This window comes from Otolemur garnettii, unplaced genomic scaffold, assembly GCF_000181295.1.
Source record: "Otolemur garnettii isolate 467f Iridium unplaced genomic scaffold, OtoGar3 scaffold00001, whole genome shotgun sequence".
In the NCBI taxonomy this organism is placed as follows: Eukaryota; Metazoa; Chordata; class Mammalia; order Primates; family Galagidae; genus Otolemur; species Otolemur garnettii.
Window position 1 is genome coordinate 32,748,476 of NW_003852396.1, and position 72,089 is coordinate 32,820,564.

General features: G+C 34.2%; 4 protein-coding genes and 2 pseudogenes across 4 annotated transcripts; 3 read left to right on the top strand and 3 right to left on the bottom strand.

Annotated features, from left to right (window-relative positions):
• The first annotated feature begins 11,661 nt into the window (after window positions 1–11,661).
• On the top strand, window positions 11,662–12,634 carry LOC100950242 (annotated as a pseudogene).
• A 5,465-nt stretch (window positions 12,635–18,099) lies between these two features.
• Window positions 18,100–19,038, bottom strand: LOC100961988 (olfactory receptor 51V1-like). Its single transcript, XM_003780976.1, has one exon. The coding sequence runs from the start codon at window positions 19,036–19,038 to the stop codon at window positions 18,100–18,102; it is 939 nt and encodes a 312-aa protein (XP_003781024.1).
• A 10,851-nt stretch (window positions 19,039–29,889) lies between these two features.
• Window positions 29,890–30,840, top strand: LOC100950554 (olfactory receptor 52A5-like). The gene has a single exon (XM_003781431.1). The coding sequence runs from the start codon at window positions 29,890–29,892 to the stop codon at window positions 30,838–30,840; it is 951 nt and encodes a 316-aa protein (XP_003781479.1).
• Window positions 30,841–44,387: 13,547 nt separating this feature from the next.
• Window positions 44,388–45,326, bottom strand: LOC100962300 (olfactory receptor 51V1-like). Its single transcript, XM_003780977.1, has one exon. The coding sequence runs from the start codon at window positions 45,324–45,326 to the stop codon at window positions 44,388–44,390; it is 939 nt and encodes a 312-aa protein (XP_003781025.1).
• A 10,821-nt stretch (window positions 45,327–56,147) lies between these two features.
• On the top strand, window positions 56,148–57,103 carry LOC100950857 (annotated as a pseudogene).
• A 10,745-nt stretch (window positions 57,104–67,848) lies between these two features.
• LOC100962608 (olfactory receptor 51V1-like) lies at window positions 67,849–68,787 on the bottom strand. The gene has a single exon (XM_003780978.1). It carries the CDS (start codon window positions 68,785–68,787, stop codon window positions 67,849–67,851), a length of 939 nt encoding a protein of 312 aa, XP_003781026.1.
• Window positions 68,788–72,089: the final 3,302 nt, after the last annotated feature.

Sequence of the window (72,089 nt, forward strand, 5' to 3'; positions counted from 1 at the left end):
CAATTTCAGTTTATTGTGGTGAATATCTTCATTCTTCATCCATATTATAGTGTTTGTAAGACATGGTGCCTTACAAGTCCTGAAGAACCCAGAAATGACAGACTGTCAAAGATGATCCCTTCTGAAGGACAAGACAGAAAGGCTCTGTGCCTCATGCTGTCCCTGCAGCTCTTTACTCAGCAGCCTTGTTGACACATTGTACCATTCTTGACATAGAATTCTTGCAAACTGTTCTACACCAGTGAAAATGAGATATCAAATATAGACATAAATAAAAGCTATAGTAGTACTATGGACTGATAGTGTCTCACAACACTGTGTTCATATGCATATCATGCTGTACATCCCTCACAGGGAAAGGAGAGTAATTGAGGATGTGATCTGGAGGCAAGAACAGATGCAGGATTGTGGAGAGAAGAGATAATGGAAGGCAATAGGAAGTAGCTCCCAAGTTAAGTCTCTGCCACAAAGAATAGCACTAAAGGGGGGGCAAGCTCTGGAAAGTGGATGGGATCATGGAGATAAACTAAGGCTCTGAATATAAAACATTCATTTTTGGAAGTCCTGGTGTGTGTGCGTGTGAGAGAGAAAGAGAGATATTAACATACTGGGGGTCAATTCAAGGATCAAAGGAGTGCTCCTGTCTCTTTTTCCTCTGTTCTTTTTATGTGTTTTATTGGAAATATATCTGTTTGGTTTCTGAGAATCCCATCCAAGAAAGAACTTCTGTGAATATACTAATTCCACACATGTTTAGAAAGCAGATTCCGGCCTTGCCAAATGGGCATTTTTGTGGAGTTGACCTTTAAATTGGCATAATATTTGTAAATATATTTTGGGTAGAGTTATATAATGTCTTTGGGATCAGATCTGAGTAATTAGCATATCTATCTTCTCAAACATGTACTATATCTTTTTGTTGGGAACATTCACTATCTAGCTTTTAGCTATTTGAACATGTGTAACATATTATTCTCAATCATAGCCATGCTATAGGACAGGGCAAGGGCTGTTGCTAGTCTGTGCTGATTTTGCGGCATGGGAATAAGGAAAAGATGGTTAGATGAGAGGAAATCATACAGGAGTGGCAGTGCCCTGAGGTACAGAGCAGCAGCTGCAACAGGATGAACAATAGGGCTCATAGTCCTGGAGATATTCTGGACAGACACTCCCTGTCTCCCTGGGCAACCAGAGGAAGCTGGGCATCTTATCCAGTGGCAGTCAGGGCAGAACAGATCTGGGACATAAATCCAGGCCCCATGAGTTAAGGGTATGTCAGAGGCAGTACCATCCTGGGCACAGCACAGGGACTACAGCTGAACTCATGTGAGCTCTAACTGCTCCCGCCCCAACACAAACTGCATCCCAGACTGGGCAGTGGCACAGACCAGGGCTAAGTCACAGTTTCTTTGAACTCAAATAACATCTGATAAACAGGGGAATATATCCAGGACAGAACAATTTCTGCTAACTTGTACTATTCTGCCAGCAATATCAATCAGGGGCAGGGCTGGAACTGAGTGAACCACCCCAGCCTCCATTAAGCCCCAAGGTTGTCAGGCCTCACCTCCTCCTGCCAGGTAGTGGCAGAGAACTGAAGCCTGGCTGAGGAGTTATAGATCTCCCTGTGACTCAGGAGGTGTAAAACCCTGGAGCATTGGCTCATTGGAGGGAACCAGATCACAGCCTTGTGGGGTTACCAGTAACAGGGTGTGACAGAGTTATAAGGTGGGGAAGAGGCATCAACCTTCCCAGACTAATTTATTTGCTGGGTGAGTCATTCTGACCTCACACAGCACTGGAGTGAATTATACTTGAGCTTCCAGCAGACCCCTGCTATATCGTTGCCAGAGACCTTTTTAACTCTCCCACCTGAGACCAGTGCTGACTGGGTCAATTGATTTGGACATCTTGAACAGAGCTAATCACCTGAGCACTATTCAAAGAGGTACCCTGGGTTTGTGGTTGTGGGAAGGTTTGATTTTCCTTTTCCAATTGTTGCCTGTAGGGGGTGGGGTGACTTAATTGCTGGTATTTCTCCACAGCTGAGACTTCAACCCAGAGTACCTGATTCACTAGGATAGAACAGAGACCAGCTGAAAACAAGAGAGAGCAACTTAGCCCCACCACACCAAGCAGGCCCCCAGTTTCTCAGGCCATAGCAATGTATTGATCCTTGGCAAAGCTCTAGCACAAAAGGTTCAGAAACCGGTCCCAGCTTTTGGGCAAAAGGCTGGTTAATCACTACTCTAGGAGCCCCCAAGCCAACTTCTTATCTGTTCATCTAGCCAAACATTATAAAATAATCATGGGGAGGAATCAGCAGAAAAACTTCAGTAACATGAATAACTAGAGTAGATCATCCCTCCAAAGAAGGATATGGCAGATACAACTGAACATCCCATTCATAAACAGATGGCTGAGATGTCAGAAATCAAATGCAGAATTTGGATTGCAAATAAAAATAATAGAATAGAGGCAAAATTGGAATTAGAATTTCAAGGAGCATTTCAAAAGTTTTCTCAAAAATTCAACAATTCAAAGACAAAATCACCAAAGATTTTGACACATTGAGACAAGAAGTTACAGCCCGCAAAAATCTGAGAAATGCAGTAGAATCTCTCAGTTATAGAATGCAGTAGGCAGAAGAAAGGATTTTTGACATTGAAGACAAAGCTTCTGAATGTTCCTAAACTCTAAAAAAGGAAGAGAAATGGAGAGCAAAATTGTATCATTGTCTCAGAGAGCTCTCAGATAATTCGAAGAAAACAAATATTCAACTTATAAGAATCCCTGACAGTGACAAAGTCACTTTGCAAAGCACAGAGGCTCTTCTTCATGCGATTATGAAAGAGAACTTTCCAGGCATGCCAAAAGATTCTGAAATTCATATATCAGACAGGTTCAAGACCCCAGTATGACTCGACCCAAATAAGATATCACCCAGACATGTCATAATTGATTTCACTAAAGTTAACATGATGGAGAAAATTCGGAAAGCAGCCAGACATTAGAAAACCATAACCTACAAGGAGAAGAATATTAGAAGGACTGCAGATCTATCTGATGAAACCTTTCAAGCTAGAAGAGAGTGGTCATTGACTTTTAATCTCCTTAAACAAAATAACTTTCAACCAAGGATCCTGTATCCACCTAAACTGAGTTTCATTTATGAAGGAGAAACTAAATACTTTAATGACATTCACATATTAAAGAAATTTGCCATAACTAAACCAGCTTTCCAGGATATTCACAGACCTACCCTCTATAATGACCAGAAAAATCCTCCACCACAAAAGTAAACTCACTCAGAAAGTTTTGATAAAATTCCAGCTTCCACAGTGGCAAAAAAATGTCCGCTGGACTTTTGAAAAACTAAAGACCCCAAATTCCACCAGGCTTATCAATATTCTCAATTAATGTGAATGGCTTAAATTGTCCTCTAAAGAGGCAAAGTTTGACTGAATGGATATTAAAACTCAGGCCAGATATTTGCTACATATGAATCACTCATCTTACCTTAAAAGATAAATATAGATTCAAGGTGAAGAGATGGTCATCTATATTCCAGGCAAATGGAAAGCAGTAAAAAAGCAGGTGTTACAATTTTATTTGCAGATACAATCGGCTTTATACCAACAAAAGTAAGGAAGGATAAAAGTGGTCACTTCACATTTGTTAAGGGTAATATTCACCATGATGAAATTTCAATTATTATTGTTTATGCACCCAACCAGAATGTGCCTCAATTTACAAGAGAGATTCAAACAGGCATGAGCAACTTGATTTCCTCCATCTCCATAATAGTCAGAGATTTTAATTCTTCTTTGGCACTGTTGGATAGATCCTCCAATGAGACCACAAGCAAAGAAATTTTAGATATAAACTTAACCATTCAACATTTGGATTTAACAGACATCTACAGAACAATTTATTCAAATAAAACTTAATACACATTCTTCTCAACAACCCATGGAACATACTCCAAAATCAAGTACATCTTAGGTCATAAGTCTAACCTAAACAAATTTAAAACAATAGAAATTATTCCTTGCATCTTCTCAGACCATCACAGAATACAAGTAGAACTCAGTAACAATAGGAATCTGCATTCTCATACAAAAACTTGAAAGCTAAATAACCTTATGCTGAATTATAGCTGGGTCAGAGACAAGATCAAGAAGGAAATTACCAAGTTTTTGGAACAAAATGATAAGAAAGATGCAAATTATCAGACCCTATGGGATACTGCAAAGGCAGTCCTAAGAGGAAAATTTATAGCACTGCAATCCTTCCTCAAGAGAACAGAAAGAGAGGAATTTAACAACTCAATGGGACATCTCAGCAACTGGAAAAGGAAGAAGGTTCCAATCCCAAACCCAACAGAAGAAAAGAAATAACCAAAATTAGAGACGAATTAAATGAAATTGAAAACAAAAGGATTATACAACAGATCAATAAATCAAAAAGTTAGGTTTTTGAAAAGGCCAATGAATAAACAAACCTTTGGCTAACCTAACCAGGGAAAAAAGAGTAAATACCTCTCAGAAATGATAAAGACAAAATAACAACAGACTCCTCAGATTCATAAATACTTAATCAATATTACAAGACACTTTATTCTCAGAAAAATGAAAATCTGAAGGAAATTGACCAATACTTGGAAGCACGTCACCTTCCAAGACTTAGCCAGAAGGAAATGGAAATGTTGAACAGGCCTATATCAAGTTCTGAAATAGCATCAACGATACAAAATCTCCCTAAAAAGAAAAGCCCAGGACCAGATGGCTTCACATCAGAATTCTACCAAACCTTTAAAGAGGAACTAGTACCTATATTACATAACATTTTCCAAAATATAAAAAAAAGAAGGAATACTACGCAACACATTTTATGAAGCAAACATCGCCTTGATCCTCAAACCAGGAAAAAACCCAACAAGAAAAGAAAATTAGAGACCAATATCACTAATGCATATTGATGCAAAAATATTCAACAATATATTAACAAACAGAATCCAGCTACAGGTGAAACAAATTATACACCACGACTAAGTGGGTTTTATCCCAGAGTCTCAAGGCTGGTCCAACATATGTAAATCTATAAATATAATTAAGCACATAAATTAATTAAAAAACAAAGGCCATATGATTCTCTGTATTGATTCAGAAGATTTTGATAATATCCACCGTCCCTTCATGATCAGAACACTTAAGAACATTGGTATAGAAGGGACATTTCTTAAACTGATAGAGGCCATCTACAGCAAACCCAAAACCAATATTGGAATGAATGGAGTTAAACTGAAATCATTTCCACTCAGATCAGGAACCAGGCAAGTTTGTCCATTGTCTCCATTGCTCTTCAACATTGTAATGAAAGTTTTAGCCATCACAGTTAGGGAAGAAAAGGTGATGAAAGGTGTCCATATAGGGTTAGAAGAGATCAAATTTTCACTCTTCATATGAGTGATTATATATCTAAAAAAACACCAGGGATTCTACTACAAAACTCTTAGAAGTGATCAAGGAATACAGCAGTGTCTCAGATTACAAAATCAACACTCATGAATCCGTAGACTTTATATATACTAATAATTCTCAAGCTGAAAAAAATAGTCAAGGACTCTGTTCTCTTCATAGTAGTGCCAAAGAAGATGAAATATTTGGGAGTTTACCTAACAAAGGATGTGAAAGATCTCTATAAAGAGAACTATGAAACTCTAAGAAAAGAAATAGCTGAAGATGTTAACAAATGGAAAAACATACCATGCTCATGGCTGGGAAGAATCAACATTGTTAAAACGTTCATACTACCCAAAGCAATGTACAATTTTAATCTAATCCCTATTAAAACTCCACCATCATATTTTAAAGATCTTGAAAAAATAATACTTCGTTTTATATGGAATCAGAAAAAAAACATGAGTAGCCAAGACATTACACAGAAATAAAAACAAATCAGGAAGAATCATGTTAACAGATCTCAGACTATACTATAAATCGATAGTGATCAAAACAGCATGGTACTGGCACAAAAACAGGGAAGTAGATGTATAGAACATAATAGAGAACAAAGAAAGAGATGAACCCAGCTACTTACCATTATTTGATCTTTGACAAGCCAATTAAAAACATTGTATGGGGAAAAGATTCCCTATTTAACAAATGGTGCAGGGCGAACTGGCTGATGACCTGTAGAAGACTGAAATTGGACCCACACCTCTCACCATTAACTAAGATAGACTCTCATTGGATCAAAGATGTAAATTTAAGACATGAAACTATAAAAATACTAGAAGAAAGTCCAAGGAAAACGCTTGAAGAAATCGGCCTGGGAGAATATTTTATGAGGAGGACCCTGTGGGCAATTGAAGCAGCATCAAAAACCCACTACTGGGACCTGATCAAAATAAAACGGTTCTGCACAGCCAAGAATACAGTAAGTCAAACAAGCAGGCAGCCCTCAGAATGGGAGAAGATATTTGCAGGTTATGTCTCTGGCAAAGGTTTAATAACCAGATTCCACGGAGAACTCAAGCATATTATAAGAAAAGAACAAGTGATCCCTTCTCGGGGTGGTCAAGGGACTTAAAGAGAAACTCCACTAAAGAAGACAGGTGCATAGCCTACAGACAGACATAATCAAAACTACTTTGAGGTATCAACTAACTCCAGTAAGATTAGCCCATGTCACAAAATCCCAAAACCAGAGATGCTGGCGTGGATGTGGAGAAAAGGAAACACTTCTGCACTGCTGGTAGGAATATGCAAACTAATACATTCCGTTGGAAAGATGTTTGGAGAACACTTAGAGAACTAAAAATAGACCTGCTATTCGATCTTACAATTCCTCTACTGAGCTTATATCCAGAAGACCAAAAATCACACTATAACAAAGATATTTGTACCAGAATGTTTATTGTAGCCCAATTTATGATTGTTAAGTCATGAAAGAAGCCCAAGTGCCCATCGACCCACGAATGGATCAATAAATTGTGGTATATGTACACCATGGAATATTATGCAGCCTCAAAGAAAGGTGCAGACTTTACCTCTTTCATGTTTACATAGATGGAGCTAGAACTTATTCTTCTTAGCAAAGTATCTCAAGAATGGAAGAAAAAGTATTCAATGTACTCAACCCTACTATGAAACTAATTTATAGCATTTATATGAAAGCTATAACTCTATGAATATGGGAAAGGGAAGGGAGGGGAGGAGGTGGATGGGTGGAGGGATGGTACTTTGTAGGACCACTCCTAGGATGCATCTTACAAGGGTACATGTGAAACTTATTAAATGTAGAATATAAATGTCTTAACACAATAACTAAGAAAATGCCATGAAGGCTATGTTAATCAGTTTGATGATAATATTTCCAATTGTATATAAAACCAGCACATTGTGCTCCATGACTGCAATAATATCCACAGCTATCATTTAAGAAGAAAAGAAAAGGAAAAAATAGGAGTCTAATCTGTAGGGATGTTATCTATCTAACTTTGGATATTGAAAATGGGTATATTTTACCTTATTGATAACCAATCTTGCATAATGTGTATAAACATTGTTGATATCCTCAAAACAAACATTTTCAATGATTAACTGCTTTCTATTTTTTGTGGTCTGTGTATGCTTGCTCCAAGATTTTTTATTACCATTATTCTGCATATTATGTCTTCAATTTGCTCATTTTATCATTTTTATGTCTGTATTTAATTCAGTTCATTTTTATTTTCACATCTCCAACTTCACTGATCTTCAATGTCTAATCTATTTTTAATCTTATTTACATAATACATATTTTATCTAAGACATTTTGGTTTTCCAATGCTAGTAGTATGAACTAGGTCTTTTTGTATCTTCCAGGCCTTTACTCAAATACTTCAGCATATAAAATACTATTATAATTACAATTACTGTTTTAATCTTTTTTTTTTTTTTGCTATTTCTAAAAGTAGTGCTAATTCTGTTGAGTTCAACTGATAGATTTTTTTCCTCATTGTCATGTTTACTGCTTCTTTGTATACTAATTTTGATTGTATACTAGAAACTGTGGAATTTCCACTTATTACTATTAAATAAATTTCCATCCCTATACACATTTTTGCAATATGTTTTAAAAGAAATTTATGTTAAATGGGAGCAGATTGAGCATTTCTTATCTTCGATTCAAATCTTATTAGAATGGGCTGCATACTATTTATTCTAGTGTTAATTTCCCCCAGGAAATACTCCTTTGATTATTGTACCAAACACTATTTAAGTTCTAAGAGTTTTTCATTCTGACCTGCAGGAATAAACTCTGTTCATGTTTCTGTGTAAACTATTAGTCATAGTTATTTGTACAACTCTAGGGTGATATATTTTCTCCACTCTCAAGCAAACTTAGCACATGAAAATGCCCACAGTACTATGGTAAATAATTAAGGAAGGACAGTCTGCATTTCCCCAAAGTCCTTATAATATAGAGCTTTCTCCTTTGGATATTCTTTTTTCATAATAAATATATTTTAGACATTTGGGCTCCTTTTATGACTTGGCAATTATGAATTGTGCAGCAATAAGCATTCTGTTGCAAATGTCTTTGTTGTAAAATGAGGTTTTTTTTTTTTCAGGATGAGTTTTTTTTATTTTTAATTTTTTACATATGCATGTGCTTATTGGTTTCCACATTTTGCCTTCTCAAAATCAAAAAGGCTGAAAATTTAATAGCAATAACAATGTTTAAGATTGTTACATGTACGGACTGAAACACATTTTTTTTTAGTAGAGTATCTCAAGAATGGGAAAAAAGTAGCCAATGTACTCAATACTATTATGAAACCAATATATGATCACCTACACATTCATACAAATGATAAAACACAATTATAGTCAAGAAAGTAAAGAAAAGAGAAGGGAGACGGGAGAGGGAAAGGTTAGAGAATGTAGAGTATTTGGTGGGACCTCACCTACTATGCACAATGCAATGGTACATTTCACATGTATTAAGAGCAGAGCGTAAATATCTTATAATAACAAATAAGTGAAGTGATGGTTATGTTAATCAGCTTGATGTAAGGATTTCACAGTGTATATCAAATCACCACACTGTACTCCATAATTCTAAACAGATATGGTTTAATAAAAAAAATTGCATATTCCTTATGCTCAAGTCTTTCTCATCATTTAGAGAGTTCATCAAGGTTCTTTTCAGTAGTAAAAATATTGGGATATTTTATTCTCATATCAGGGCTGAATTATTAAAAATGAGATAGACATTTGGACAGTGGACAGTAATAACCATACCATTTGAGTTGCTATCTAAGCTAGTTTGTGAGATCAGTTCCTTTGTGTGTCCCTCTGAGATGTATGGGAATACACAATTATATTTAACATGTAATATCCTTGGTAGTTTTGAGAGAAAAATTAATAGATAGAGGGCATGAGAGAAAATTATATGATGGGGAAGCTCACAGTTTGTTGGTGGCAGAAATGAGGTTATAGACGAGACTCCTATTCTAATATCTAGTCCAATTCTCTCTCCAGTGCACCCTCCAAATTTAAGGTCCCCTGCTATATACATTGTCTTAGTTCTTCCATAGACATAGGTCAATGTGATATATTAATCATGTCAAAAGGATTGCATTTTTTCTCTAAATCCATTCCTAATATTTTTCTTATGATAATAGTGACATCACCCTTTTTTCCAAATAGTATTTTTAAAATAATTACCTTCTTTCATTCTCAATTCACTTATGCAAGATTCACTATTTTTTATTTATGTATTTGTCCATGAATGATATATTTATTTATATATACTTCTCTATTCCATTTCCACTGTTAAGGTTATTAGTTCTGATTCTGTTCTGGTCTGATGTAAAAATTTCCTAGAGCAACTCCAGCTAGTTGTCTTCCTTCTTTTCAATCAATATTGCTGCTTTTTAAACCATATTAAATAAAATGTGTCTATATATATGTGTGTGTATATATATATGTAATCTGTATATATATATAGTGTACTAGATATTGAATATATAGTTATAGTCATCATGAAATTTAAGATATGTTGAAAAATAATAATACAAAATATGCAATTAGAAATTGTGGTTGTGTATAATTGAGAAAAAAGAGAATGGAAACTAAGTGTATAGTCCAATAGTGAAGAGTTCTCTGCAAAGACAAAGCTTACATTTTGATCATATTGAATTCTTCTTAAAATTTTGATAAATATTAAAATACAGTAACTATTTTTGATAATTATTAACCTTATATTACAGAAAATTAAACATAAAGTCCTTGATTTACTTTCAAATCTCTGAGTCTTCAAGTTACAGCTTACTTGTTTTGTTGTCGTTCTCATGCCCCTAAGCCCTCAATATACCAGAAGAGTTTCTATGTATGGTGATTTACATTCCTAGTATGAGCCTTTTACTTGTCTTGCTTGTTCTTTTCAATGTTTCTCATTTTAAGACTACTGTTTTGTTTTGTTTTTTTCCTGATAAGGGTATTTGATGACAAGATTTCTGTGAACCTTTGCTCCATCGTCCTTGTAAAAAGTGGTGTCTTCTTGGTGTTGCTAAACCCATGTGGTCGAATACCTTCCACTCTAGTTTGCTTTGAGGGATGGTATTTGTGTCCTCACATCAGAGTCCTCACAAGTATATGAGAACTTTGAAATAGAGGTTATTTATGGTTTCTATGTGATTCCTTCTGTTGAATAGTACTGTACAGAGAGTGAACTTAAAGAAACGTTTATTAATTAATTTTGTGTGGATTTGCAACTCATTTGTTTTGTTGCTCTGCTATCAATAGGTTGCCTTTTTCCTTTGTCAAGTAACAGTATTCAATTTAAGTAGCAAAAGAAATGAAGAATGAAAAGAAAGAACCAATACACAAACACAAACTAGAAGAAACAAATGAAAGAAAGAAGCAGGGTAGGCTGGAGGGAATGGAGGAAGAAACATAATGTGTGTGAAAGTTGAGTGGACACTTTCTCCTGAGTTAGAATAATGCTATAGAAATTCTTGCTTTGCACAGCACTGTTTAACTAAAACATATAATACTATAACCATATAAAATGGGAGCATGGTTTAAACATAATAAGTTAATACACCCTGTACAAAGCTATTTATTTTTCTATGTACATTTCCAGAGGGAAAAAAAGGTAGCTTTGTCATAAAAATCTTCATTTAAATTAATTACAGGAATAATAATAGTTCCTGAATAAATGGTCCTGAGTTCCTTGAAGACCACAGCAGCATTCCAAACACTGTGTTTCTGAAGCACCAGAGGGAGAATGTGATTATTTATCAGAAATGATCAGACAAAGATGAATGCAACGATGCATAAGAGGCTACAAAAATTTGATAAGTCAAGAATTATAAAGTATTGACCATAGTGTTTAGACCACATTATAAAATAAGTAAAGTTTATTATTATATCTGCAATATCAATTACTTTCTTACATTGACAATATCTTTCTCTCTCGCTCATCTTCCTTTCTCACTCTTTCTTCTTTCCTTGTCTCCCCTCCTTTCTGTCCCCCTCCCTCCATTTTCCTCCCCTTTCTCTTCTTTTTTTTTCTTTTCCTTTCCTGCCTGCCTGCCTTCTCTCCTTCCTTCCTTCCTTCCATCCTTTTTCTATTCTAGTATCCACTGTGAGAATAGACTAAAAGATGACAACCTCTTCAAATCATACCAACCTCAGACACATCTGGTATACCATGATTGGGATCCCAGGGATGGAAGATGCTCATGTATGGATCTCCATCCCTATCTTCTCCATGTACATAACAGCTGTTGTAGGCAATGTCCTCTTATTATTTCTGCTCTTCACTGAACAAAGTCTTCATGAACCCATGTACCTTTTTCTCTCCATGTTGGCCATAGCAGACCTCTTCCTCTCTATAGTCACCATACCAAAGATGCTAGAAATCTTCTGGTTTCAAGTTGGGGGCATTTCTTTTGGTAGCTGTGTATCTCAGATGTTTTCCCGCACTTCATCTTTGTTGCAGAGTCTGCCATACTGCCGGCTATGGCATTTGACCATCATGTGGCAATCTGTTATCCAATAAGATACACTGCCATTCTGACACCCTCAGTCATTAGAAAGATGGGTGTTGCATATATGACCAGGAGTTTTTTTTTTTTTTTTTTTTTTTTATCTGCTTCCCCTTAGTTTTTCTGGTTCATTGGTTTACTTATTATGGGAAGAACATTATTCATCTTTCATATTGTGAACATATGGGCATTGCCAAGCTAGCCTATGACAGCATTAAAGTCAACATCTACTATGAAGTGATTGTGGCCCTTTTTTCCACAGGCCTAGATGTGATGCTTATCATCATCTCCTATGTCCTTATACTTTGTGCTGTGTCTAGAATTCCTTCTCCATATGCCCATATCAAGACTCTGGGTACCTGTGGCCCCCATGTGTGTATCATCCTCCTATTCTATACACCAGCTTTCTTTTCTTTCTTTGCTCACGGATTCGGAGGTCACAGAATACCACTCCATATACATATTCTCCTTACTAATCTTTAAGTGGTGGCACCACCCACTCTCAACCTCATCATTTACATAGTTAAGACCAAGGAAATTCAGGAGAGAGTTAAACAGGTCTTTCCCTTGAACGAGACATTTTGTTGATATTAATGTGGACTAAACTAAAAGTGGACACCACTTTTTACAAGGACGATGGAGCAAAGATTCACAGAAAACTTGTCATTAAATACCCTTATCAGGAAAACAAACAAACAAACAACAAAAAAAAATCAGTAGTCTGTCATTAAATACCCTTATCAGGAAAAAAAAAAAAAAAAAAAAAAAAAAACAGTTAAAGTTCCAGGAATGACAATAGTGGAAAGTTTTGAGTAATGAGACAATGTTAAAATTTTACACTTTATGTTGCTTTCATTCAAAACAATATTAGAACGAAGACAATTTATTTTGTTTTGAATAACTTCACAAGAATAACTATCATAATTCAATAGTTTTCAATTTTATATTCATACGGAATAATAGGAGAACAGAAGATAAAACCCACCATCATTCACTAAGGAAATGAAAAACAAAATCCCAGGACAACCAAACATTGTTTATTCTATTTACTTACCATCTGCACTTCAGATGAAATAGTACCCACACATTTAGCATTCAAAATCAGCCATTGAGAATTTGGCCCAAGTTCAAGTTTGGAATTCCAAACATCTGGCTAATCAAAACTATTTACTTTTCCTAGGTTTATGTATGCTTATGTTTATACTGGGCATAAAGTACAATATGCTTAATGGTTGTTTAAAGAATGAAATGAGATAATTAGTATGTACCTTCTAAAAATGTACCTAGGATAAAAATAAAATAAAAGAATGTTGCTTATCATTGTTATTTTAGCAGTTTGTATAATCAGCCTGCATTCTCCCAGAGCTGCACTTGTAGGAGAGAGAAAGGACGCATCTTTCTTTCTTTTTTCCTACATGTATGTCAGACATTATGCTACAGAAAGACTTTAGATAATCTTGGGAATATGAAATAATTTTAATTTCTCCATGTGGAAAATCTTTTTACCAGACATATATGTCAAAATTATTAGCATACACATTAGTCAAAACTGTTGAAATTCATATTTTTTCCCTAAATAAGTATAAATAAATGTACTAACTACTCTTTTGGTTGTTGTCTGATTGTAATGTGGACTACAGTTTTGTCTACACAGGGGCAACAATATTGGTGTTTCTGGCAACAATAAAAGATACTTATCAGGAAATAAAAATAGCAATTTTTGTCAGAAATGTAATAAAATAATAATTTATAATTACCTAATAAATGGACACTATGTGCTCACTAGTACAAGCATGCACACAAACTCACAAAAGTGAGTAGATATGCTCACAGCATTGTTCACAGTGAAAAAGTAAAATAATATATATGTTCAGGATGAATGTATCGTATACATCCTAAGAATAAAATACAGTGCAATTATTACACCACTTTATGGAAATAAATGAAGAATATTTTGAAGACCACTTGTAGGTTACAGAATCATGCATATCATTTGATGTCAGTTATATGGATGCACACACCCACATTTATATATGGAAACATACACACATAATATTTTCTTGTAAATTAAGAAAGAATATTTATAATTCTACTAACATTATGTGAATATAACATTTTAAATAATAAATTTAAAATTTAAAATAAATATCATCTGTTCTCTTCCGTTCATGGTATGATACACAGCATTAACATTAATTTATGTTATTTGACCTTTTCTATAAATATTTATGCTGTTTTCTTTCTATGATATATTATATCCAAATTAATATTATATTATATAAATGCTCATCTAATAACTAGATGAGCATGTGATACCTAGTTACATAAGAAATTATTCAGGCTTTATTTTTGGTTGCTTTTATTGCCCCCTGATTATATTTTTAATATTTTATTCTGTTTTTTCTATCACTCAAATGGAGGATATTTTAGCGCATTTAGTAGGAGGATTGAAAGACAATGGCATTATGACTTAGAATAATTATTATCAATTCATTGTTAAGAGTGAACAATTACACAATAATAGAAAACAGCTGTGAATGTCTCAAATAATGCCATATTTCTTATTACCAGTGAATTGAATTCTGGGAAAATATCTTATTTTTGGTATAAACCTCTTATACATTTGAAACATTTCAGTTGTCAGGTACAGTTATAGTATTAACTGTATGACACTAAGGCTTAATATTGGCTGGGTGCCTGTGGCTCAAGTGGCTAAGGCACCAACCACATACACCTAAGGTGGCAGGTTCGAATCCAGCCCAGGCCCACCAAACAACAATGCTAGCTGCAACCAAAATAAATAAACGGGCGCTGTGGTGGGCGCCTGTGGACCCACTTGGGAGGTGGAGGCAGGAGACTCACTTGAGCCTGGGAGCTGGAGGTTGCTGTGAGCTGTGATGCCAGAGCACTCTACCCAGGGGGACAGCTTGAGGCTCTGTCTCAAAAAAAAAAAAAAAAGACTTAATAGTTTCCATGGTAACCCTAAGTATATTACAGAAAAATTTAGTAACATGTACATTAAATCTTTAACAAAGAATATGGAAACAATATAGATTTCATTGTAGAAGGGGGTAAGGACAAAGAGAAATCTAAATTTTTCATGATTTTCAAATTTTTGTATTATCACAGATTAGTTTGGATCTACATGTTACCCTGGGTTTGTTTCTGTGTTTCAATGTTCTGTTTTAGGGATATGTTCGTACGTGTTCATATAGATAATATCATTCTTTAACTGTTGCATGTTAAGCCTATCTACTTGGAATTTAGAATAATAAAATTATTCTTTAAAAAGATCAAATAATTAACAAACTTAAACAAAGTTTTCAGGAAAAAATAAACATACAACTGAACAAATACATAAATAGAAAATATTAAAAATTTAAACCAATATTTCTTAAAACTTTGATAAAATAGGAAAATAGCTTTAACATAAAAACTGCCAAAGATTCTTACATAAGAGATTACAAATCTAGGCATATCTACTACAGAAACTACAATTATAAACTTTCCTACAAGGAATTTGCAACTACCAGATGGATTTAATAGGGGAATACAAAAGTTATGATTTAATAAAAAACAATTAGAAATATTTAGAAAGAAAATAATAACAAGTCTATGCAAACTTTTCTTAGAAAATGGTAAAGGAGAAAATCTTTCACAAATCAAGTTATAATGATAGTATTTTGTTGATAAATATTGAAACTATGTTATGACAAGATAAGAAAACTACCTGCAATATTTTTCACAAATAAACATTCTCTGCATATGTAGTAATAATTGTTCATAACTGCCTCTTTTTGACTGCAAAATAATACTAAGAGCTTTCCCTCTGATCACTGCTTTGGAAAGTTTCCATCTTTCAAATTGTGGGTGAGGTCTTCCTGTGGAAATATAAATTTATGAGGTCCAATTACACCCTCACACAATAGGTCAGAAATTTAACTTCTACCCAGGATATCTGAGACATACTTCAACAGCAAAAATCACTTCACAAGCACAAGCCTCTGGACGTCGAGTATCAGCTTAAGTTATGTCTTTCCCTGGATTTTGCAATATTAACCTACATATTGATAGAAAAGTTATAAAATCATTCCTTTTCTCCAGGAACCTGTGTCAGCAGATTCAGAATCTCCAATACCATTGCATCATAATTCCAAGACCAGAATCTTATTGATACCTGGTATCACTATCCTTAAATATCCAATTAGACAGATAAAGTCTGAGTCAGTGCAGAACACCACATCTATCAGCACTCTCTGGGTGTTAATTTTACATTTATGAAATCCAAAGATGATTCTTCAGTGATCCATTAGATAGGGAAGGAAACCTGAAAATCAGCTAATTCACAGACAAGATAGTAAATTGTAAAAGGTAATTAAGAGTACTGTATTTAAAAGTGAGAGATTCAAATGTAATAAAAAGTACTAGTAGCTAGAAAATCAATACTTTTTAAAAATCTAGTTCAAGATCTAACTGTATATCTTTAAATTAATTGAATTAGCATGTTAGAGGGCAAAATGGCACATAGATATGGGAGTGAGGGTTATGATAGCCACTGACCAAAGAGAAGAATCAGTCAAGTCTCAACCAGTGTGAATCGACATATGTGTCACGTTTTTCATTCCAAAAGAAAATGCCAGTCTCAGGAATGTCAGTAGACTCAGAAAAAAATGACGTGCTGTACTGTAACAAGAACAGTTAATGAGTCCTGGGACTACATCAGGGTTATTTTAGGACAAATGACTCTAACATAATCTCACTTCCTTGCTTAGGAATCTCAATAAAACATTCACTGAAACATTTCCAGATATCTACGTATCCTGATACTTAAACTTTAATCACTTACCAAAGAAATTGGGGAAATTTATTTTAGATAATAGACTACTATAATTGTTAGAAAATATTAAAAGTTTTAATAGCACAGGGAGCAAGTACATGAGAACATAGTAAGAAACTTAAGAAAATCATAGGACTTAAAATAATGTTATTGAGTGCCATCATTTTTATATAAGCAAGCAGGAAATATATGTTTCAGGCATTAGGACACAATTGTATCTTATAACTAAGAAGGCGATCTCTGGAATGACACTGCCATCAAATCTCTTCTTCACTTGCTTCTAATTACAAAACTGTACGGAGTTTATTTTATCTTTGCTTATTTTCTTTAAATTGAAGAAACATAAAGTGGTACTTATATTGTCTGGAACATAATAAAAGTAGAGAGTGAAATGAGAAACACGTTTATATTACTTTGTCACCATAAAAATCTAAGTTCTGTTTTTAACTGAGACAAATTATTTAATTATATAAGGCAAAAATATGGACTTAATCACATTAATATTACTCAGATAGCTTTCAAATGCTAGTTGCTATTGGTATTATTATTTAGATAAACAAAATAATCACAAACAGGTATTTCTTTATACTCTGGAAATTACTATCTATATCTCCAGCTCAATTACCATTGATAGGATAAAAGCAAGGAAAGAGCCATTTCATTGGTGAACAAATTAGCATCAAGATTACAATTTTTTGATTTCACTAATTTATAACTCAAAGAGTCCAATTTCCTATGATACTTGCTAAAATATATGGCTCTCTGACTAAATCAGATAGCAGGAGCCATGGATAAACTGTAAACATTTGTATTTGTTAGAGTAATAAAAGGGCTAAGACAATGGATGATGTTTTAGTAAACACTTGGAGTTTAGTCAGTAAAATTTACCTTTACCGTAAGGGGTGAATCTAAAACTATCCTATCTCAACTGGCCAGAAATATGTATGAATTCTGCTACCTAAACTGACTCATACACTAGGATGATTCCTGGCCCACTGCATATGCATTTTATTATTCATAAAGTTGATCAAAATGTTACATGAGTCAATTTCATTAACTAGTAATGATTATAGGAAAATGAACAGGAAGTATATATAACATGTAAAATATGAAAATAGAAGTTAGTAAAACAATTTTTAATACACTTTGAATCTTGCCATTTTTACTCCACATGTTGACTGTTAAATACAGTCACATTTGCTCTCAAGACTTAGCATCATTTTAAGTAGAACAATTTTTGGACTCTTCTTCTTATCTGTTTAGTCTTGATACTATAAATAATAGGATTCATAAAGGGTGGGAAAATGATGCAGATGTTGCCCATGAGGACATGAACCAGTGGTGAGAGGTGTTTTCCAAAACGATGGACCATGCTCAGACCAATAATTGGGATGTAGAAAACCAAAACAGCACAGATGTGAGATACGCAGGTCTGCAAGGACTTGAGTCTCTCCTCCCGCGACGCGATGACTAACACAGCATACAGGATCATGACATAAGAGGTGATTATGAGCACAGCATCCAAAAACAGATTGCTGATTACCAGGAACAGACCATAGATGCTGTTGAAGCGGATGTCTGAGCAGGCAATTCGAATCATGTCTTGCTGCAGGCAGAAAGAATGAGAAAGGACGTGAGGACGACAGTAATTTAAGAACTTCAGATAGATGATGCCTGGAGGTATAAATAAAAAACTTCTACACAAGATTGCCACCCCAATTTTCACAATCTTGTCATTTGTTAGAATGGAAGAGTAGCGCAGTGGATTGCAAATGGCGATGTAGCGGTCAAAAGCCATAGCGAGGAGGACAGAGGACTCCATGAAAGACAGACCATGAATGAAATAGGACTGGGCAATGCAGGAATCCAGGCTGATCTCTCGAATGAACCCCCACAGGATCCCCAGCACCGTGTGCACAGTGGACATCCCCATGCACAGGTCAGTGAGGGCCAACATGGCCAGAAAATAGAACATAGGCTGGTGCAGGCTTGACTCAGTCCGGATCACATGGAACACCATGCAGTTCCCCAGGAACACCATAGCATAGACGGAGGAGAAAGGAATGGAGAGCCAGAGATAGTAAGCTTCTAGGCCAGGGAAACCGGTAAGAAGAAAACTGGAACTACTGAGGTTTGAGATAGAGATAGCAGACATTAACAGGGGATCAGAATTATTTTTGAAAGGTATAAATTACATACAGTTGTGATCCTCTAATTTTTAGTAATGGTTATCTGCTTTCAGGAAAAAATGCAATACAATTTCTCTAAGTAAACTCATAAACTCGGCACAATAGTGACCTGATTATTTTTTTAGGTAAAAAATCCTTTCTCTAGACACGGAATCTCCAGTTCTGGTGAGTAAAGATGATGGAAGACTAGAGTTTTATTCAGAAACAGTAATGTTAGTGGCCATAAGGGATTTAGATTTCAGGTTGGACTTCTGGGAGTCCTTGCTCATCCCTAAAGGAAGATGATGTGTGATCTCAGAGGTGCACTGCTTCATGGATGGCATCACTCTCGGGAAAATGTGACATTAAGTCATTTTTTTTTTCTGAGATCCTACAGCCATTTCTTTCACTTTCAGAAAGTCACAATATCCCCAAAGGAATGAATTACTGAAAGTCCCTACTTTGCAGAGCATAAAAATTAGCCAAGAGAAAATATGCTCTGTAAGTGGATTCAGAATTTGTTTACACAGTTCACATTGTTTAGCTCTTCTAAAAATTATTTACCAATTTAAATCGGACTTTCTTTCCTTCTTTTTCCCCCATGGACCTCCTCGTTATTTAAAGATTTATTCTTTTTCTGAATCTTAATTAAATAGATAAGGACACATGAAGTGGGTTTCTTTGGTGAAGAGAGTCTATGAATTATTGGAGCCTATAGGAATAATGGTAAGGTTTCAGAATACAAATGAAGCTCTATAAAGTTCCACCAAAATAATGTGTAAAGTTTGGTTGCTACAAAATATTTCTAAGAAATAGTTTGATGTTTTAGGAAGAACACTATATTTAAAAATACAAATAAAACATTTAAATTATATGAGCATCTAGTCATTATGCTCAGCATACAACTGAGTGTCCAAACACAAGTCTAGGAAAAAGGGAATTAATAAATCTAATCCAGATGAAAGACAATTACATTGAGATGAATTACATTCAAAATGTGCTATTTTTTCTTGAGAAGGATTTAGTCAAAATGAATGTCAGTGCCTAATGTAATGAGTGTTAGCAACCAGGCTAAGAGAAGTAAGTGGGCACATGTGGCCTAAAATTAGACAGTCCCTAGTGCAAGAGGAAATAAATGAGGCCTTTCCTTGTTTTCCTTTTTCAAAGATTAAACGCTTTTCTTCGAGATAATTGTAGATTCACATCCAACTTTAAGAGACACTACTGAAAGACCCTGTGTACTGTTTACCTGGTCATATTTGTTCTTTAAACTCCAGCTCAGTTTACTGTGGCAAATCTCTTCACTCTTCCTCCATATAACAGTGTTTGTAAGACATTGCGCAGTACAAGTCCTGAAGAACCAGGAAATGACAGACTGTAAAAGATGACCCATTCTGAAGGACAAGATGGAAAGCCTCTGCCTCTCATGCTGTCCCTGCAGCTCTTTATTCAGTAGCCTTGTTGACACATTGTACAGTTCTTGACATAGAATTCTTGCAAACTGTTCTATATCAGAGAAAATGAGAATTTAAATATCAAGATAAATAAAATCTATTGTAGAGTACTATGGCCTGATAACATATCACAGCAGCATGTTATAGGCGTGTCATGCTGTGCATCCCTCACAGGGGAAGGAGGGTACTTGAGGATGTGGTCTGGAGGAAAGAACAGATGCGGGATTGTGAAGAGGAGAGATAAGGGAAGGGAAGTAGCTCCCAAGTTAAGGCTCTGCCACAAAGAATAGCACTAAAGGGGGGCATGCTCTGGAAAAAGGAGGGGATCATGGAGATAACCTAAGATTCTGAATACAAAACATTTATTTTTGGAAGCCCTGGGGGGTGTGTGTGTGTTAGAGAGAGAGAGAGATATTAGCATACTAGGTGTCAATTCAAGGACCAAATGAGTGCTCCTGTCTCTTTTTTTCTTCTATTCCTTTTACATGTTTCCTTAGACATATATCCATTTGGTATCTAAGAACCCATCCAAGAGATAAATGCTGTGAATATACTAAGTCCACATGTGTTTTAAAAGCAGATGCCGGCCTTGCCAAATGGGCATTTTTTTTAGAGTTGACCTTTTAAATTGACATAATATTTGTAAATATACATGGGATTTTATATTTATATAAATTTTATAATATATAGAGAGATTATATAATGTCTTGTGATCAGAGTAATTAGAATATCTATCTTCTTAAACATTTACTATCTCTTTTTGTTGGGAACATTCACTATCTTGCTTCTAGCTATTTCAGCATGTATAACATATTATTGTCAACCATAGCCATCCTATGGGGATGTATCAATAGAAATAGAATTTGTCTCTCTCATATAGATGTAATTTTACATCTGTTAACAAATCTCTCCCAAGATTTTCTTTCCTCCTACCTTGCGTAATCTAACAGCCTCTAGTATACTTTTTATAGTTATAAGACCATTTCTTTTGGCTTCCACATATGAATTAGAGCATGTGGTGTTTGTGAAAATTTTTCTAGCCTCCAAGGACAGGTTGAATACTTTCTCATAAGACTTGACTCACATTCCTAATAGGGAATTAATCAGTGACTGGTACAGCTATTTTTCAATGTGTGTTACTTCGCTGTATTATGAAGATTTTGCAGTTAATGGAGTTGTAGTTGTTGTGTAGTTAAGATTTTGTAGTTTACGTTTATATGTATCTAAATATGGTAACTGACATAGCAGATCTTCAATACATTTTACTGAACACATGAATAAATTCCTAGCAAATTTTATAGCCTTTCCAATAACTGTTGGCCATATGACATATTTGGGGTTAGAAATCTTTATAAATGTATAAACCATTGCACATCACATACATTTAAAAATAATTGAGTCTCTGTAAATGTCTCTGGAAACGAGTATGGAGGTGGCTCAAAAAAAAAAATAGTACTACCCCAACAATCACCTCTATGGTTTATCTTACAAGGGTACAGGTGAATCTTTCTAAAAGCAGAGTATGAATGTCTTAATAACTAAGAAAATGCCATGAAGGCTATGTTAACCAGTTTGATGAAAATATTTCAAATCGTATATGAAAACACCACACTGTACCCCATGATTGCATGAATGTACACAGCTATCGTTTAAGAAAAAAAAAAGAAAGAAAAAATAGTACTACCTTATGATGCAGCAATCCTGTTTGAGGAGTTATATATAAATAGAAATGAAATATGGGTCTCAAAGCTTAGGTGTTGAAGTTAGTCATGTTTGTTTCTTTGTTTTTTTATTTTTTCTGTAACTATAAGGTAATAGTTCTTTACTTGCTCTGTGGTGTATTATATTGGCTGATATGTGAATGTTCAAATAACTGGATTTTATTTGCTGGAGCTTTTTATTGTAAATGTTAACAAATATATTCTTGAGGAACTTTAGTTGTAGTTTAATTTCATTTTAATGTATTTTCCTAACTTTGAAGATGCCCTCATAGTACGTAGATGGAAAATTTTCTATCCACGTCAATTTTCTGGAGAACTTTAAACAGAATTGGTGTTACTTTCTCTTACATGTTTTGGTCTGTATCACAAGTGAAGCCATCTATACGTGAAATGTTCTTTGAAGATTTGTAACTCAAAATGTAATGGCTTTAATTTGTTCTTTTCAGGTTATATATTTCTTCTATCATTTAAAAGCAGTACGTCTTTAATGGATTTATCTATTCTTTCCAAGTTTTCAAATGTATTGGAAAAAGACTGCTAACAATACTCCATCATTATCCTTTTAATAGGAGTATAATCTGTAGTGATGTTATCTATCTAAATTTGGATATTGAAAATGTGTATATTTTACCTTATTTATAACCAATCTTGCAGAATGCACATAAACTTTATTGATATTCTGATAGAAGCACTTTCACTGATTGACTGCTTTCTATTTTCTGTGTTCTGTCTATGCTTTCTTGAGATTTTTTATTACCATTATTCTGCATATTATGTCTTTAATTTGTTCATTTTATCATTTTTATGTCTGTATTTAATTTGGTTCATTTTTATTTTCACATATCCAACTTCACTCATCTTCAATGTCTAATCTCTTTTTAATCTTATTTAGATAATACATATTTCATCTAAGACATTTTAGTTTTCAAATGTTATAAGTATGAACTAGGTCTTTTTATATCTTCCAGGCCTTTATACTTAAGATATGAAATAGTATCACTATTTTTATGCTTTTTTTACTATTTCTAAAAGTAATGCTAATTCTGTTGGGTTCAACTGATAGATATTTCCTCATTGTCATATTTACTGCTTCTTTGCATACTAATTTTGATTGTATACTAGAAACTGTGGAACTTGCTATTGTTTTTATGGCTATTTAATAAATTTACATCCTTATACACATTTTTCAATATGTTTTAGATGAAATTTATGTTAAATGGGAGCAGATTGATCATTTCTTGTCTTGGATTCAAAGCTTATTAGATTGGACTGCATACTATTTTTTCTAGTGCTAATTTTCCCCAAGAAATACTCCTTTGATTATTGTACCAAACACTATTTGAGTTGTAAGAATTTTTCCTTCTGACTTGCAGGAATAAACTCTGTTTATGATTCCGTGTAAAGTATTAGTCACAGTTATTTGTACAACAATAGGGTGATATACTTTTCCACTCTTAAGCAATCTTAGCACATGAAAATGTCCTCAGTACTATGGTGAATAGTTAAGGAAGGACACTCTGCATGTCCCCAAAGTCCTTATAATATAGAGCTCTCTCCTTTGGATATTCTTTTTTTCATAATGTACAGGCATATTTCAGGCATTTGGGCTGCTTCTATGACTTGGCAATTATGAATTGCATGGCAATAAGCATTCTGGTGCAAATGTCTTTGTTGTAAAATGAGGTTTTGGGTTTTTTTTTTTTTTTGGCAGGATGAGGCTTTTTTTAATTTTTTTTTAAATAGACATGTGTTTATTTGGTTTCCACATTTTGCCTTCTCAAAATCAAAAAGGCTTAAAATTTAATAGCAATAATAATTGCTATTAAAGATTAAGATTCTTACACAAAACAAAAACCTCGTAAAGAATGGACAAAGATAAATACATTCAGAAAAGAAATCAGACTATTGCTGCAAGGAAATATTGAATAATAATAATGATAATAATGCAAAAAATAACATTCTTATGTAAAATGAGGTTTGATCATCTGGGTGGATACTCAGTAAAAGAATTATAGGATCAAATGTCAGCCCAAATGCCCATCAACCAATGAATGGATTAACAAATTGTGATATATTTATATCATGGAATCCTATGCAACCAGAAAAGAGGATGAAGACTTTAATTTCCTTTATGTTTACCTGTATGGAACTGAAAAATATTGTTTTTAGTAAAATATTCCAAGAACGGGAAAAAAGTAGCCAATATACTCAATATTATTATGAAACTAATATATAATCTCCTACACATTCATACAAATGATAAAACACAATTATAGTCCAGAAAGCAAAAGAAAAGAGAAGGTGAGGGGCCGTTGGAGGAGGGAGGGTATTTGGTGGGCCTCACATACTGTGCACAATGCAATAGCACATTTCAAATCTATAAAGAATAGAGTATAAATGTCTTATCACAACAAATAAGTGAAGTGATGATTATGTTAATCAGTTTGATGTAAGCTTTCCACAGTGTATATCAAATTAGCACACTGTACCCCATAATTGTACATAGTTATGTTTTAATAAAAAAATTTGCATATTCCTGAAACTCAAGTCTTTCTCATCATTTAGAGAGTTCAACCAGATTCTTTTCAGTTGTCTTTCGCTATAGCCTTCATTAATGCAACACTGAAAATGGAATCTAAAACCTGGAACTGACCTCTTCCCAGTGCTGCTAAATCCAATTATAAGTCCTTCTAAGCCAGAGTAAGTATTTTATGGTTTCTGATGTTATCTTTTGACTTCCTCCTCTCCTTTATCAAATCAATGTTAAAGGTATCCCAGGACTGACATTTATTCTCATTAGACTTAATGGGGGAGAATTGGAGTTGGTGAGATTCAGGTTAGGAATACCATGAAGACTTGTAATATTTCAAGGATGCTTCCTCATACGAACAACAAAAAATAATCAGAATAATAGTGAGAGGGTAAAAGTTTTGGCCTGAGTAAACATAATTTCATTCCTTGTTCTTAAGTAAAGAGAATTATGGCATAGCACTTGCCCAACTATTTATACTACGTTCTTTATTTGCCTCTGCAAAGGAATTTGCTTATCTGTGTGGAATTTTACTACATTAGCATGAGTAAATGCATGGGACACTTACATAAGAAAGTGGGAAAATTAAGCTTGTATGTTTTTCCTTAGGTGCCTATGAGAATTAGAGAGATATATTTAGATGAGACCCAAAGGGAGTAGGGGGAATTGAACATGTAATGATATATAGGAGTTAGATCTAATTAAGTGTCAGCTCTTAGTAGGCATTCTGAAAAGGAGATTAACATTTTGTATGTGATTTGATCTGGGACATGAGATCAATAATATTGATCTCCTCAAGATCTAAGGGGATTTTCCTCATTCTTTTCTTCCCTCATCAAAAGTAAAATTCTTCAAATCTTCAAATGAGGAAGGTATGTATTCTTCCTGTGGTCAGAAAAGCAGAAATACAAACTGATGAAGCTTAAATGATGAGATATTAACAATCTTAGCATTACTCTGAAATTTGTTCTCTATCTTTTCTAACCTTAGTCTTTCATTCCTGCTGCAAATGTATACCTGAAAACAGTGAGAATGGATTTGCATTTGTATTAAAATTTGTACAGTTTTGATGCTTAAACACAGAAACAATTAAACTCTAAATGAGCCGTTAATTACCAATGAGTTGTATTTATTAAATAGTCAATCTCTCATTTGGATTGAACCAAAAAGAGAAATATCAACTTCTGCTTAAAGATACTAGTAGTGATTTCCTGGGGATGAGGCTTGGGCTGAGAATTGAATGGTAAACATGCGTGCAGGAAAAATATAAAATAAGCAGGTGGTGAGCATAGGAAAGTGTTCAAGACATTTTGTACCATTTAAAAATATTTTGTAGAATTCCAAAGTATCGTTTCTAATGCCTGGTAAGAAGTTTGTAAAGATGGTTGAAACAAAGTGAATAACAAACAGAACGGATACCTAATTCTCTGGAACTAGTTCCTAATAACTGGAACATCTTGACGTGTCTGAAAAAAACTTTACACAAACTGTCAAAAGAACAAATTCTGTGAGCATTTACCACCTGGGAAAATAGCAATCATGAAATGTGGGTGAAAAGTAAACACCTCTGTGAAAGTATGGACAGTTAAAAATGAAAACAGATGATGGAGATATAAACTGCCAGCCAGATGTGCAGGTAACTTAGTCACAAAGTGTGCAGTGATTTTAAAAGACACATTTGATTACATAATTTTTCACATAATAATTTCATGTGTGGGTGTGATGTGTGTGGTGCTGGTTTTTAATGGGACGGTAGTGGAGTTGTTGAGACTAAGGAGCCAAGAATATGTGGGAAATAAGTAAGAACTGAGGATCAATTATTGTATCAGTCTCAAGAGTCCTCATGGTGATCCTAACTAGAAAATTTCAAAGAGGATCTGAGAACTAGACGGATTGCACAGATGCTTCTCAGTGATTACAGACTTATTACAGTTCTGGATTAGCCCATAAACAAACTATGAAAATGGTTAGATTATTAGAGAAGGAAGGTTTTCAGTTAATTTTTTTTTTTTTTTTGAGTCGTCACCCTCGATTGAGTGTTGTAGTGCCATAGCTCACCACAACCTCAAACTTTTGGGCTCAAGTGATTATTTTCTGTCAGCCTCCCAAGTAGCACAAACTGGGACTACAGGCACTGGCCACAATGCCTGGCTATTTTTAGATTTGGGTTATCACTGTTGCTTAGGCTGGTCTCAAACTCATGAGCTCAGGTTATTCAGCCACTGCGGTCTCCCAGAATGCTGAGGTTATAGGTGTGAGCCACCACGGGTGCTGTTAATTCTTTAATGAAGATACACTAGAAGAATCCATCCAGTGTATGTGCAACTCTCATCATGTCCAAGGAAATTGCTTTCCGTTTACATGGAAATTCAACAAATGAGTGAATAATATATGTTGAAAGCATCATATTCTTAGATCTGGCCCTGAGCTTGTTGGAATAAAATTAAATTGAGTGAGAAAAATTACATTAAGTAGTTATTGTGAATGTGAAAAAGAGAAAACTAGTATTACATATACACATACATGTATATTTATGAGAAGCAACAGTAGTATTAATTTGAAGACAATAGGATCTGGATTCATGATAGACTCAAGTTTTAGGGACAATTATTCAGAAATGAAATGTAAATGTAAAGTAAAGGAGGACTCAAAAGAATGTAGACTTATTTCATGCTAAAGTAAGTTCTGCAACTTTAATTTTCCATATCCAGATCTGCACAGTGCCTCCATCTATAAAGATACTGAATAAATGGTCTGATATGAACTAAATTTTGTACTAGTGGTGAATCTCTTTCAATGTGTAAGAAAAAGAAAAAACTTCTATGGGATTACAATGGTATCTTTTAAATGAGTATTCCAAGACAAAAAAAATGTATAAATTGGCATATATAACCTTCCATAGAAGAATGAATGAAATAGAGGAACGGGAGCCTGAGCTGTGTAGTAATATTCAAGGGTGATGTATAAAAAAATAATTTAAAGAGACAAAAATAATAAAAATAGATGCATTAGGATTATGAAAAATGACCACATTTTTATTAAAGAGAAAAATTTTTATAATTTAAATTCACTTCATTATTTTAATCCATTTCTGTATTATCTTGCCCAGGAAAACTTTATTTTTATTCTCTCCAAAGTCAGGTTAGATGAGAATTTAAAGATACTTTATCATACTCTATTGAAGTAAAGAATAAGACTTTTTTTTTTTTTTTTAGAGCTCTCATTTCATTTTGTTACCCTCAGTGCTGTAGTGTCACAGCTCACAGCAACCTCTAGCTCTTGGGGTTAGGTGATTCTCTTGCCTCAGCCTCCCGAGTAGCTGGGACTACAGGCACCTGCCACAACTCCAGCTATTTTTTTGTTGCAATTTGGCCAGGATTGGGTTCAAACCCGCCACCCTCCGTATATGGGGCAAGAGCACTACTCACTGAGCCATAGGTGGCCTCCAAGAATAAGACTTTTTGTAATGAAAAATATTTAAAAAATGCTTTTGGCTGGGGCTGGGTTTGGACCTTCCACCTCTGGCATATGGGGCTGGTGCCCTAATCCTTTGAGCCACAGACACCACCCTCCCCAAATAAAGTGCTTATTTTTAATTAAAAAATACATCCTAAAGGAAATCTCACTGAAAAAACATCATTACCAATCCAATATTATTTAATGTACTCAAGTATTTTGTTCCTTGTGTTGATAATCTATGATGGATTTTATAAACTAATATTGATTAAGAACAGTTTTCTATATGTATACATTTTAAATTAAAGATTTTATTGATCAGGTTTTTTTAATAGAAATTTTTCTAGAAAAAATAAACTGCATAACAACTTTCCATTTGTGGCCATTATTTTAACAAGTCAAATTTTTCCCAGTACAAAATTTTCCATTTCAAATTTTCATAGAAATATTTCAATATGTCATCATTTATTATTTACCTCTAAGATCTATAAATTCTTCTAAGTTTCCACAGAAAATTTCCTTCACATACCACCGTTGAGAGAAAGCAGGGTTAAAACCATACCATATTGCATCTGTATGCCTCATATGTATATTTTTTAAATGACACTTATAATACGACATTGCCCTTGATAGTAAGGATGCTACTTTACTATTTTTTTATTGTTCTTTTATTTAATTTCAGATTAATATGAGCGCATACATGATTAGGTTATGTTGTTTGCATTTCTTACTCAGTGATAAGTATTGCTCCTGAAATAGTGAAAATTCCTCTTATTTTCTTTTCCTTGACCTGTTGATTGACTGAATAAATGCTTCTAATAAGGACACAAATGTGACGATATTAGAACATAGCTGTTAAGTACCCCTAAACTATTACCATATAAAACCAAGCTGGTGTTCTATAGAATAATTTTTAATTGATTATACACAAACCACAGGCTCTTACATTACTAGAAATGTGTCTTCTCTCTAGCATGAGTGTATGTGCACCTTGAGAATGTGTGTGTGTGTTACAGAGAGAAAGGTAGAGAGACATAGACCCAAGTACAGAGAGAGACAGGGAGAGACTGAGACACAGAAGGAGGGAGAGAGAGAGAGAGAAGAATAGATAGAACAGAGAACTAAAAACTGAGATAAAACATTAGAAGCCAGGAGTCAGGCCAGGCTCAGTGGCTCATACCTGTAATCCTAGCAGGCTGAGAGGCCAAGGCATGTGGATTTCTTGAACTCAGGAGTTTGAGACCAACCTGAGCATGAGTAAGACCCCTTGTCTCTACTAAAAATAGAAACACTATCTGGGCATTGCGAAGGGGGCCTTTTGTCACACCTACTTGGGAAGCTGAGGGAAGAGAATGTCTTGAGCCCAAGCATTTGAGGTTACTGTGACCTATGATGCCACACACTCTACCCAGGACAAGGGAGTGAGATTGTCTCAAAAAAAAAAAAAAAAATATATATATATATATATATGTATGTATGTATATATAGTCTATCTAGGCATTCCCATACCTACTTAGTTCCCTCAGCAGTAACTGGGTATGTCTGAATAATTCCCAGTAAAACCACATTCAGTCTCCGGTTGTATAAATCTAGGTGAGAACATAAAACAGAAGAGAGGTACCAACAAATACGGCCAGCCTGATACAGAAGGTACCAGCCAAAGATCCTTAAGCCAACATGCTCAAGCAAAATGGTACAGTCTTCAGGCCTCCTGTGCTGACGCTTGTTGGTATCCCTGGCTTGGAATCTGTGCAATTCTGGATTGGAATCCCTTTCTGTACCATGTATATCCTTGCTTTGTTTGGTAATTCCCTGCTCCTGGTTGTCATCAAAGCTGAGCGCAGCCTCCATGAACCCATGTACATCTTCCTGGCAATGCTTGGAGCAACAGACATTGTTCTCAGTACCTCCATCCTACCTAAAATGCTAGGAATATTCTGGTTTCATTTGGAAAAGATATACTTTGATGCTTGTCTCTTGCAGATGTGGCTCATCCACACATTCCAGTGTATCGAGTCAGGTATTTTGCTGGCCATGGCTCTAGACCGCTATGTGGCAATCTGTGATCCTCTGAGACATGCAACCATTTTTACCCACCAACTTCTTAATAAGATTGGGATTGGGGTGATACTTAGAGCTGGCCTTCTTGTCGCTCCCTGTCTCATCCTCATCAAATGCCGGCTGAAATTCTACCAGACTACTGTGGTCTCACATTCGTACTGCGAGCATATGGCCATTGTAAAGTTGGCGGCAGAAGATGTTCATATCAATAAGATCTATGGTTTGTTTGTAGCTTTCAGTATACTTGGACTAGACATAATATGCATCACTTTGTCCTACATTCGAATTTTTATAACTGTCTTTAATCTTCCTCAAAAGGAAGCTAGGCTAAAGGCCTTCAACACCTGCATTGCCCACATTGTTGTCTTCCTAGAGTTTTATGCCCTGGGTTTCTTCTCTTTCTTTACACATAGATTTAAGTTCCACATTCCATCCTACATTCATATTCTTCTGTCAAATCTTTATCTACTTGTCCCACCTTTGCTCAATCCTATCATATATGGAGTAAAGACCAGACAAATTCGAGATGGAATGTCTAAGATATTCTTCCCTAAGGGAGATTCTTGATTTTTCATTATCTACTTAAATAACACAATGTCACTCTGAAAAAATCTTATTCTTGATGAGAATCTATGCTTTCTCAAGTTCATTGAGTGCTAAAATATCAAGTTTTAGTTTTGCATTCAAGGCAATAAGACTTTGACTCCTAAATAATATCTTTTCTTTTGGCTATAGAATTGAAGCACACAGAGCTAGTCCTATTTAACCAATTGATGACACCAAGGCAAAAATTAAAACATTTGTTTATAGTTTTATCAGCGTTCAGTAATAGACATGATTTATAAGGAAGAGTAATTATTAATGTTTTAGCCTCGGTTTTATCACAGGGGGTACAAATGTTTTATGTTACATGGATCACTTTTGTCATGCTTGCATTCCAGTTATAAATGTGTCCATCACCCAAATAGTGTTCATTTTACCCTTGGGTTAGGGTTTTTCCCCTTCTTCCCTCCTCCCATTGATTTCCACTGGCTTTTACTCCTCTCTGTGTACTGTGTGCTCATTGTTTGGTTCCAAAAAATATCAAGTAGTATTAGTGCCATTGCATAAGTAATGTAATCTAATGTATTATAATTCTGATGTATATGAATGTAAATTACTTGTACGATTTTAATGGACACACTGAAGTATCCTACTTACCGTACTAATGGGCTGACAAAATTTATTGGTCAATAGGTACCATAAAAATCACTAAGCTTGTCTTTCAAATATTGAAGACCTTTCTTCAATCATTCAGTTAAATTCTTTCTTAAAAATACAGCAAAATTTAAGTGTTATCCTCCAAAATATTTAGTGCAGCAAATACTTTAACACTAAATACATCTAGTCTTAAAGCTTACAACTGCAATGATAATGAACCATCTCTACTTTTCTTCTCAAATTTTGAACACTGTCATAACTATTATTACCATCACCATTCATATCTTAAATTGGCCTTTGTCCTGTGATGATCTGAGCACTGGGAAGTCTCTTATGTTTAATTATGATTGAATGCATTTTATACACTTAACTTTTAGAACAGATTTGGATTTACAATAACTTGAATGTATACATCATGTGAAGACTTGTCATTTTACCATTCTATATCAGGGTGGCATATTTGTTACAATTAATAAAGTGAGATCTGTATACTATAATTAATAGTCTATAGATTTTAAGAAAATTTTCTTAGTCTTCTCTGAATTTCCTTTCTGTCCCCAATGCAACAATATGTTTATTTGAATCTCCTGAGCTTCCCCATAGCTATGAAAATATCTCATGTTTTCCTTTATTATAGTGACCTTAATACTATTAAAGAATACTACTCAAGTATTTTGTATGATTTTCTTGTACTAGAATGTATCCTACATCATTGGTAAAATCACAGTTTGATTATGTGTGAATGGAAGAAAGATGAGAGTTAAAGTGGTATTTTTTCCCATTGTTATCAAGGGTATCTACTATCAACATAATTTATCACTGTGTATGTTTACCTTGATTACTTGGCTCAGGCAGTACATTTTCATATTTATTTACTGTGGAGGTCTTTTTTTAAAAAAAATCCCATACTCTCTGAAGTCACTATATGCAGTTCACATTGAAGGAGTACAAGTTTATGTTCCTCTTCTTTATATATGAAATAGCTACAAATATATAATTTAATAAATCATGTCCACTTCTTCACCTGGGGCATTTTTATTACTCCCATTTGATTAATTTATCCAATCACTTTTATTTTTTTAATTTTTTAAAAATTTTTAATGGATCATAGCTATGTACATTAATACTCTCATGGGGTACAATGTGTTGTTTTTATATACAATTTGAAATATTTTCATCCAATTGGTTAGCTTAGCCTTCATGTCATTTTCTTAGTTGTTGTATTAAGACATTTATATTCTACATTTAGAAAGATTCACATATACCCTTGTAGGATAAATCATAGGCGTGATCACACCAGTTACCCTCCCTCCACCCATCTTTCCTCCTCCCCTCCCGCTCCCCTTTTAGGTATTCCTGGGCTAAAATTGGGTTATAATTTTCCTATGGTAGCTATAACTTAGTTTCATACTAAGGTTGAGTACATTGGATACTTTTTCTTCCATTCTTGAGATACTTTGCTAAGAAGAATATTTTCTAGCTCCATCCATGTATTTGACATGGTTGTGGAGAAAAGGGAACACTTCTACACTGCTGGTAGGATTGCAAATTAGTATGTCCCTTTTGGACAGTCATCTGAAGAACACTTAGAGAACTAAAAATAGACTTGCCATTTGATCCTATAATTCCTCTGCTAGGTATACATCCGGAAGAACAAAAATCATGCTACAATAAAGATATTTATACCAGAATGTTCACTGAAGCCTATTTTATTATTGCTGGGTCATGGGAGAATCCCAAGTGCCCATCGACCCATGAATGGATCAATAAATTGTGGTATATGTACATCATGGAATACTACGCAGCCAAAAAGAAAGATGGAGCCTTTACCTCCTTCATGTCTATATCCCATCACTTTTATATCAATATGGCTTTCTAGATTATTAACATTATTCTTCAGATTATATGTGACAACTGAGTGTCTCTTCATTTCTTTTCGTGCCTAACTTGTTTCAGTTCGATCACTGGTAGCTCTTGTCTTGCCTTCTATTCCTGTGTGAGTGGTGTGTGTGTGTGTGTTTGTGTGTGTGTATATGTGTTTGTGTGTATTAGCACTGCATACCTCATGGCTCTAAAAGATGCTCCAGTTTCATTTTGAATATTGTCTGTATCAGTCCTAGAATCAGCCAGTTCAGCTTGATTAGTTTCTAAAAGATGGACATTCTACCTCGATTTCCAATAGTGGATTTATTTATATCCCACTGAACTTTTGTCAGTTTTTCCCACATATTATCATATGATTCTCTGTTGTTAACTTTATACACATGATTGATTTTTATGTATTTTGTAGAGCTGAACTTTTATTATTATGTCATGACCATTTTATTTCTCATCATTTTCTTTTAAGTCTGCTTTGTTTAACATTAACATAGACTATCACACTTTCTTTTGGTTAGGTAGCATTGCCTACATTTTTTATACATTTAACATTTATTTGTTTTTACATTTAAAGTTGATTTATGTAACAATTTATACACAATACATGTAGGTGCAAACTGGATTATATTATCCATTATGAATTTCTTTTTTAAGATAGAGTCTCAATCTTTTGCCCCAGTCTAGACTGCTGTGGCATCAAACTAGCTCACTGCAAATGCAAACTCCTGGGCTCAAGGAATCCTTCTTCATTCTTCCAAGCAACTGGGACTAAAGGCTCCTGCCATGAAGCTTGACTAATTTTTCTATTTTTAGGACAGAGGAGTTTCAGTCTTGCTCAGCCTGGTCTCTAACTCTCGAGATCAAGGGATATTCCCATTTCCGTTTCCCAGAGTGCTAGGATTACAATGATGAGCCACTGAGTCTGGCCAAAACACCTTAGTTTTTAATTGTGTATTTGGATAACTCAAAAATTAAAGGTTTATTGATATAATTCAATTACTGTATACCACCTTTGTAATTGTTTCCTATTAATTGCATTCATTTGTTGTTCCACCCGCAACCTTTCCCCCCCCAGTTTTCTCTAGATTTAATTGAAAATATTATATGATTTCAGTTTCTTCTCTCTTATATTATCAATTACACTATTTTAAAGTGTTTAGTGGTTGCCCTGAGCTTTCAGAATACATTTAGAATTAATCCAAGCTAATTTTCTTTTTTTTAAATTTTTTCTAAGTTTCTTATTATAGAGTACTTACATTACCTATTTTTACAAATACTTTACTGAAGTGTAGCATACATATAAAACAAGTTTAAACTAGTGCGTCATTATTTTCTTTTTTATGACAGATTAATGTGACAATATGCATGATTAGGTTCCAGTGTTTGCATTTATTAGGTAAAGTTCAGTTGTAGAAAAGCCCTTCACCTGGGCAGGTGTGCTGTACACCCTTGCATTGTGCCCCTAAAGTGAGAGCTAAGCTCTATTTCAATTAATACACACACTGGACTATTCATAGATTGTGCAGGTACCTTAAAATGAAGTTTTCCTAATACTTTGCTCCCATACTTGATACTATTACTGCTCTCTACAGATTTATTAATTTATTTATTTAAATAAAATCTCAAATTGTCAGCCTTGGTAGAATGCCATGGCATCATAGTTCACAGCAACTCAAATGCTTGGGTTCAACTGACCCTCTTGTTTCACCCTCCCAAATAGCTAGGACTACAAGCACCTGCCACAATGCCCAGTTAACCTTGCAGTAGGGGTCCCACTCTTGCTCGGGCTGGTCTCCAATTCCTGAGCTCAATCCATTTGCCTTGGCTTCCCAGAGTGCTAAGGTTACAGGTTTGAGGCACCACACCTGGCTCTAGACTGTGTTTTATTTATCCACACCCTTTAATCACCTAGCACCATTTTACTATTATTGCTTTGAGTCATCTATTGAATCAACTAATAAAAATATCAAAATATTTTTATGTTTGCCCAAATTTATTAATTTCCAGTGAATTTTCTGTCTTTGCTTAGATTTCAGTCTGTGACCTATATATTTTTTCTGCTCTCATTTGGATTTCTTCTAACATTACTGCAGAGCAGCATAATTTAAAATTAGAGTGATGCCACGTTCATGCAAACTGATATTGACTTAGTTGCTCAGACTCAGCAGATTTAGGGGTAGGAATTGTTCTTATAATCTCATTTTACTGATGAGTTAAACAAAAGTCATTAGCTTTTAAGTTTTTCTTTTATAATATTTACTTATATATTTGAACTATAATCATGAAACTTCTGAGGACCGTGCATAAAATAATGAATACCTTTGTATTAGTAACCTACATATTTACTTAATTGGAACTAAGATCTGATTAAATGAATGAATTTTAAGGTACTCTGTCATAACCACAGCTATAAGTTCAGAGGAAAAAATATTAATTCCTTAAGGGAAATCATTTATTTCTGAATTATGTATATGTATGCTCACTTACTCATTGTAATGGTTATAAATACCTGAAACTAAACTACACAATAAATTTTGCATACAATGTGTATATTTAGAAAATGCTGGATGAATTTGAGTTCTCTATAGATCCTAGTTATCAAGCTTTCATCTGATTCAAAATATGCAAATATCCTTTCCCATTGTGTAGGGGGTATATTTGCTGGGTTTGTTGTCTCCTTACCTGTAGAGAAGATTTTCAGTTTAATTAAGTCCCATTTGTTTATTTTTGTTGTTGTAATTGCCACAGAAGTCTTCTTCATAAAGTCTTTTCCCAGGCTAATATCTTCCAGTGTTTTTCCTATCCAACACTCCCATATATCAATGTGCAAAAGAGATGAATAGAACCTTCTCTAATGAAGACAGATGAATGGCTAGCAAACATACGAAAAAACGCTCATTGTCTTTAATTATTAGAGAAATGCAAATTAAAACCACTCTGAGATATTATCTAATCCCAGTGAGAATGGCCCACATCACAAAATCTCAAAACTGCAGATGCTGTTGTGGATGTGGAGAGAAAGGAACACTTTTACACTGCTGGTGGACTACAAACTAATACAACCTTTATGGAAGGAAGTATGGAGACCCCTCAAAGAACTCAAGCTAGATGTCCCATTTGATCCTGCAATCCCATTACTGGGAATCTATTCAGAAGGAAAAAAAATTCTTTTACTATATGGACACTTGCACCAGACTATTTATTCCAGCTCAATTTACAATCACCAGAATGTTGAAACAGCCTAACTGCCCATCAACCCAGGAATGGATTGCCAAGCTATAGTATGTATATACCATAGAATACTATTCAGACATTAAAAAGATAGAGATTTTACATCATTTGTATTAACCTGGATGGAAATGGAACACATTATTCTTAGTAAAGCATCACAAGAATGGAGAAGCATGAATCCTGTGTACTCAATTTTGATATGAGGACAATTAATGACCTAGTACATGGAGGGGGGTGGGGGAAAGGGAGTACAGAGAGAGACAGAAGGAGGTTGGGTGTGGGGGAAAGAAAGAACAGAGAGAGGGAAAGAGGGAGGGGGTGGGGTCTCAGTGTGTGACACACCTTTTTGGGGCAAGACACAATTATAGGAGGGACTTTCCCTAACAAATGCAATCAGTGTTACCTGGTTCTTATAATGAATCCCCAACAATAAAACATAAAAAAAAAGAAAAAGAAAATGCTGGCTGACAAAGTAGAGAATTAAGTTACCAAAAGTGTTGCTGTAAGTGTTTTTATCAATTGTGTAATGTAATGATTATAAAAACTTTGATAGAACTCTTATAGCAAAAGACAGTTAATAAAAACAATTATACAGTAATATAAGTAGCTTAGATCTTAAAATGTATCCAGCTGTTGCTCTAAATTTTAGATCAGTCAACTTTTCTATATAAAGGGATAATTGGTAAATAATATTTCAAGCTTTGTTGTCCATGGAGTTTCTTCATAATTATCTAAGTTTACCATTGTAGGGGAAAAACATTCATAGATAGCACATAAATTAGTGGCTACAGCACTTCTCCAGGTCGGCAGCCACCTGTTTTTGGTGTATGAGCTATTAGTTGTCATATGGGCATGAAATTCATAGTCTCTGTAGTTGATCAAATGGAATATTAAGCACTATAGATATAAAATACAGTGTTGCCATTTAATTTACAAGTTCATGTTAGAGGCTAGATTTGTTATTTGGATCCAGACCATCCATCTTATACCATACTGTATGGGACTTTCACCCTAATTATTCCTATGTCCTATCTTTGCTTTGATCTTCACAGTGACACAGCCAGACTTTTTTTTTTTTTTATTAGATGTCCTCTACAGCTTTTCTAATTGCGTGATTTTCTTTGAGATTTTCTTCTCTTTTTGCTTTTATTAAGTCACTGTCTTCTGGATGTGTTTTCACTTTTCTTACTATGTCTATGTATGTACATTTTGATGTTATCTCTACTCAGACACAGTTGCTTTGTTTTCTTATCTGGTAAAAACATCATCTTTCTTCAAGACTCACACCAGCCTTTCCTTGGAACCTCCTCGAAAAGGCTATGATTGATTTTTTTCCCTCTCTGGCTCAGTGTTATTTTTGATGTTCCGTAATCAACTGCACAAATTTGAAACTGCATTAGATTGAGTTTATTTCTCTCAGCAATACCTGATATTGATGTTGGGTTTTTTTTGTTATTGTAGGTGTTTCAAATTAACTAATTTATTTTTTTACTACTTGGCTTATTGTGTCATTTTAGCATGTATTTTACTCTCTAATACTTTAGGACATGACAGATTACTAATTTTAGCAACTTGGGTACCTTGACATAAGAAGTTTAGTAGGGGGAGGTTGTTGGGAGAATAAGTGCAAATTGTCCAATTTCAGACATGTTGTGTTAAGGAATAAAATTTTCTTGTAAAGATATTTAGTTCCTAGCTACATTTATGCATCTGGAAAAATACCTTTGATTATTGATCTTTATATTTTAATTTCTATTATTTCACTAACTCCAATATGTAAGGAGGCTGAGATGGGTGCACTGCTTGAGCTCAATAGTTCAAGACAGCTTGAGGAAGAGCAAGACCCCATCTCTACTAAAAATAGAAAAACTTGTTGGGCATTGTTGTAGTTGCCTGTAATTCCAGCTACTTGGGAGGCTGAAGCAAGCAGATCACTTGTGCCCAAGAGTTTGAGGTTACTATGAGCTATGATGCCACAGCAGTTTATTGAGAGTGACAAAATGTGACAAAGAAAGGAAGGAAGGAAGGAAGGAAAGAAGGAAGGAAGGAAGGAAGGAAGGGAGGGAAGAAGGGAAAGAAAGTTAGTGTTGACTATTGTGATAGTTCTGTCCCATTTACTGCATCATTTAATCCTTACCTTGACCTTATAAAGCACATAGATAATATTTTTTCATTTGAAAAATGATAAAACCAATAATATATAAAGTTAAAAACAATTTTATTCAAATATTAGTGATGCAAGCAGTATTTAAACTTGACTTTTCTCTCTTCAGAATCCTAGTTCTTAAGTACTGGATATAAGCATTCAATATACACTCATTGAATAAATGGATAGAAATACATGATTTTGTACAAAAAGAAAGATCACAACTATTTCCTGTGTAATTACATATAAACGTTAACGAAACATATTCAATGATTCTACTAAGAATAAGGCTATGGGAAACAAATACAAAAATCTAAATTTTAATGAGTTAATTCATTTCAGAACACAAAATATTAATCAAATATTTTAAAAATATATAAAAACATTGAAGAAAAATCAACAATTTTCAGCTCAAGACCCCTCATCCCATGAAAATGATCTACAAGGAAAAACATGTTTTAAAATACTATGTAGAGAAATGTTTAAAGACACTTTCTGTATACCATCTAAATTAAAATTAAAGTTCTCACATAATGGATTGTTTTATGTATTAGTCCTTCATAAAAATGCTCCAAGTTTTTATTTCCTGAAGCTAAAGGAAAGGAAACTATGTGTGGAAAGTTAGAAATATCAAATTCCTCAAGTTTTGCTTTGGTTTTGAAAGCACAGTTTAAATGTTATAAGACTGCTCTGATTGGACTACAGTTTTGTCAACATAGGGGCAACAATATTGGTGTTTCTGGCAACAATAAAAGATACTTATCAGGAAATAAAAATAGCAATTTTTGTCAGAAAATGTAATAAAATGATAATTTATAATTGCCTAATAAATGGACTCTATGTGTTCACTAGTAAGGTATGCACGCAAACTCACAAAAGTGAGTATATATACTCACAGCATTGTTCATAGTGAAAAAAAAATAATATATATTTTTTCAGGATAAATGTATTGCATACATCCTAAGAATAAAATACAGTGCAATTATTATGCCACTTTATATAAATAACTGAAGAATATTTTGAAAAGCACTTGTAGGTTGCAGGATCATGCATATCATGTGATCTCAGGTATATGGATGCACACACCCACATCTATATATGGAAACATACACACATCATATTTTCTTGTAAACTAAGAAAGAATATTTATAATTCTACTAATATTATGTGACTATAACATTTTCAATAATAACAAATTTAAAATTTAAAATAACTTCTGTTCTCTTCTGTTCATGATGTGATATACAGCATTATCATTAATTTATGTTATTTGACCTTTTCTATAGATATTTATGTCGTTTTCTTTATATGACATATAATATTATATCTAAATGAATATTATAATAGATAAATGTTCATCTCTTAACTAGACGAGCATGTGATAACTAGCTATTTACTAAATTATTCAGGCTTTATTTTTCGTTGCTTTTATTGCCCCCTGATTACATTTTAATCTTTATTCTGTTTTTTCTATCATTCAAATGGAGGATATTTTAGCGCATTTTGTAGGAGGATTGCAAGAGAATGGCATTATGACTGTTTGATGATAATTATTATCAATTCATTGCTAAGAGTGAACAATTACACAATAAGAGGAATGTTGCCATTAGGGTCTCACTGAAAAGTCACGTTGCAGAGAATAAGCATGCTTATTGAAATTGTATTTTAAATAAAGGTGACCATTTGATGGCTCAGGCAAAATGGCAAGCTTCTTTATTTACTGTTCAGTTTATATAGCCTATTTTGTACATGTGCACTATACATCAGTGAACTCATTAATATTCATTACATTCCCTGTGCACATGCACACTGGACATCAATGACTTCCCTCTGTACATGCGCACTGCACATCAATGACTTTATTAATCCATCTTATGAATAAAACATCTAGTGACTACCTCATGAGTAGCTCCTCCCTAGTAATGGGATAATCTACCCAACATGCACCTTTTAACATAACCCGGTTTAAAATAACTTAATGGAGAACATGTTGTCAGTCATTACTTTTTTGTTCTTATCTGAAGAAGCCTGAGGCTATGGAGGAGATCTGTCCTGCTGGCCTCAGCCTTTGGAGGCAGTTACTTTAAACTTTAAAAAAGGCATAGTTAAGAAATTTCTAGGGTATACAGAAATTTGTTTGCAAACCTCCGCTCCCATGTGGGCCTTAAGTCAGGGAGTTTTTACACCTGCAACCAACAAGACCAACCTTAGGTCAGGGGCGTTTTAGGCCTGCTGACAATCCGGCCATATGGGATTCTGCCTCAGTTTGTTGCAGAATTGTTGCAATTTGCCTGCACAGTCTTTTCACTTCTCTCTCTCAAACAGCTTTTTTGGCCAGAGGCATATAGGCCTTTTTGCCTATAGAGGAACCAGCTGTGAATGACTAAATTGTTTAAATATTACCATATTTCTTACTAATAATAAATTGAATTCTTGGAAAATATCCTATTTTTTGTATGAAGGTTTTATACACTTGAAACATTTCAGTTGTGAGGTACAATTATAGCATTAATTACATGACATCAAGACTTAATGTTCTCCATGGCAACCCTAAGTATATTACAGAAAGATACAGTAACATGTACATAAAATCTTTAACAAATATGATAGAAACAATGCAGATTTCATTCTAGAAGAGGGTAATGAGAAAGTGAAATCCACATTTTTTACAATTTTCAAATTTTTGTATTATCGCAGATTAGTTTGATCTACATGTTGCCCTGGGTTTGTTTCTGTGTTTCAATGTTCTGTTTTAGTGACATGTAGGTACATGTTCATATAGATAATATCATTCTTTAACTGTTGCATGTTAGGTGTATCTACTTGGAATTTAGAATAATAAAATAATTCTTTAAAAAGATCAAATAATTAGCAAACTTAAAGTTTTCAGGAAAAAATACATATACAACTGAACAAATACATAAATAGAAAATGTTATGATAAAATGTAAATCAATATTTCTTAAAACTTTGATAAAATAGGAAAATAGCTTCAACACAAAAACTGCCAAAGATCCTTACATAAGAAATTTCAAATCTAAGCAAATCTAAGCAAATCTAAGCAAATCTAGAAAATCTACAATTATAAACCATCCAACAAGGAATTTGCATGGAACACATGGATTTAATAAGGGAATACAACCAAATATTTAGGAAGAAAATATTAACATTTCTATGTAACCTAGTCTCAGAAAATGGTAAAGGAGAAAATCTTTCACAAATCAAATAATAAAGGTAGCATCTTGTTGATAAAATAGTGAAACTATGTGATGACAAGGTAAGAAAACTACTGGCAATATTTTTTATAAAGATACCTCCTTCCCATATGTAATAATAATTATTCATAACTACCGCTTTTTGACTGCAAAATAACTCTAAGACCTTTCTCTCTGATCACTACTTTGGAAAGTTTCCATCTTTCAAGTTCTGAGCGATGTCTTACTGTGGAAATAGAAATTTATGAGGTCCAATTACTGCCTTACACAATAGGTGAGAAATTTAATTTCTACCCAGGAGATCTGAGACACACATCAACAACAAAATCACTTCACAAACACAGGCCTCTGGGCATCGTATGTCAACTTAAGTTATAGTTTTCCATGGATGTTGCAATATTTACCTACATATTGATAGAAAAGTTTTATCAATCAAGTTTATTTATCAAGATTCTCTAGTTTTTCCTGGAGAAAATCATTCCTTTTCTCCAGGAACCTGTGTCAGCAGATTCAGAATATCCAGTACCATTGGATCATAATTCCAAGACCAGAATCTTATTGATACATGGTATCACTATCCTTAAATATCTGATTAGACAGACAAAGCCTGAGTCACTGCCAAACACCACATCTATCAGCAGAGAGTTAACTCTACATTTGTGAAATGTGTTAACTCTACATTTGTGAAATCCAAAAGTGATTCTTCAGTGATCCATTAGATTGGGAAGGAAACCTGAAAATCAGCTGATTCACAGATAAGATAGTAAATTGAAAAAGGGAACTAAGAGTACTTTAGTTAAAAGTGAGAGATTCAAATGAAAGAAAAAAGACTAGTAGCTAGAAAAGCAATACTTCTTAAAGGCCTTGTTCAAAATCTAACTGTATATCTTTAAAGTAATTGAATTAGCACGGTAGAGGGCAAAATGACCCATAGATATGGGAGTGAGGGTTGTGATAGCCATTGACCGAAGAGAAGAATCAGTCATGTCTCATCCAATGTGAATCTACATGTGTATCACGTTTTTCATTCCAAAGGAAAATGCCAGTCCGAGGAATGTCAGCAGACTCAGTGACACAGCAGTTAATGAATCCTGAGACTACATCAGGGTTCTTTTAGGACAAATGACTCTAAAATAATCTCACTTCCTTGCTTAGGGATCTCAATAAAACATGCACTGAAACTTTTCCAGATATCTATGGATCCTGTTACTTAAACTTTAATCACTTCCTGAAGAAATTAGGGAAATTTATTTTAGAAAATGGACTACTATAATTGTTAGCAGATATTAAAAGTTATAATAGCACAGGAAACAAGTGCACAAGACCATAGGAAAAACATTAGGAAAGTCTTAGGACTTAGAATAATTTTATTGGGTGCCATCATTTTTATATAATAGAGCATGAAGTACATGTAATAGGCATTAGGACACAATAGTAGCTTATAACTAAGAAGGCTATCTCTGGAATCACACTGACTCAAATCCCTTCTCCACTTGCTTCTAATTACAAAACTTTACAGAGTTTATTTTATCTTTGCTCATTCTCTTTAAATTGAAGAAACATAAAGTAGTACTTGTAATATTGTCTGGAACACAATAAAAGTAGAGGGTGAAATTAGAAACACAATTTATATTACTTTGTCGTCATAACAATCTAGGCTCTGTTTTAAACTGAGACAAGTTATTTAATTATATAAGACAAAAAAGTGGACTTAATCATTTTAATATGATTCAGATAGTTTTCAAAAAGTAGTTGCCATTGGCATTATTATTTAGATAAACAAAATAATCACAAATAGGTATTTCTTTATACTCTAGAAATTACTATCTATATCTCCAGCTCAATTTCCATTTATAGGATAAAAGCAAGGAAAGAGCCATTTCATAGGTGAACAACTTAGCATCAGGGTTACATTTTTTGTTGTTTATTTCATTATTTTGTAAGCCAAATATTCCAATCTTCCTATGATACTTACTAAAATATATGGCCGTCTGACTAAATCAGATAGCAGGAGACATGGATAAACAGTAAATATTTCTATTTACTAGAGTAATAAAAGGGCTAAGACAACCGATGATCTTTTTGTAAGCACTTGGAGTTTCATCAGTAAAATTTACCTTTACCATAAAGGGTGAATCTAAAACTACCCTATCTCAACTGGCTATAAAAAAGTATGAATTCTGCCAGTGAAACTGACTCATACGCTAGTATGATTCCTGGCCCACTGCATATCCTTTTTGTTATTCATAAATTTTACCAAAATGTTACGTGAGTCAATTTCACTAACGATTAATGACTATAGGAAAATGAAGAGGAAGTATTTATAACATGTAAAATATGAAAATAGAAGTTATTAAAACAATTTTTAATACCTTTTAAATCTTGCCATTTTTACTCCACATGTTGAGTTTTAAATAAGGTCACAATTGCTCTCATGATTTAGAATTATTCCAAGTAGAACAATTTCTGGACTCTTTTTCTTATCTGTTGAGTCTTGATACTATAAATAATAGGATTCATCAAGGGTGGAAAAATGATGTAGATGTTCCCCATGAGGACATGAACCAGGGGTGAGAGGTGTTTTCCAAAACGATGCACCATGGTCAGACCAATGATTGGGATGTAGAAAACCAAAACAGCACAGATGTGAGATACACAGGTCTGCAAGGACTTGAGTCTCTCCTCTTGCGATGCAATGGCTAACACAGCACGTAGGATCATGACATAGGAGATGATTATGAGCACAGCATCCAACAACAGAGTGCTGACTACCAGGAACAGACCATAGAAGCTGTTGAAGCGAATGTCTGAGCAGGCAATTCGAATCACGTCTTGCTGCAGGCAGAAAGAGTGAGAAAGGACATGAGGACGACAGTAACTTAAGAACTTCAGACGGATGATGACTGGAGGTATAAGTAAAAAACTTCTACACAAGATCACCATCCCAATTTTCATGATCTTGTCATTTGTTAGAATGGAAGAGTAGCGCAGTGGATTGCAAATAGCAATGTAACGGTCAAAAGCCATAGCCAGGAGGACAGAAGACTCCATAAAAGACAGACCATGAATGAAATAGGACTGAGCAATGCAGGAATCCAGGCTAATCTCTTGAATGAACCCCCACAGGATCCCCAGTACTGTGTGCACAGTGGACATCCCCACGCACAGGTCAGTGAGGGCCAACATGGCCAGAAAATAGAACATGGGCTGGTGCAGGCTTGACTCAGTCCGGATCACATGGAGCACCATGCAGTTCCCCAGGAACACCATAGCATAGACGGAGGAGAAAGGAATGGAGAGCCAGAGATAGTAAGCTTCTAGGCCAGGGAAACCGGTAAGAAGAAAACTGGAACTATTGAGGTTTGAGATAGAGATAGCAGACATTAATAGGGGATTATAATTATTTTTAGAAAGGTATAAATGACATACAATTGTGATCCTCTAATTTTTTGTAATATTCATCTGCTTTAAGAAAAAATGCAATACAATTTTTCTAAGTAAACTCATAGATTTGGCACAATAGAGACCTGATTCTTTATTTTTTAGGTAAAAATTTCTTTCTCTAGACATGGGAATTTCCAGTCTTTTGAGTAAGGATGAAAGAAGGGAGTTTTGTGCAGAAATAATAATGTTGGTGGCCATAAGGGATTTTGATTTCAAGTTGGACTTCTGGGAGTCTTTGTTCATCCCTAAAGGAATATGATGTGTGATCTCAGAGGTGCACTCTTGCATGGGTGACGTCACTCTTGGGACAATGTGACATTAAGTTATTTTTTTTTTCTGGGATCCTACAGCTATTTCTTTCACTTTCAGAAGATCACAATATCCCTGAAGAAATGGACTACTTATAGTCCCTACTTTGCAGAGCATAAAAATTAGCCAAGAGAGAATATGCTCTGTAAGTGGATTCAGAACTTGTTTACACAGTTCACAATGTTTAGTTCATCCACAAATTATTTACCAATTTAAATCAAACTTTCTTTTTCCCTTTTTCTCCCATGGACCTTCTCATTGTTTAGAAGATTTATTCCTTTTCTGAATCTTCATAATATTATCTTGCATGTCTTTCATATGTAAGATGGCATAATTGCCATAAACTGAGGGGCACTCAACAAATAGTTTCAATGCATTCATTTTATCTATGACTTCGTTAGCTACTTATAGCTAAAATAAAATCATTTACTTAAAAATATCACATTTTTGTATGAACCAAAGAGTCATAAACATAGCCAATGTGGATTTCACCTCTTGTAGATCCATGAGTCCACGTTAAATACATAGGGACACATGAAATGGGTTTCTTTGGTGAAGATAGTCTATGAATTATTAGAGTCTATAGGAATAATGGTAAGATTTCAGAATACAAATGAAGTTCTATAAAACACTACCAAAATATTTGTACATTTGATTGCTACAAACTATTTCTAAGAAGGAGTTGTTTGATGTTTTAGGAAGAACACTATATTTAAAAATGCAAATAAAACATTTAAATTATGTCAGAATCTAGGCATTATGCTCAGCATACAACTGAGTGTCCAAATACAAGTCTAGGAAAAGGAGAATTAATAAATGCAATCAATATGAAAGATAAATGACTTTGAGATGAATTACATTTAAAGTGTGCTACTTTTTCTTGATAAGGATTTAGTCAAAATGAATGTCAGTGCATAATGGAATGAGTGTAGCAACCAGGCTAAGAGAAAAAAGTGGGCACATAGGACCTAGAAGTTAGATAGTCTATAGTGCAAGAGGAAATTAATGTGGCCTTTATCTTTTTTTCCTTTTTAAAAGATTAAACTCTTTACTTCAAGATAATTGTAAATTCACATCCAATTTTAAGAGACACTACTGAAAGACCCTGTGTACTGTTTACCTAGACTTTTTTTTTGCACTCCATTTTCAGTTTACCCTGGTGAATCTCTTCAGTCTTCCTCCATATAATAGTGTTTGTAAGACATGGTGCTGTACAACTCCTGAAGAACCAGGAAATGACAGACTTTCAAAGATGACCCATTCTGAAGGACAAGACAGAAAGCCTCTGCCTCTCATGCTATCCCTGCAGCTCTTTATTCAGCAGCCTTGTTAACATATTGTACCATTCCTGACATAGAATTCTTGCAAAGTGTTCTACACCAGAGGAAATGAGATATCAAATATAGAGATAAATAAAATCTATAGTAGTACTATGGACTGATAACTGATAACTGCTGATCACAGCAGCGTGTCATAGGCATGTCATGCTGTACATCCCTCAGAGGGGAAGGAGGGTACTTGAGGATGTGACATGGAGGAAAGAACAGACGCAGGGTTGTGAAGAGGAGAGATAAGGGAAGGCAGTAGGAAGCAGTCCCATGTTAAGGCTCTGCCATAAAGAATAGCAGTAAAGGGGGGCGTGCTCTGGAAAGAGGATGGGATCATGGAGATAAACTAAGACCTGAATATAAAACACTCATTTTTGGAAGCCTTGGTGTGTGTGTGAGCGAGAGAGAGAGAGATTAACACCCTAGGAGTCAATTCAAGGACCAAATGAGTGCTCCTGTCTCTTTTTCCTCTGTTCTTTTTACATGTTTTCTTAGAAATATATCCATTTGGTATCTGAGAACCCATCCAAGAGATAACTGCTATGAATATACTAAGTCCACATGTGTTTTGAAAGCAGATACCAGCCTTGCCAAATGGGCATTTTTTTTAGAGTTGACCTTTTAAATTGACATAATATTTGTAAATATATATGGGGTAGAAATATATAATGTCTTGTGATCAGAACAGAGTAATTAGCATATCTATCTGTTCAAACATTTACTATATCTTTTTGTTGGGAACATTATCTTGCTTCTGGCTATTTCAACATGTATAACATATTATTGTCAACCATAGCCATCCTATGGGGATATATCAATAGAAATAGAAATTGTCTCTCATCTAGATGTAAATTTTACATCTGACAACAAATCTCTGTTGCCATTGGGGTCTCACAGAAAAGCGAGGTCACAGAGAATAAGCATGCTTATTGAAATGATATTTTAAATAAAGGTGGCCATTTGCTTGCTCAGGCAAAATGGCAAGTTTCTTTGTTTACTGTTGGTTTATATAGTCAATTTTGTGCATGTGTGCTATACAGTAATGACTCCACTAATATTCATTACAATCCCTCTGCACATGCCCACTGGACATCAATGACTTCGCTCTGCAAATGTGCATGGGACATCAATGACTTCATTAATCCATTTAAACATCTATGACTACCTCGTGAGTAACTCCTCCCCAGTAATCTGATAATCCACTTAACATACACCTTTTAACACAACCCTTTCAACATAACCCAGTTTAATATAACTTAATGGAGAACATGTTGTCAGTCATTACTTCTTTGTTCTTATATGATGAAGCCTTCAAGAAACAGAGTATAGACTACTAATTTCCAGGGGCTGAGGAGTAAGGGAAATAGGAAGATACTAGTCAAAGAGTAAAAGTATAAGATGAATATATTCTAGATATCTAATGCATAGCATGGTAGGTAGAGTTAATGGTAATGAATTGTACCTTGAAAATTTGCTAACTGAGTTGAACTATAATTTCTCACCCCCATAACTATTTACGGTAAAGTTTCTATTAGATAGCTTAATTATGAGGATTTTTATAGAGGGTATACTTACGTCAAAACAGCATTTTGTTGTTTTATTTGTCAAAAAATGTAGAAAATACGCTACTGGAAAAAATAAGCATACATAGCCCATAGCCCACCATACATTGTGATTTTGATCATACAAATTCTCAAAATGGATCATAAAACTAAAGGTGAATTACTGAGATAGAAAACAGAGGGAAGTATGTGTGATTTGGAACTTGGGTGTTGAAGTCATTCATTTTTATTTGTATTTTTTTTCTGCAACTATAAGGTTATAGTTCTTTACTTACTCTGTGGTGTATTATTTTGACTAATATGTGAATGTCAAAGTAACTGGATTTTATTTGCTGAGCTTTTTATTTTATATGTTAACAAATATGTTCTTGAGGAACATTAGTTATAGTTTAATATCATTTCAATGTATTTTCCTAACTTTAAAGATGCCCTCATAGTAAATAGATGGAAAATTATCTATCCACAGTAATTTATGGAGAACTTTAAATAGAATTAGCGTTACTTTCTCTTACATGTTTTGGTCTGTATCACAAGTGAAGCCATCTGTGCATAAAATGTTCTTTGAAGATTTGTAACTCAAAATGTAATGGCTTTAATTTGTTCTTTTCAGGTTATATATTTCTTCTATCATTCAAAAGCAGTATGTCTTTAATGAATTAATCTATTTTTTCCAAGTTTTCAAATATATTGGAAAAAGATTGCTAACAATACTCCATCTTTATCCTTTTAATAGAAATGTAATCGGTAGTGATGTTGTCTGTCTAACTTTGGATATTGAAAATGTATATATTTTACCATATTTATAACCAGTATTGCAGAATGTACATAAACTTTATTTATATTCTGAAAGAAGCAGTTTCACTGATTGACTGCTTTCTATTTTCTGTGTATGCTTGCTCTGAGATTTTTTATTACCATTATTCTGCATATTATGTCTTTAATTTGCTCATTTTATCATTTTTATATCTGTATTTATTTTGGTTCATTTTTATTTTCACATATCCAACTTCACTCATCTTCAATGTCTAATCTCTCTTCAATCTTATTTAGATAATACATATTTTATCTAAGACATTTTGGTTTTCAAGTGCTAGAAGTGTGAACTAGGTCTTTTTATATCTTCTAGGCCTTTACTCAAATACTTCAGTATATCAAATACTATTATAATTACTGTTTGTTTTTGCTATTTCTAAAAGTAGAGTTATTTCTGTGTTGGGTTCAACTGATAAAGATTTTTTTTCCTCATTAAGTGTTATATTTCCTGCTTCTTTGCATACTAATTTTGATTGTACACTAGAAACTGTAGAATTTGCGTTTCTGGCTATTAAATAAACTTACATCCCTATACACATTTTTTGATATGTTTTAGATGAAATTTATGTTAAATGGGAGCAGATTGATCATTTCTTGTCTTGGATTCAAAGTTTATTAGATTGGACTGGGTACTATTTATTCTAGTGCTAATTTTCCCCAGGAAATACTGCTTTGATTATTATACCAAACAGTATTTGAGTTGTAAGAGTTTTTCATTCTGACGTACAGGAATAAACTTTGTTCATGCTTCTGTGTAAAGTATTAGTTATTTGTACAACTCTAGGGCAATATATTTTCTCCAATTTCAAGCAATCTTAGCACATGAAAATGCCCCTAGTATGGTGAATAGTTAAGGAAGGACACTCTGCATGTCCCCAAAGTCCTTATAATATAGAGCTCTCTCCTTTGGATATTCCTTTTTTCATAATATATATAGGCCCAATCTTAGCACATGAAAATGCCCCTAGTATGGTGAATAGTTAAGGAAGGACACTCTGCATGTCCCCAAAGTCCTTATAATATAGAGCTCTCTCCTTTGGATATTCCTTTTTTCATAATATATATAGGCATTTGGGCTGCTTCTATGACTTGGCAATTATGAATTGCACTGCAATAAGCATTCTGGTGCAAATGTCTTTGTTGTAAAATGAGTTTTGATCATCTGGGTGGATACTCAGTTGAAGAATTGCAGCCCAAGTGCCCATCAACCCATGAATGGATTAATAAATTGTGGTATATGTATACCATGGAATACTATGCAACCAGAAAAAAGGATGAAGACTTTACATCTTTTATGTTTACCAGGGTGGAACTGAAACATATTCTTTTTAGTAAAGTATCTCAAGAATGGAAAAAATTACCCAGTGAGCTCAGTACTATTATGAAACCAGTATATAATCACCTACACATTCATACAAATGATAAAACATAAAATTATAGTACAGAAAGCAAAAGATTAGAGGAGGGGAGAGGAGAGGGTTGGAGGAGAGAGGGTATTTGGTGGGACCTCATCTACTGTGCACAATGCAATGGTACATTTCAAACCTATTAAGAGTAGAATATAAATATCATATCAGAACAGTAAGTGAAGTGATGGTTATGTTAATCAGCTCGATGTAAGCATTCCACAGTGTATCAAATTAGCACACAGCACCCTATAGTTATACACAGTTATGTTTTAATTTTAAAAATTTGCATATTACCTACACTCAAGTCTTTCTCATCATTTAGAGAGTTCATTGAGGTTCTTTTCAATTGTTTCTCCCCATAGTCTTCATTAATGGAACACTAGAAATGGCATCTATGAAGTGGAATTCACCTTTTTCTTCCCAGCATTACTACATTGAATTATAAGTCTTTCTAAGCCCGAGTAGGTATTTTATGATTTCTGATATTATCTTTTGACTTCCATCTCTCCTTTATAAAATCAAATGTTAAAGGCATCCCAGGATTGAGATTTACTCTCATTAGACATTATGGGGAGAATTGGAGTGGCTCAGATTTAGGTTAGCAATCCCATAAAGAGTTGTAATTCTTTGAGTATGCTTCCTCATACAAACAACAAAAAATAATCAGAATAATAGCGAGTGGGTAAAAGTTTTGACCTGAGAGAACATAATTTCATTCCTTGTTCTTAAGTAAGGATAATTATGGCATAGCCCTTGCCCAACTCTTTATACTATGTTCTTTATTTGCCTCTGAAAATGGATTTCTTTATATGTATGGAATGTTACTACATTAGCATGAGTAAATGCATGGGAAACTTGCATAAGAAAGTGTGAAAATTAAGCTTGTATGTTTTTCCATAGGTGCCTATGAGAATTAGAGAAAAATATTTAGATGAGACCCAAAGGGAGTATGGGGGATTGAACATGTAATGATATATATAGGAGTTAGATCTGATTAAGTGTCAGCTCTTAGTAGGCATTCTGAAAAGGAGATTAACATTTTGTATGTTGTTTGATCTGGGACATGAGGAATATTAAAAAGTAATATTGATCTCCTCATGATCTAAGGGGAATTTCCTCTTTCTTTTCTTCCCTCATCAAAAATTTTAAAATTCTTCAAATAAGGAAGGTATGTATTCTTTCTGTGGTCAGCAAAGCAGAAATAAAAACAGATGAAGCTTAAATGATGAGATATTAACAATCTTAGCATTACCCTAACCTTAGTCTTTGTAGAAAACCTTTGTTTTCTACATTCCCTAACCTTAGTCTTTCATTCCTGCTGCAAATGTATACCTGAAAACATGGGAAGTGGATTTGAATTTGTACTAAAATTTGTATAGTTTGATACTTAAACTCAGAAAAAAGTAAACTCTAAATGAGCCATTAATTACCAATGAGTTGTATTTATTAAATAGTCAATCTCTCATTCAGATTGAGCCAAAGAAGAAATATCAAATTCTGCTTAAGGATATTAGTAGTTATTTCCTGGGGATGATGCTTGGGCTGAGAATTGAATGTTAAACATGGGTGCCGGAAAAATATAATAGAAATAGGTGGTGAGCATAGGAAAGTGTTCAAGACATTTTGTACCATTTAAAAAATTTTTATAGAATTCCAAAATATCATTTCTAATGACCACTAAGAAGTTTGTAAAGAAGGTTGCAGTGAATGACAAAAAGAATAGCTAATTCTCAACAGGAACACCTTGATGTGTCTGAAAAGAATTTTACACAAACTGTCAAAAGAACAAAGCCTGTGAGCATTTACAACCTGGGAAAATAGCAATCATGAAATGTGGGTGACAAGTAAACACCTCTGTGAAAGTATGGACAGTTGAAAATGAAAACAGATGATGGAGATATAAACTGCCAGCCAGATGTGCAGGTAACTTAGTCACAAAAGTGAGTAGTGACTATCAAAAACACATCAAAATCAGTTAAGAAATATGGCACACATTTGATTACATGATTTTTCACATATTTAATTTCACGTGTCTGTGAGTGTGTGTGATGTGTGTGGTCTTGGTTTGTAATGGTATGGTAGTGGAGTTATTGAGATTAAGGAGCCAAGAATAAGGGGAAAATAAAGTAAGAATGGAGAGTCAATTATTGTGTCAGTCTCAAGAATCCTCATAGGGTTCCTGAATATAAAGTCTCAAAGAGGATCTGAAAACTAAACTGATTGCACAGATGCTTCTTAGTCATTACAGATTTATTACAGTTCTGGATTACCGCATAAAGAAACTAAGAAAATGGTTAGATTATCAAATAAGGAAGGTTTTCAGTTAATTCTTTTTTTTTTCTTGAGAGACAGTCTCACTGTCATCCTCTGTTGGATGCTGTAGTGTCATAGCTCACCACAACCTCAAACTTTTAGGCTCAAGTGATTCTCTTGTGTCAGCCTCCCAAGTAGCTGGAACTACAGGCACTGGTCACAAAGCCTGGCTATTTTTAGAGACGGGTTATCACTGTTGCTCCGGCTAGTCTCAAACTCATGAGTTCAGGTGATCCACCCACCTCGGTCTTCCAGAGTGCTGGGATTACAGGTGTGAGACACTGCCCACACTCAGTTAATTCTTTAATGAAGATAACGTTAGAGGAAACCATCCAGTGTATGTGCAACTCTCAATATGTCAAGGGAATATGCTTTGTGTTTACATGGAAATTCAACAAACGAATGGATAATATATGTTGAAAGTATCATATTCTTATATCTGGCCCAGAGCTTGTTGGAGTATAATTAAATTGAGTGAGAAAAATTACTAGAACTAGTTATTTAGGAATGTGAAAAAGATAAAACTAGTATTATATATATACACATGTGTATATATATGAGAAGCAACAGTAGTATTAATTTGAAGCCTTAATATCTGGATTCATGATAGAGTCAAGTTATAGGGACAATTATTCAGATATGAAATGTAAATGTAAAATAAAGGACTCCAAAGAATGTAGACTTATTTCATGCTACAAGTAAGCTCCGCAGCTTTAGTTTTCTATACCCAGACCTGCACAGTGCCTCCATCGATAAGGATACTAAATAAATAGATTCTGATATGAATTAAATTTTGTACTAGTGGTGAATGTCTTTCAATGTGTAAGGAAAAAAAAAAAACTTCTATGGGATTACAATGGTATCTTTTAAATGAGTATTGCAGGAAAAAATTTATAAATTGGCATATATAACCTTCCATAGAAGAATGAATGAAATTGAGGAATAGGAAACTGAGCTGTGTAATAATATTTAAGGGTGGTGTATGAAAAAATAATTTAAAGAGACAAAAATAATAAAAATATATGCATTAGGACTATGAAAAATGACCACATTTTTATTAAAGAGAAAAGTTTATATAATTTAAATTTACTTCATTATTTTAACACATTTGTGTATTAAATCTTGCCAAGGAAAACTTTATTCTTTATTCTTGCCAATGTCAGGTTAAACAAGAATTTAAAGATACTGTACCATACTCTACTGACGTAAAGAATAAGACTTTTTTTTTTTAGAGACAGAGTCTCACTTTGTCGCCTTTGGTAGAGTGCCATGGCATCACACCTCACAGCAACCCCCAGATCTTGGGCTTACATGACTTTTTTGTTTCAGCTTCCCAAGTAGCTGGACTACAAGCGCCCTCCACAATACCCGGCTATTTTTTTGCTGCAGTTTGGCTGGGGCCAGGTTGCCCTACTCACTGAGCCACACATGCTGCCCGAGAATAAGACTTTTTGTTATGAAATATATTAATAGGAAATATATAAAAAATGTTTATTTTTAATTAAAAAATATATCTTAAGGTAAATCCCACTGAACAAACATTACCAATTCGATACTGTTTAATGTACTTTAGTATCTTGTTCCTTGTGTTGATAATTTATGATGGATTTTATAAACTCATATTGTCTAAGAACAGTTTTTTATATGTGAACATTTCAAATTAAAGATATTTAATGATGAGATTTTTAGAATAGAAATTTTTCTAGAAAATAATAAACTGCATAACAACTGTCCATTTGTGGCCATTATTCTAACAAGCCAAATTTTTCCCAGTACAAAATTTTCCATTACAAATTTTCATAGAAATATTTCAATATGTCATCGTTTATTATTTACCTCTAAGATCTATAATTCCTTCCAAGTTTCCATAAAAAATTTCCTTCACATACCACCGTTGAGAGAAAACAGAATTAAAACCATACTATATTGCATCTGTATGTCTAAGATGTATATTTTTTAAATGACACTTATAATACAACATTGTCCTTGATAGCAAGGATGCTACTTTACTATATCTTTAGTTTTTTTTTAATTTCAAATTAATATGAGTGTACAAGTGATTAGGTTACACTGTTTGCATTTCTTATCCAATGTTGAGTGTCGCTCCTGAAATAGTGAAATTCCCTCTTATTTTCTTTTCGCTAACCTGTTGATTGACTGAATAAATACTTCTAGTAAGGACAAAAATGTGAAGATACAATTATAAATCAGTTGAGTATCCCTATCTTATTATCATATAAAGCCAAGCTGCTGTTCTATAAGATAATTTTAATTAATGATAAACAAACCACATGCCCTTACATTAGGAGCAATATATCTTCTCTCTAGCATGAATGTATGTACGCCTTGAGAGTGTGTGTGTGAGAGAGAGAGAGAGAGAGAGAAAAGTAGAGAGGCATAGACACAAATACAGAGAGAAACAGAGAGAGACTGAGAGACAGAAAGAGGGAGGAAGAGAGAAAAGAATAGATAGAACAGAGAACTGAAAACTGAGATAAAAACATAAGAAGCCAGGAGTCAGATCAGGCTCAGGGGCTTACACCTGTAATCCTAGCACTCTGAGAGGCCAAGGTGTGTGGATTTCTTGAGATCAGGAATTTGAGACCAACCCAAGCAAGAGTGAGAATCCTTGTCTCTATTAAAAATAGAAACACTATGTGGGCATTGTGAAGGGAGCCTATTGTCTCATCTACTTGGGAGGCTGAGGGAAGAGGATCTCTTGAGCAGAAGCATTTGAGGTTACTGTGAGCTATGATGCCACACACTCTACTCAAGGTAAGGGAGTGAGACTGCCTAAAAAAAAAAAATAATATTAATAATGACTATCTATCTGTCTAATCTATCTAGGTATTCCTGTACCTACTTAGTTAACTCAGCAGTAATTGGGTATGCCTGAGAAATTCCCTGTGAAACAAGATTCAGTCTCTGGTTGTATAAATCTAGGTGAGAACAGAGAACAGAAAAGAGGTACCAACAAACACGGCCAGCCTGAATCAGAAGGTACCAGCCAAGGATCCTTAAGCCAACATGCTCAAGCAAAATGGTACAGTCTTCAGGCCTCCTGTGCTGACGCTTGTTGGTATCCCGGGCTTGGAATCTGTGCAATTCTGGATTGGAATCCCTTTCTGTACCATGTATATCCTTGCTTTGTTTGGTAATTCCCTGCTCCTGGTTGTCATCAAAGCTGAGCGCAGCCTCCATGAACCCATGTACATCTTCCTGGCAATGCTTGGAGCAACAGACATTGTTCTCAGTACCTCCATCCTACCTAAAATGCTAGGAATATTCTGGTTTCATTTGGAAAAGATATACTTTGATGCCTGTCTCTTGCAGATGTGGTTCATCCACACATACCAGGGTATTGAGTCAAGTATTTTAGTGGCCATGGCTCTGGACCGCTATGTGGCAATCTGTGATCCTCTGAGACATGCAACCATTTTTAGCCACCAACTTCTTATTAAGATTGGGGTTGGGGTGATACTTAGAGCTGGCCTTCTTGTCGCTCCCTGTCTCATCCTGATCAAATGCCGGCTGAAATTCTACCAGACTAGACTACTGTGATCTCCCATTCATACTGTGAGCATATGGCTGTCGTGAAGTTGGCAGCAGAAGATGTTCGTATCAATAAGATCTATGGTTTATTTGTAGCTTTCAGTATACTTGGACTAGACATAATATGCATCACTTTGTCCTACATTCGAATTTTTATAACTGTCTTTAATCTTCCTCAAAAGGAAGCTAGGCTAAAGGCCTTCAACACCTGCATCGCCCACATTGTTGTCTTCCTTGAGTTTTATGCCCTGGGTTTCTTCTCTTTCTTTACACATAGGTTTAAGGTCCACATTCCATCCTACATTCATATTCTTCTGTCAAACCTTTACCTACTTGTCCCACCTTTGCTCAATCCTATCATATATGGAGTAAAGACCAAACAAATTCGAGATGGAATGTCTAAGATATTCTTCCCTAAGGGAGATTCTTGATTTTTCATTATCCTACTTAAATAACACAATGTCACTCTGAAACAACCTTGTTCTTGATGAGAATCTATGCTTTCTCAAGTTCACTGAGTGCTAAAATATGAAGTTTTAGTTTTGCTTTCAAGGCAGTAAGATTTGACTCCTAAATAATATCTTTTGTTTTACCTATAGAATTAAAGCACACAGAGCTAGTCATATTTAACTAATTGATGACCCCAAGGCAAAACTTAAAAAAACATTTGTTTATAGCTTTATCAGCTTTCAATAATAGACATGATTTATAAGGAAGAGTAAATGTTGATGTTTTAGCCTCGATTTTGTTTATCACAGGGGCACAAATGTTTTATGTTACATGGATCACTTTTGTCATGCTTGCATTCCAGTTACAAATGTGTCCATCACCCAAATAGTGTTCATTTTACCCTTAGGTTAGGGTTCTTTCCCTTCTTCCTTCCTCCCATTGATTTCCACTGACTTTTACTTCCCTCTGTGTACTGTGTGCTCATTGGTTGGTTCCAAAAAATATCAAGTAGTATCAGTGGCATTGCATAAGAAATGTAATCTAATGTGTTATAATTCTAATGTATATGAAACTAAATTACTTGTACTATTTTAATGGACACACTGAACTATCCTACTTAGTGTACTAATGTGTGCTGACAAAATTTATTGGTCAATAGATATAAAAACTAAAATCACCAAGCTTGTCTTTCAATTACTGAAGACCTTTCTTCAATAATTCAGTGTAAATACTTCCTTAAACATGCACCAAAATTTAAGTGTTATCCTCCAATTAAAAACATTTAGCGCATCAATTACACTAGCACTAAATCAGTCTTAAAGCTTATACTTAAAATGATAACAAACCACTCTACTTTTCTTCAGAAATTTTGAACATTGTCATCATTACTATTATCATCACCATTCACATCTTACAATGGCCTTTGTCCTACGATGATCTGAGCACTGGGAAGACTCTTATGTTTAATTATGATTGAATGCATTTTATCACTTAACTTTTAGAACAGATTTGGATTTACAATAACTTGAATGTATGCATCATGTAAAGAGTTGCCATGTTACCATTCTACATCAAGGTGGCATATTGGTTATATTAAGGAATTGAGATCTGTAGACTATAATTAAAGTCTATAGATTTTAAGAATATTTTCTTAGTTTTTTTCTGAATTACGTTTTTGTCCCCAATGCAATAGTACATTTATCTGAATCTCCTTAGCTTCCTGTTGGCTATGAAAATGTCTCATATTTTCCTTTATTCTAATGACCTTAACACTATTGAAGAATACTATTCAAGTATTTTCTATGCTTTCCTTGTCCTATCTTACATGTTTGGTAAAATCAGAGTTTGATTATGTGTGAATGGGATTCCGGAAGATGAGAGTTAAAGTGGTATTTTAATCCTATTGTCCTCAAATGTATCTGCTATCACCATAATTTGTCACTGTGTATGTTTACCTTGATTACCTGGGGGAGGTAGTACATTTTCATATTTCTTTACTGTGGAGGTCTTTTTCTTTTTATCCATAGGGAACTCTGTGAAGTCATTATATGCATTTCACATTGAAGGAGTACAAGTCTATGTTCCTCTTCTTTATATGTGGAATAGCAATAAATAGAAAATTTAGTAAATCATGTCAAATTCTTCACCTGAGTGATTTTTATTATCCCCCTCTGATTAATTTATCTCATCACTTTTATATCAGTATGGTTTTATAGATATTTACATTACTCTTCAGATTATATGTGACAATCTAGTATCTCTTCATTTATTTTCTTACTTAACTTGTTTCAGTTTGATCTCTGGGAGCTCTTTGCCCTGCCTTCTGTTCCTGTGTGAGTGGTGTGGGTGTGTATGTTTGTGTGTGTATATGTGTTTGTGTGTATTAGCACTGCATACCTCATGGCTCTAAAAGATGCTCCAGGTTCCTCTTGGATATTGTCGGTATCAGTCCTAGAATCAGCCATTTCAGCTTGATCAGTTTCTGAAAGAGTGACGTTCAACCTCAATTTCCAGTAGTGGATTTATTTATATCCCATTGAATTTTTGTCGGCTTTGTTATTAAGTTTATACACATGACTGATTTTTATGTATTTTGTGGAGCTGAATGGTTATTATTATATCATGACCATTTTATTTCTCATCATTTTCTTTTAAGTCTGCTTTGTCTAACATTAACATAGACTGTCCCACTTTCTTTTGGTTAGGTAGCATTGCCTACATTTTTTTATACTTTTAACATTTATTTGTTTTTATATTTAAAATTGATTTCTTTAACACTTTATACACAATTTTTTTAAGACAGTCTCAAACTTCATATTTAAAGCTGATGTACACAATTTTTTTTTTAAGACAGAGTCTCAAACTTTATATTTAAAGTTGATTTCTTTAACAATTTACACATAATTGTTAGGTGTAGGTGTAACCTGGATTTTACACCTACAATAGTAGGTATAAACAGATTTTATTATTCATTATAACATTTTTTTTAAAGACAGAGTCCCAATCTTTTGCCCCAGTCTAGACTGCTGTGGCATCAGCCTAGCTCACAGCAAACGCAAACTCCTGGGCTCAAGGAATCCTCCTTCTTCATTCTCCCAAGCAACTGGAACTACAGGCTCTTGCCATGAAGCTTGACTAATTTTTCTATTTTTAGGACAGAGGAGTTTCAGTCTTGCTCAGCCTGGTCTCTAACTCTTGAGATCAAGGGATATTCCCACCTCCGTTTCCCAGAGTGCTAGGATTACAATGATGAGCCACCGAGTCTGGCCAAAACACCTTAGTTTTTAATTGATGTATTTGGATAACTCAAAGATTAAAGTTTTATTGATATAATTCAATTACTGTATACTACCTTTGTAATTGTTTCCTATTAATTGCATTTGTTTGTTCTTCCTCCCACCATCGTTCTCCCACCCAGTTTTCTCTAGATTTAATTGAAAATATTATATGATTTTAGTTTCTTTTCTCTTTTTTATTATCAATTACACTACTTTAAAGTGTTTAGTGGTTGCCCTGAGCTTTCAGAATACATTTAGAATTAATCCAAACTCATTTTCTTTTTTCTTTTAAATTTTTTTCCAATTTCTTATTATAGAGTACTTACATTACCTATTTTTACAAACACTTTACTGCATTGTAGCATACATATAAAACATGCTTAAACTAGTGAGTCATTATTTTCTTTTTTATTACAGATTCATATGACAATATGCATGATTAGGTTCCAGTGTTTGCATTTATTTGGTAAAGTTCAGTTATAGATGAGCCCTTCGCCTGGGCAGGTACACTGTATATCTTTACATTGTGCCCCTAAAGTGAGAGCTAAGCTCTATTTCAATTAATACACACACTGGACTGTTCATAGGTTGTGCAGGTACCTTAAAATAAAGTTTTGCCAATTCTTTGCTCCCATACCTTATACTATTACTGCTCTCTACGGTTTTATTAATTTATTTATTTAAATAAAGTCTCAAATTGTCATCCTTGGTAGAATGTCATGGCATCATAACTCACAGCAACTCAAATGCTTGGGTTCAACTGATCCTCTTGCTTCACCCTCCCAAATAGCTGGGACTACAAGCACCTGCCACAATGCCCAGCTAACTTTGAAGTAGGGGGGTCTCACTCTTCTTTGGGCTGGTCTCCAACTCCTGAGCTCAAGCAATCCATCTGCCTTGGCCTCCCAGAGTGCTAAGATTATAGGTTTGAGTCACCACACCTGGCTCTAGACTGTGTTTTATTTATTCACACCCTTTAATCACCTAGCACCATTTTATTATTATTGCTTTGAGTCATCTATTGAATCAACTAATACAAATATCAAAGTATTTTTATGTTTATACAAATTCATTATTTTCCAGTGATTTTTCTGTCTTTGCTTAGATTTCAGTCTGTGACCTATATAGTTTTCCTTCTCTCATTTGGATTTCTTCTAACATTACTGCAGAGCAGCATAAATTAAAATTAGAATGATGTCACGTTCACGCAAAGTGATATTGACTTAGTTGCCCTGACTCAGCAGATTTAGGGGTCGGAATTGTTCTTACAGTCTCATTTGACTGAAGAGTTAAACAAAAGTCATTAGCTTTTAAGTTTTTCTTTTATAGTTTTTTCTTATATATTTGAACTATAATCATGAAACTTCTGAGGACCGTGCATGAAATAATGAATACCTTTGTATTAGTAACCTACATATTTACTTAATTGGAACTAAGATCTGATTAAATGAATGGATTTTAAGGTACTCTGTCATAACCACAACTATTGGTTCATAGGAAAAGATATTAATTCCTTAAGGGAAATCATTTATTTCTGAATTATGTATATGTATGCTCATTTACTCTTTGTAATAGTTATAAATTTCTAAAACTAAACTACACAACAAATTTTGCATACATTATGTATATTTAGAAAATGCTGGATGAATTTGAGTTCTCTATAGATCCTAGTTATCAAGCTTTCATCTGATTCAAAATATGCAAATATTCTTCCCAATTGTATAGGGTGTCTATTTGCTTGGGTCGTTGTCTCCTTAGCTGTACAGAAGCTTTTCAGTTTAATTAAGTCCTGTTTGTTTATTTTTGTTGTTGTTGCAATTGCCATGGAAGTCTTCTTTATAAAGTCTTTTCCCAGGCTGATATCTTCCAGTGTTTTTCCTATCCAATCATCACATACAACAATGTGAAAAAGAGATGAATAGAACCTTCTCTAAAGAAGATAGACAAATGACTAGCAAACACACACAAAAAATGCTGATTGTCCCTAATTATCAGAGAAATGCAAATTAAAACCACCCTGAGATAGCATCTAATCCCAGCAAGAATAATTTGAATACTTTTTGAATAAATTTTATTCAAATATTAGTGATGCAAGTTTTGAATACATTTTATTCAAATATTAGTGATGCAAGCAGTATTAAAACTTGACTTTTCTCTCTTCAGAATCCTAGTTCTTAAGTACTGGATATAAGCATTCAATATACACTCATTGAATAAATGGATAGCAAAACATGATTATTGTACAAAAAGAAAGATCACAACTATTTGCTGTGTAATTACATATAAAAGTTAATGAAATATATCCAATGATTCTACTAAGAATAAGGCTATGGGAAACGAATGCAAAAATCTAAATTTTAATGAGTTAATTCATTTCAGAACACAAAATGTTAATCGAATATTTTAAAAATATATAAAAACATTGAACAAAAATCAACAATTTTCAGCTCAAGACCCCTCATCCCAAGAAAATGATCTACAAGGAAAAAAACATTTTAAATAGAGTATGTACAGAAATGTTTAAAGACACTTTCTGTATACCATCTAAATTAAAATTAAAGTTCTCACCTAATGGATTGTTTTATGAGTTAGTCCTTCATAACAATGCTCCAAGTTTTTATTTCCTGAAGCTAAAGGAAAGGAAACTACATGTGGAAAGTTAGAAATATCAAACTCCTCAAGTTTTGCTTTGGTTTTGAAAGCACAGTTTAAATGTTATAAGACTGCTCTGATTGGACTACAGTTTTGTCAACATAGGGGCAACAATAGTGGTTTTTCTGGCAACAATAAAAGATAAAAATAGCAATTTTTGTCAGAAAATGTAATAAAATGATAATTTATAATTGCCTAATAAATGGAGTCTATGTGTTCACTAGTATGGTATGCATGCAAACTCACAAAAGTTTGGGGTTTTGTGAGGGGAAAAAACAAAATAATATGTTTTTTCAGAATGAATGTATTATATACATCCTAAGAATAAAATACACTGCAATTATTACACCACTTATAGAAATAACTGAAGAATATTTTGAAAAGCACTTGTAGGTTGCAGAATCATGCATAGCATGTGATCTCAGGTATATGGATGCACACACCCACATTTATATATGGAAGCATACACGCATCATATTTGCTTGTAAACTAAGAAAGAATATTTATAATTCTACTAATATTATGTGACTATAACATTTTCAATAATAACAAATTTAAAATAAATAACTTCTGTTCTCTTCTGTTCATGATGTGATACACAGCATTAATTTATGTTATTTGACCTTTTCTATGGATATTTATGTTGTTTTCTTTATATGACATACAATATTATATCTAAATTAATATTATAATATATAAATGCTCATCTAATAACTAGATAAGCATGTGATAACTAGCTATTTACTAAATTATTTAGGCTTTATTCTTAGTTGCTTTTATTTCCCCTGATTACATGTTTAATCTTTACTCTGTTTTTTCTATCATTCAAATGGAGGATATTTTAGTGCATTTTGTAGGAGGATTGCAAGAGAATGGTATTATGACTGTTTGAGAATAATTATTATAAATTCATTGTTAAGAGTGAACAATTACACAGTAAGAGGAATGTTGCCATTAGGGTCTCACTAAAAAGCCATGTTGCAGAGAATAAGCATGCTTATTGAAATTGTATTTTAAATAAAGGTGACCATTTGATGGCTCAGGCAAAATGGCAAGCTTCTTTATTTACTGTTCAGTTTATATAGCCAATTTTGTACATGCGCACTATACATGGGTGAGCTCATTAATATTCATTACCTTCCCTGTGCACATGTACACTGGACATCAATGACTTCCCTCTGTACATGGCACTGCACATCAATGACTTTATTAATCCATCTTATGAATAAACATCTTCTGATTACCTCGTGAGTAGCTCCTCCGTAATAATGGGATAATACACCCAACATGCACCTTTTAACAAAACCCGGTTTAACATAACTTAATGGAGAACATGTTGTCAGCCATTACTTCTTTGTTCTTATCTGAAGAAGCCTGAGGCTATGGAGATCTGCCCTGCTGGCCTAAGCCTTTGGAAGTAGTTACTTTAAACTTTAAACAAGGCATAGTTAAGAAATTTCTAGGGCATACAGAAATTTGTTTGCAAACTTCCCCTCCCATGTGGGCCTTAAGTAGGGTGACTAGATTCTAACATCTGTAAGGCGGGACAACATGGCAGGGTCCCCCCCATACCTCCCAGCCCCCCACCCCCTCACATTGGGGTTGCAGCGGGGCCCGGGGCAGGGCCAGACAATAAGGCAAATTTTGATAAGCAGTTCTCAATAATCACTTCTCAGCAATTATTTATTACAGTTTAAAATTATAAAATTAACAAAAATAATATAAAACTCATATTCTGGTGAAATAGCCATATGGCGGCCAAAAACTGTATATTCCCTTCTTGTTCTCCAGTCCATTTGTGCATTCTTTCCAAAAATTGGGACTTTTTAAAAACACCGCAGATGCAGGACAAATTGTTAAAAAGTGGGACTGGTCCCGCCAAAATCGGGACATCTGGTCACCCTAGCCTTAAGTAAGAGAGTTTTTACACCTGCAACCAACAAGACCAACCTTAGGTCAGGGGGGTTTTAGGCCTGCTGACAATCTGGCCATATGGGATTCTGCCTCAGTTTGTTGCAGTTTGCCTGCACAGTCTTTTCACTTCTCTCTCTCAAACAGCTTTTTTGGCCAGAGGCATATAGGCCTTTTTGCCTATAGAGGAACCAGCTGTGAATGACTAAATTGTTTAAATATTACCATATTTCTCAGTAATAATAAATTGAATTCTTGGAAAATATCCTATTTCTTGTATGAATGTTTTATACACTTGAAACATTTCAGTTGTGAGGTACAGTTATAGCATTAACTACATGACATCAAGACTTAATGTTTGCCATGGCAACCCTAAGTACATTACAGAAAGATACAGTAATATGTACATAAAATCTTTAACAAATATGATAGAAACAATGCAGATTTCATTCTAGAAGAGGGTAATGAGAAAGAGAAATCCAAATTTTTTACAATTTTCAAATTTTTGTATTATCGCAGATTAGTTTGGATCTACATGTTGCCCTGGGTTTGTTTCTGTGTTTCAATGTTCTGTTTTAGGGATATGTAGGTACACATTCATATAGATAATATCATTCTTTAACTATTGCATGTTAGGCATATCTACTTGGAATTTAGAATAATAAAATCATTCTTTAAAAAGACCAAATAATTAACAAACTTAAAGTTTTCAGGAAAAAGTAAATATACAACTGAATAAATACATAAATAGAAAATACTATGATCAAATTTAGACCAATGTTTCTTAATACTTTGATAAAATAGGAAAATAATTTCAACACAAAACCTGCCAAAGATCCTTACATAAGAAATTTCAAATCTAAGCATATATACTAGAAAACCTACAATTATAAACCTTCCAACAAGGAATTTGCAAGGAACACATAGATTTAATAGGGGAATACAAATAAGTATTCAGGTGAAAATATTAACACTTCTCTGCAAACTTTTCATAGGAAATGGTAAAGGAGAAAATCTTTCACAAATCAAGTAATAAAGGTAAGATTTCGTTGATAAAAAAATTGAAATTATGTTATGACAAGAAAAGAAAACTACTGGCAATATTTTTTGCAAACAAACTTTCTCCCCATATGTAGTAATAATTGTTCATAACTGTCTCTTTTTGACTGCAAAATAATACTAAGAGTTTTCCCTCTGATCACTAATTTGGAAGTTTTCAATTTTAAAATTGTGAGCAATGTCTTCCTGTGGAAATAGAAATGTATGAGGTCCAATTACTCCCTCACACAATAGGTCAGAAATTAAACTACCTAGGAGATCAGAGACACACATCAACAACAAAAATCACTTCACAAGCACAGGCGACTGGGCATCATGTATCAACTTAAGTTATAGCTTTCCATGGATGTTGCAATATTAACCTACATATTGATAGAAAATCATTCCTTTTCTCCAGGAACCTGTGTCAGCAGATTCAGTATCTCCAGTACCATTGCATCTTAATTCCAAGACCAGAATCTTATTGATACATGGTATCACTATCCAAATTAGACAGATAAAGTCAGAGTCAACACCACATCTATCAGCACTCTTTGGGTGTTAACTCTACATTTGTGAAATCCAAAGATTATTCTTCAGTGTCCATTAGATTGGGAAGGACACCTGAAAATCAGCTGATTCATAGATAAGATAGTAAATTGAAAAAAGGAACTAAGAGCACTTTAGTTAAAAGTGAGAGATTCAAATGAAAGAAAAAAGACTAGTAGCTAGAAAGGCAATACTTCTTAAAGGCCTAGTTCAAGATCTAACTGTGTATCTTTAAAGTAATTGAATTAGCATGGAGGAGGGCAAAATGACCCATAGATACGGGAGTGAGGGTTGTGATAACCACTTACCGAAGAGAAGAATCCGTCATGTTTCATCCAATGTGAATCTATACACGTGTATCATGTTTTTCATTCCAAAAGAAAATACCAGTCTCAGGAATGTTAGCAGACTCACTAACGGAGCAGATACAGAGTCCTGAGACTACATCCAGGTTCTTCTAGGACAGATGTCTCTAAAATAATCTCACTTCTTTGCTTAGGAATCTCAATAAAATATTCACTGAAACTTTTCCAGATATCTACGTATTGTGTTACTTAAACTTTAATCATTTCCTGAAGAAATTGGGGAAATTTATTTTAAAAAATGGACTACTATGCTTGTTAGCAGATATTAAAAGTTATAATAGCACAGGGAGCAAGTCCACAAGATCATAGTAAAACCTCAGGAATATCATAGGACTTAAAATAATTTTATTTAGTGACATAATTTTTATATAATGGAGCATAAAGTACAAGTAACAGGCATTAGGACACAATTGTAGCTTATAACTAAGAAAGTGATCTCTGGAATCACACTGCCATCAAATCTCTTCTCCACTTGCTTCTAATCACAAAACTTTAGGGAGTTTATTTTATCTTTGCTCATTTTCTTTAAATTGAAGAAACACAAGTGGTACTTATAATATTGTCTGGAACATAGTAGAAGTAGAGGGTAAAATTTGAAACATGTTTATATTACTTTATCATCATTACAATCTAGGCCCTGTTTTTAACTGAGACAAGTTATTTAATTATATGAGGCAAAAATGTGGACTTAATCATTTTAATATGATTCAGATAGCTTTCAGAGGGTAGTTGCTATTGACATTATATATTTAGATGAACAAAATAATCAAAACAGGTATTTCTTTCTACTCTAACTATCTATATCTTCACTAACTATCTATGTCTCCAGCTCAGTTACCATTTATAGGATGAAAGCAAGGAAATAGCCATTTCATAGGTGAACAACTTAGCACCAGGGTTGCATTTTTTGTTGTTTATTTCATTATGTTGTAAGATAAATACTCCAATTTTCCTATGATACTTACTAAACTATACAGCCTTCTGATTAAATGAGATAGCAGGAGCCATGGAGAAATAGTATATATTTGTATTTGTGAGAGTAATAAAAGAACTAAGACAATCCATGAACTTTTAGTAAACAGTTGGAGTTTGGTCAGTAAAACTTACCTTTACCATAAGGGGTAAATCTAAACATATCTTATTTCAACTGGCCACAAAAAGAATGAATTCCGCTAGCTAAACTGACTCATACACTAGTATGATTCCTGGCCGACTGCATATGCATTTTCTTATTCATAAATTTTACCAAAATGTTACATGAGTCAATTTCACTAACGATTAATGACTATAGGAAAATGAATAGGAAGTATTTATAACATGTAAAATATGAAAATAGAAGTTATTAAAACAAATTTTAATACCTTTTGGATCTTGCCATTTCTATGCCACATGTTGACTTTTAAATAAGTTCATATTTGCTCTCAAGACTTAGCATCATTCCAAGTAGAACAATTTCTGGACTCTTTTTCTTATCTGTCGAGTCTTGATACTATAAATAATAGGATTCATCAAGGGTGGGAAAATGATGTAGATGTTGCCCATGAGGACATGAACCAGTGGTGAGAGGTGTTTTCCAAAACGATGCACCATGGTCAGACCAATGATTGGGATGTAGAAAACCAAAACAGCACAGATGTGACTTACACAGGTCTGCAAGGACTTGAGTCTCTCCTCCCGCGATGCAATGGCTAATACAGCATGCAGGATCATGACATAGGAGATGATTATGAGCACAGCATCCAACAACAGATTGCTGATTCCCAGGAACAGACCATAGATGCTGTTGAAGCGGATATCTGAGCAGGCCATTCTAATCAAGTCTTGGTGCAGGCAGAAAGAATGAGAAAGGACGGGAGGACGACAATAACTTAAGAACTTCAGACGGACGATGGCTGGAAGTATAAGTAAAGAACTTCTACACAAGATTGCCACCCCAATTTTCACAATCTTGTCATTTGTTAGAATGGAAGAGTAGCGCAGTGGATTGCAAATGGCGATGTAGCGGTCAAAAGCCATAGCCAGGAGGACAGAGGACTCCATGAAAGACAGACCATGAATGAAATAGGACTGGGCAATGCAGGAATCCAGACTGATCTCTCGAATGAACCCCCACAGGATCCCCAGTACTGTGTGCACAGTGGACATCCCCATGCACAGGTCAGTGAGGGCCAACATGGCCAGAAAATAGAACATGGGCTGGTGCAGGCTTGACTCAGTCCGGATCACATGGAGCACCATGCAGTTCCCCAGGAACACCATAGCATAGACGGAGGAGAAAGGAATGGAGAGCCAGAGATAGTAAGCTTCTAGGCCAGGGAAACCGGTAAGAAGAAAACTGGAACTACTAAGGTTTGAGAGAGAGATAGCAGACATTAATGGGGAATCAGAATTATTTTTAGAAAGGTATAAATTACATACAATTGTGATTCTCTAAATTTTAGTAATGTTTATCTGCTTTGAGAAAAAAAGCAATACAATTTCTCTAAGTAAATTCATAAACTTAGCACAATAGAGATCTGCTTATTTTTTTAGGTAAAAAATCCTTTCTCTAGACACGGAATTTCTAGTCTATTGAGTAAGCATGAAAGAAGACTAGAGTTTTATACAGAAATAATAATGTTGGTGGCCATAAGGGATTTTGATTTCAGGTTGGACTTCTGGGAGTCTTTGTTCATCCATAAAGCAATATGATGTGTGATCTCAGAGGTGCACTGCTTGCATGGATGACGTCACTCTTGGGACAATGTGACATTAAGTTATTTTTTATTCTGGAATCCTACAGCCACTTCTTTCACTTTCAAAAGTTCACAATTGCCGAAGAAATGGACTATTTAAAATCCCTACTTTTCAGAGCATAAAAATTAGCCAAGAGAAAATACACTCTGTAAGAGAATTCAGAACTTGTTTACACTGTTCACATAGTTTAGCTTTTCTACAAATTATTTGCCAATTTTAATCTGACTTTTTTCTTTCATTTTTCCCCCATGGACCTCCTCATTATTTAAAAGATTCCTTTTCTGAATCTTCATAATATTGTCTTGCATCTCTTTCATATGTAAGATGACATAATTGCCATGAACTTTATACTGAGGGGCACTCAACAAATAGTTCAATGTATTTATTTTATCTATGACTTTGTTAGCTATTTATAGCTAAAATAAAATCATTTACTTAAAAATATCACATTTTCATATGAACCAAAGAGTCATAAACATAGCCAATGTGGATTTTGCTTCTTGTAGATCCATGAGTCCAAGTTAAATACATAAGGACACATGAAATGGGTTTATTTGGTGAAGAGAGTCTATGAATTATTAGAGCCTATAGGAATAATTGTAAGGTTTCAGACTACAAACAAAGCTGTATAAAGTGTCACCAAAATTATTTATACATTTTGGTTGCTACAAACTATTTCTAAGAAGGAGTTGTTTGATGTTTTAGGAAGAACACTACATTTAAAAATGCAAATAAAACATTTAAATTATTGAGCATCTAAGCATTATGCTCAGCATACAACTGAGTGTCCAAGCACAAGTCTAGGAAAAGGGGAATTAATAAATCTAATCAGTATGAAAGAAAAATGACATTGAGATGAATTATGTTCAAAGTGTACTATTTTTTCTTGATAAGGATTTAGTCAGAATGAATGTCAGTGCCTAATGCAATGAATGTTAGCAACCAGGCTAAGAGAAATAAGTGGGCACTTATGGCCTAAAAGTTGGACAGTCCATAGTGCAAGAGGAAATAAATGTGTCCTTTATTTTTTTTCCTTTTTTAAAGATTAAACTCTTTACTTCAAGATAATTTGTAGATTCACATCCAATTTTAAGAGACACTACTGAAAGACCCTGTGTACTGTTTACCTAGACATTTTTTTTTTTTTTTGCACTCCAATTTCAGTTTACCCTGGTGAATCTCTTCAGTCTTCCTCCATATAATAGTGTTTGTAAGACATGGTGCTGTACAACTCCTGAAGAACCAGAAAATGGCAGACTGTCAAAGATGACCCATTCTGAAGGACAAGACGGAAAGCCTCTGCCTCTCATGCTGTCCCTGCAGCTCTTTATTCAGTAGCCTTGTTGACACATTGTACCATTCCTGACATAGAATTCTTGAAAATTGTTCTACACCAGAGGAAATGAAATATCAAATATAGAGATAAATAAAATCTATAGTAGTACTATGGACTGATAACGTATCACAGCAGGGTGTTCATAGGCATGTCATGCTGTACATCCCTCAGAGGGGAAGGAGGGTACTTGAGGATGTGATCTGGAATAAAGAATAGATGCAGGATTGTGAAGAGGAGAGATAAGGGAAGGCAGTAGGAAGTAGCTCCCAAGTTAAGGTTCTGCCACAAAGAATAGGACTAAAGGGGGGAATACTCTGGAAAGTGGATGAGATCACGGAGATAAACTAAGACTGAATATAAAACACTCATTTTTGGAAGCCCTGGTGTGTGTGTGTGTGTGTGTGAGAGAGAGAGAGAGAGAGAGAGAGAGAGAGAGATTAACACGATAGGGGTCAATTCATGGACCAAATGAGTGCTCCTGTCTCTTTTTCCTCTTTTCTTTTCACATGTTTCCTTAGAAATATATCCATTTGGTATTTGAGAACCCATCCAAGAGATAACTGCTATGAATATACTAAATCCACATGTGTTTTGAAAGCAGATACCAGTCTTGCCAAATGGGCATTTTTTTTTAAAGTTGACCTTTTAAATTGACATAATATTTGTAAATATATATGGGGTAGGGATATATAATGTCTTGTGATCAGATCTATCTTCTCAAACATTTACTATCTCTTTTTGTTGGGAACATTCATTATCTTGCTTCTAGCTATTTCAAAATGTATAACATATTATTGTCAACCATAGCCTATGGGGATGTATCAATAGAAATAGAAATTATCTCTCATCTAGTTGTAATCTTACATCTGTTAACAAATCTCTCTCAAGATTCTCTTTCCTTCTACCTTATGTAATTTAATAGCCTCTAGTTTCCTTTTTACGGTTATAAGACCATTTCTTTTAGCTTCCACATGTGAATAAGACTATGTGGTGTTTGTGAAGATTTTCCTAGCCTCTAAAGAGATTGAATCCCTTCTCATAAGATATTTGACTCACATTCCTAACATAGAATTAATCAGTGAGGTGATACAACTATTTTTCTTTTGAAGTTTTTGGCTGGAGCCAGGTTTGAACCCATCACCTCTGGTATATGGGAAGAGAACCCTACTCCTTTGAACCACAAGTGCCACCCACAACTATTTTTCAATGTGTGTTTCTTCACTGTATTGTGAAGATTTTGTAGTTAAGGGAGTTGCAGTTTTCTTGTAGTTAAGATTTTAGAGTTTATGTTTATGTGCACCTGAATACAGTAACTGACATAAGCAGATCTTCAATACATGTTTACTGAACACATTAATAAATTTATTGCAAATTTTATAGCCTTCCCAATAATTGTTGGTCATATGACATATTTGGGGTTAGAAATCTTTATAAATGTATAAACCATTACATATCACATGCATTTAAAAATAATTGAGTCTAATAGAGTCTCTGTAATGTCTCTGGAAACAAGTATGGAGGTGGCTCAAACAAAAATGGAAATACTTTATGATCCAGCAATCACACTTTAGGAGTTACATATAAATATAAATGAAATATGGAT

Coding starts and splice junctions, on each gene's coding strand:
- LOC100961988 (XM_003780976.1), bottom strand. CDS start 19,038: ATGTCTGCTATCTCTATCTCAAACCTCAGTAGTTCCAGTTTTCTTCTT.
- LOC100950554 (XM_003781431.1), top strand. CDS start 29,890: ATGCTCAAGCAAAATGGTACAGTCTTCAGGCCTCCTGTGCTGACGCTT.
- LOC100962300 (XM_003780977.1), bottom strand. CDS start 45,326: ATGTCTGCTATCTCTATCTCAAACCTCAATAGTTCCAGTTTTCTTCTT.
- LOC100962608 (XM_003780978.1), bottom strand. CDS start 68,787: ATGTCTGCTATCTCTCTCTCAAACCTTAGTAGTTCCAGTTTTCTTCTT.